The sequence below is a fragment of the Crocuta crocuta genome, unplaced genomic scaffold, assembly GCF_008692635.1.
Source record: "Crocuta crocuta isolate KB4526 unplaced genomic scaffold, BGI_CrCroc_1.0 scaffold8, whole genome shotgun sequence".
Classification (NCBI taxonomy): domain Eukaryota; kingdom Metazoa; phylum Chordata; class Mammalia; order Carnivora; family Hyaenidae; genus Crocuta; species Crocuta crocuta.
Genome location: NW_027532162.1, coordinates 1712830 through 1784101, shown reverse-complemented (window position 1 = coordinate 1784101; position 71272 = coordinate 1712830). Strand labels below are relative to the sequence as shown.

The 71272-nt window shown below is 45.5% G+C and overlaps 1 protein-coding gene across 1 annotated transcript; it reads left to right on the top strand.

Annotated features, from left to right (window-relative positions):
• The first annotated feature begins 18579 nt into the window (after positions 1-18579).
• On the top strand, positions 18580-65215 carry RCOR1 (REST corepressor 1). Its single transcript, XM_077776457.1, has 10 exons — positions 18580-18667; positions 42329-42381; positions 44683-44844; positions 45567-45685; positions 48125-48203; positions 51028-51222; positions 56790-56867; positions 57315-57372; positions 57891-58120; positions 61114-65215. Exons 1-10 carry the CDS (start codon positions 18625-18627, stop codon positions 61153-61155), a joined length of 1059 nt encoding a protein of 352 aa, XP_077632583.1. The 5' UTR covers positions 18580-18624; the 3' UTR covers positions 61156-65215.
• Positions 65216-71272: the final 6057 nt, after the last annotated feature.

Here is a 71272-nt window from a genome sequence, read left to right as displayed (position 1 = left end):
ATTAATGAACTAGCTACTTGCATGTGAACATGTACATTTTGTTGATAGAAAGTTATGAGGTCTACCATCAGCCAAGTAGATGGGTAGCTCTGCATCCCATCAGCGAATATAAATAGCTGGGCACCAGGGGCATTGGGACCCAGAAGTCTTCCATTTTTATATTGGCCCTTCTGGTGTCAGGTAATATTAACAACAACAGAGGAACTCACTTTGTTTTACCAGAAATTCCTGGGAAGTGCCACAGAATACCCGGACAAGAAATTGCGCTTATTTCTTAAACACGAAAGGTCTGGGCTGAATGTAATCAAGTGTGGTTGAGAAGAACACCAGGCTGGAATAGGGTGGGAGCCTGCTGTGAAGATCGCTTTGACACTGGGTCACTTTGGGCAAGACACTTCCTGTCTCTAGAGTGTGGTTTCTTCACAAATGAAGCAAACTCCCATCTGTGAAGTTCTTTGTAGCTTTAATATTCCGAGTCGGTTTTTGAGCTTGCATGAATTTTGGAGAAATTCTTGCAAGGGAAGGTGAAGTCGTGTCATGTGGACACGATCGCTCCGGCTGTTGTTGTTATGGGACAGGCTTGGATTTGAGGCAAGCGAAAGAAGCTGAAAGTTCGGTAAGGATGGTACTACGTTCTGAACAAGCCACTTCGGGTCTGGACCAGTGTTCTGAAGTGTAGAAGACAGCCATAGCCAAGAAGCCTGAAGGAAGTAATATTTAGTCATTTTTAGGTTTGTTGTTTTGTTCTGTTTTTGTCTTACTTACAACACTTGAGTTTGATAATGAGAATAATCCATTATTTGGTAAGTAGAGTTCTTAAGGTGCGCCAGGGCATTTAGCTGAGCACCTTACGTTTATTGTCCCATTTAATTCTTACACTTTGAGGTAGGCGTTCTTTTTAACTGCTTTTTTTCCAGATGAGAAGAAAATACAGCCTTCCTTTTAAGAAACCTTTCCAATGTCTTAAACTTTGTAGATGGTGGAACTAGAATTCTGACTTACAATTGTTCTCTGATGGTAGTTTGAGCTCTGGGCCCATCTAGTTAACCAGTTCCCTTAGTAGGTTCTCTGTAGGTGTGCTTTATATGTTCTGCTCCATGTTCACATTGTGCTGCTTTTTGATAAAATAACTAAGAATTGGATGTACAAGGTGATAATTTGTTGTGAGTTGTAAGTGATTTTCTTAACAAATATGGAAATTTGAACTTTTGCGTAGGTTACTTTTTGGGCAAAAATTAAGTTCTTTTCATATCTTGTATAATAAAATTAACTTTTCAATCTGTTCTAAATTAAGAAGAAAAGAGATGTACTTTTCGGTGACTAGTATTATGAAATTGACAGCATCTGGGTTTTTGCCATTGTTAAAATGTGTTATTACCAGATTGGTATGCTAATGAAGAAATTGTATGGTAATTTTCATCCTCAAGTATAATATTAAGGATAGAAGTTTCCTTAATATGGTTTCACTTGCATAAATTATAATCCTACGAATTGGCTCAGATTTGTTTTTAAAAGAAAGCAACCAATAAAATTGTATATTGTGATGTTGCTGAGTTCTTTTGGGATATAAATAATGTGGTTTATTTTTATATAGGTGTTACTGTTTGAATTAGAATAGTAATAGTTGGAGCTTCAGATTACATATACAGTATAAGATCATCGCTTACAGGAATGAGATGGTATCCTTCCCAAAAAAGGCTTTTATGGAATTGTTTGCCAGTCATTATATGTCAAAAAGAGAGGAATTCCCTACTTCCTGTTTAAAAACATAGCGTAAAGTCTTAGTTTGGTTCTGTGCTTTCTGGAACCTCGCTCATTTCAATACTGCTCTTGGGTCTGATGAGCTTGATGTCATTACACCCGGAAGTTACGCCCACTCTCTGCCTGTGTCAGCGCTAGCGTGCCCTTAGACGGTGTGTGGGACCAGGAACACCCGGCAATTTTTCAGGGGGATAAAGCACTGTGAAGAGATTGCGGAGGCTGGACTCTAATAAAATCCTCACAAATTTGGATTATAGAAAAGTCAGCAATAATTATGTAAATTAAAACAATCTGACCCATAGTGCTGTTTTTTATTCCACCAAAAGATAGGGCATTTGTTCCTTCTTTATTACACGACATCAGTAGTTTTTACTCTCAGCATCCCTGACCTCATAAGACTGAAGAGGGAAGAAATTAGTTTTCTAGTTTAAGAAAAATGTAGTCAACAGTATCATTTATACTTCGTAATTGTTAAGTTTGGGACAAGCGCTGGGAGAGAGCAGCTCCATGGGCCGTAGCTGCTCTTGTTAGAGCTGAGCATGGGGGCTCCCGGGGCGCTTGGGAGCGGCAGCACCTCCACCCGGCTCTCCCAGGACTGCGTGTACGCTGTGTGGTTGTAACTTCAGTTGGACATGAGCTGTTCTGTTGGGTGGTTCTGTAATAGGCAGTACTTCTTCACAGTCCTCTGTTCCACTTCGTTGTCAGCCCACGTTACTCAGTGCACTTGTACAGCTTTAACGGTGCCCGGTGTCCACTCTGCGGCTGCCCTAAACTTTAATGAGTCTCTTGTTGTTGGACATTTGAGCTGCTGCCAATTTATTGCCATTTTTAGCAGCACTTGATGAACAACTTTGTAGATGAATCTTTTGTTTTAAGATAGATTGCTGGAGGCTTGGTAAACATTGCCAAACTGCTCTTCGGAAAGCCTCAACTAATTGACAGTACACATTTGTCAACATTTTTGGTGGCTACTTTTTCTGTACCCGTTTCTTTCTTATGGGTTTCTCTCTCTCTCTCTCTCTCTTTTTTTTTTTTTTTGGTTTGTTTTTGTTTTTTTGAGAGGGAGAGAGGGAGAGACAGGGTGTGACTGGGGGAGGGACAGAGAGGGAGACACAGAGTCCGAAGCAGGCTCCAGGCGCCGAGCTGTCAGCACAGAGCCCAATGTGGGGCTCGAACTCATGGACTGCAAGATCATGACCTGAGTGGAAGTAAGTCGCCCAGCCAGCGGAGCCACCCAGGAGCCCCTTCTGTACCCATTTCTTATAGCCTGCTCTGCTAGACTTTTGGAAAGAATCCTGTGTTCTCTTTTTCCTAACTCAGCTCTTAATAAGGAAGTTCTTGTAACGTGTGTAATTTCAGAGATCTGTCTTTAGCTGGCAGGTCAGTAGTTGAAGTTTCCATGGACCATGGAGATGTGGTGAGGATGCTGGGAATATTATGTTATGGGATAAATCCACCAAGACCCTGTATTTCTTAAGATGGTGGCACATCACTGTTACACTGTGACTTGAAGGGTTTTTCCTTCTTGGAGTAGTACCTGGTGGTGACACAGCAGTGTGGTCTTGCCCATTCTGTTGAGTGTGCTTTTGTGACATTACTGGTGGAATAATGTTAAAAGAGGAACAGGGTTCCCTGAGCATAAAACATTTTCACTGTGAAATTAATTGTCCACTGACTTATTTTGTCCCTCTTTGTTGTAAGGATTCTGTGTGATAATACTATATTGGTGTTTAATGATGAGTTCATTAAATCGATAGCATTGAAGAAAAGCAGTTGTATTTTTCTAGAGAAGACTGGTTCTGAATCCAGGACACCTGTAGTTCAGGGGCTTGAGAAAAAATAAACAATACACAATTCCAGTTGCTAGTGTAGACAGCGTTTACCTCAGTAAATGATCTAAGGTTTACCTCAGGTTACGATCTGACTTCCTTCTTGGGAATTAGGAGCAGGGCATAGAATAGGCATTGGGTGGTCTCAGGTCAGGTCACTGGACGCAATACAGCCCGTTCTGAGGTCAGTGGGCCATCGTGAATCGTGGGATGTTTGAAGTCGCCTGTACCCAGGGGCAGAGCTTGTGCCCTTAGGAGGTAGAGCACCATTAGGGAGAGAGGAGCTGGAGAGGAGCCGGTAGGGCTGTGTTTTAGTGGCCCGAGCTGTGAGGGCTCTTTCCAACCTGCTGGCTGCCCCTCTTGTCAGTGCAGACTGCTGGGTGATAGGGAATAGAGCACGTGCTGCTCCCTTTCTAGAGCTTTCCATGACTTGGCCATCTCACCTGAATTGTTACTTTATGCATTTTAACTTAGCTTTTATGTACCAGATGGTGAGGTCACACAGAGGTCTCAAGGGCCTCAGTCTCACAGGGGACACAGAAGAGGACAGCTGTTCCAGTGGGCACCAGCTGTGTAAGGTGTGTCCTTTCTAGTGCTCATAGAAACCTGGACACAAGGAAGGCATGATTCTCCATTTTTCGGCAGGGATTGATGATAGTGTCACTCAGGGGCAAGGTGGCTCAGATGGGATTCAGACTCTGCATGGGATTTAGTCTCAGGTGTGAGCTTAGGTCCTGGCCAGACTTGTCCTCAAATGCAAGTCACTTAACCCCTCCTTTTTAAAATTTTTAATGTTTATTTATTTATTTTTTTCCCCATTTATTTCTGAGAGAGAGAAGCAGCATGAGCAGGGGAGGGTCAGAGAGAGAGGGAGACACAGAATCCAAAGCAGGCTCCAGGCTCTGAGCTGTCAGCACAGAGCCCGATGCAGGGCTCGAACCCACCAACTGTGAGATCGTGACCTGAGCCAAAGTCGGATGCTTAACTGACTGAGCCACCCAGGTGCCCCATTGTTTATGTATTTTTGAGAGAGAGAGAGAGAGAGAATGCAACTAGGGAAGGGGCAGAGACCGAGGGAGGTGAGGGGCAGGGACGGGGCAGAGGATCTGAAACAGGCTCTGCTCTGTCAGCACAGAGCCCGACGTGGGGCTTGAACTCACGAACCAGAAGATCATGCCCTGAGCCGAAGTTGGATCCTTAATTGACCGAGCCACCCAGGCGCCCCATAATTTAGTCTCTTTTGATGTTGACTTTCATCACCTGGCTGAAGTAGTATTTGTCAGGTGTCTCCACTGTAAAGTTAATCACTCCCTCCACCCCCTTCCAGAACGTCCTCTTTTGTGGAAAACACGGTGCATTCTATACTTATAGAGCCGAGAGTTATGGTCTGTCTCTGTGGAAGGATCTTATTTTATTTCATTCTATTTTTATAGAATGTTGTATTTATTTTTGAGAGAGAGAGAACACGAGCGGGAGCTGGGGAGGGACAGAGAGAGAGCACGGAACAGAAGACCCGAAGTGGGCTCTGCGCTGACAGCAGCAAGCCTGATTGAGGGGCTCAAACCCACGAACTGTGAGATCATGACCTGAGTCGATGTTGGTTGCTCAACCAACTGAGCCCCCCAGGCGCCCCTCTGTGGAAGGATTTTAACCATCAGAATTGGTTCGATGGGAATTGTGATTCAGAAAGATTGCTGTAGCCAGAGTGGAGAGTGGGTTTGAGGATGGGTCTCTGTGTGGGGTCTTAGCCCGGAACTCTTAAGACAAGGTGAGAAAAGATGGAGACCTCAGCTTCCGGCAGTAGCAATGGGGCTGGAGAGAGAGTGATTTGAGAAAATTTGAGGAGGTATAATTGAGGGACCCACTGGGTTGGGTGAGGGGACTGGCAGGAATTGGGGGAGGTGGGGTCCGATACGACTTGCGAAGATCCAGCTGGGGGCTGGTAAAAAGAGCCTGGGGCGCCTGGGGGGCTCAGTCGGTTAAGCGTCCAACTTCAGCTCAGGTCATGATCTCATGGTTCATGAGTTTGAGCCCCACATCGGGCTCTGTGCTGACAGCTCAGAGCCTGGAGCTGCTTTGGATTCTGTGTCTCCCTCTCTCTCTGTCCCTCTCTTGCTCACTCTCTGTCTCTGTCTCAAAAATAAATAAAACATTAAAAAAAAAAAAAAAAGGAAGAGCCTGGAGGAGAGAGCCAGACAAAGAAGTATAAATTTGCTTGTAGGAAGACATAAGTATTTAGATACCAAAATTGTTTCTGACTTCCTGGTTTTATAGAGGACAAACTTTGTCATTTGAGAATTCTTAAATGTTAAGGTAATTAATGGGGTAATCTTGTGAGGTGAAAAAAGTACTTTAGCTTTTGATCTGTCTTTATGCTTCTATGAATTTATGGTGCCTCTAAAATCGAGGCAGTGTATGTAATGGTTAACATAATGAGGTCTGGAAATCTCCTGCACATGGGTGAGATCTTGGCGAGTTACTCAACTCTTAATTTTCTCATGTGTATGATGAGGATGGTGCTGGTACCTGCCTCCTAGGTTGTTAGGAGGATTAAATGAGCAACCACATGTGAAAGTAGCCAGCAAGTGGTACAGAGTAAGTATGCATATATGTTAATTGTAACAGTAGCAGTTATGTTATACTAGCGTTGCTGTACAGGTTGATTTACATTTCTTTCTGAATGCCCAAAATGAGAAACCAAAAATTTGGATCAAAAAATGATTTTTGGCTCCTAATCTAAACTTAACACAGGTTAAATTTATGGATGCATAGTTTCTCAGGATATAGTGAAAGTGTGGATGGTCAGTTGGTACATTTAAGAATAAGAATTTACCAATTTTTATTTTACCTTTTAAATGTTTATTTATTGTATGTGTGTGTATGTGTTTGTGTGTGTGAGAGAGAGAAAGAGGGAGAGAGAGCAGGGAGAGGGGCATAGAGAGGGAGAGAGAGAATCCCAAGCAGTTTCCTTATTGTCCACACAGAGCCCAAAATGGGGCTCGAACTTATGAACCACTGTGAGATTATGTCCTGACTTCAAAAATTTTTTTTTTTAATGTTTTTTATTTTATTTCTAGGAGAGAGAGAGAGACAGCATGAGCAGAGGAGGGTCAGAGAGAGAGGGAGTCACAGACTGAAACAGGCTCCAGGCTCTGAGCTGTCAGCACAGAGCCCGACGCGGGGCTCGAACCCACGAACCGCGAGATCATGACCTAAGCGAAAGTCGGACGCTTAACCGACTAAGCCACCCAGGTGCCCCAGATTATGTCCTGACTTCAAATCAAGAGTTGGATGCTTAAGCAACTGAGCCACCCAGGCGCCCTGAATTTACCAATCTTTTTTTAAAAATTTTTAATGTTTATTTATTAAAAAATTTTTTAATGGGTATGTGTTTTCTTTTTTTAATTTCTGAGAGAGAGAGCAACAGCATGAGCAGGGGAGGGTCAGAGAAAGAGGGAGACACAGAATCTGAAACAACCTCCAAGTTCTGAGCTGGCTGTCAGTACAGAGCTGGACACGAGGCTCGAACCCATGAACTGTGAGATCATGACCTGAGCCGAAGTCAGAGGTTTAACCGACTGAGCCACCCAGGTGCCCCTATTAAATTTTTTAAAAATGTTTATTTATTTTTGAGAGATATACAGAGAGTGAGTAGGGGAGGGGCAGAGAGTAAGGAAGACTAAATCCAAAGCAGGCTGCAGGCTCCGAGCTGTCAGCACAGAGCCCGATGAGGGGCTTGAACCCATGAACCATGAGATCATGACCTGAGCCAAAGTTGGACGCTCAACCAGCTGAGCCACCCAGGCATCCTTTGAATTTACCTGGAGTTCAAACCCCAAAGATCAAGAGTCGCATGCTCCCTGGGCTGAGCCAGCCAGTGCCCCTAGAACATTGCCTTTTTAACAGTTGCTCCTGGTACCAAGAGGATAATGCGTATGTTGTATCCTACGGAAACAGTCCTTTGGCCTTAATTCACAAATTTGGGCAGAATGTTGTTTATAATGTTTCTATCCTTAATTTCTAATGGGTTTAGGATTATATCCACCTTTATGATTGCTAAAATCATCTGTTTCTTCTCAAATTCTGCAGATATTAGTCTATTTTATTAGCTTTTTTTAGAGACCAACCTTGGTTTGGTTAATCCTCTCTTTATATTCTGGTTTTCTGTTTCATTAATTTCTGCTGCCTTCCTTTCCTAGGATTTATTTTATTCTTTTCATGTTCTTAAGTTGGATGCTTAGCAAAGTAGTTTTTAGCCTCTATAATTTATCATAAGCGTTTCAAGCTGTAAACTTTTGGTAAGTTAACCCCTTCACTGGTTTCCATAAGTTTGTAGTGTTCTGTTGTTCAGTTTTAAGTGATTTTAATTTTTTTTTGGTCAATATTTCTTCCTTGACTCAGGATTATGTTAGGAATATTTTATCTTTTCTGACTATATGAAGATTTTTGGCTTATCTTTTAATTATTGGCCTTTAGTTGCATTGTGGTCTACACAGTGTAGTCTGTATTCTACCTATTCTTTGAAATATGCTGAGAGTTGTTTTATGGCCTTGTACATGGTCATTTTTGTAAAATATTTTGTAAATTTGCTTGAGAAGACTGTTTATGCCTTAATTTTTAGGTGCAGCCTTCAAAGCATGTCCAGTAAATAAAAACTGTTTACTTGGTTAGGGCTTCTGTATCTCTTAGTTTTTATTTGGATTGTCAACAGACGTGTCCATCTCCGGTACGATGATGTGTTTGTCACCTTCCCATTTGTCCAGCCATTTTTGCCACGTTTATTTTGATGCTTCATTAAGGGCATATAAAATTACAGTTGTGTCACTAACTTTCCTTTGTCCCACTCAGGTTTCATTTTGTTAAGGAGCCTTTTACTTTTCTCTCCTATACTCATTTAGAAGTTTCTGTATCCCAGCTGTCAGCAAGTATTCGTGACGTCTTTTTTTTTTTTTTTTAATGTTTTATTTATTTCTANAAAGTCGGACGCTTAACCGACTAAGCCACCCAGGCGCCCCTCGTGACGTCTTACTGTACACACTTACGTTAACATCTAAAGTTGGGGCACCTACGTGGCTCAGTCCGTTGAGCGTCCCACTCTTGATTTAGGTTCAGGTCACAGGCCTAACGGGGTGTGTTAGCATGGACCCTGTTTGGGATTCTCCCTCTTCCTCTCCTGCCTGCACACTCTCTTTCTCTCTCAAAATGAATAAAGAAACTAAAGTTAATTTTTCATCTTTAGAATGGTTCGGCTATTATTCACTGCCCCAAAGTTATGTGGTGGTAATCTCCAGAATTTTAGTTCTGCTGTTTTTCAAAACCCCCTAAATTGAACATTATTTTTATTTTTTTTTACAGGCATTGTTTACAAAATCTTGTTTACTTACCATTTCTATTTTGAATGTCAACCTTTCAGGATTTTTTTTTCTTTCCTGAGCAAAAGGTAAAAATGTCCCAAAGTTGTCATGTATGTGAGAACATTTGTAGTTTGCCGTATTTCTGAGAGTTTTGCAAGATACATTCTTAAGATTTCCTCTTAGCACTTGAAAGACATGCTACTCTATCTGGCTTTGGGGGAATTTACTATCAGTCTGTCATTTTATTTGTAGGTGATATTTTTCTCTCAGACTTTTAAAATTCATATCAACCTCTACTAAAGTTCTTTTTTTAAGGTGTAATTGACACACAATGAAATGCATAGATATTAAGTGTTAAGTGAGATTTGACAGCTGTATATTCCTCTGTATCTTACACTTCAGACAGAGTAAACAGTTCCCTCAGCACACACAGTTCTCTTGGACCCTTTCCCAGTGATCACTCCTTTCCTACCATCCAGGCTCATTTCTGTCACCACATAATGGGTTTTACTCTTCATGGATGTCATATTAATATACTAATACAGTATATATTCTTTAGTATCTGGTTTGTTTTTGGTTTTTTTTTTTTCTCTCTTTGTTTTTGAGATTAATCCATGTGGTTGCTTGTATCAGCAATTTGTTCCTTTTTATTTCTGTGAGTAGCATTCCTTTGTTTGATTGTGCCTGTATTCCAAATCTGCTGATGGATGCTTGGATGGTTTCTAGTTTTTGGCTATTATGAATAACATTCTTTTTGTTGATAAATATTTCTCTTGAGTAAAATATAAAGGAATTGAATTCCTTTTTTGTCTCTGGAATACTTCAATATTATCATAATGGGACGTAGGTCTTGGTTTCTTTTTGTTCATCCTGCTCGGTAGACGTGCTTCCTTTGTTTGTGGGTTCGTGTCTTTGATCCTATCTGTAAAATTATTAGGTTTTATCGCTTCAAACATTACCCCCTTAAGTCTTGTCTTGTCTTAGGACTTTGATTAGACCTGAGCCAACAAGTATCAGATACTTAACCACCTGAGCCACCCAGGTGTCCCTTTTGATGCTGTTATGTTGCGTACTCATTCCAACTTCTATTTCTTTAAACATTTCATGTGTATTTATAACTCTGTATTTGTTAATTACAGTATCCACAAACTCTAATAGAATTTTTTTTTTTTTAGTATTTTCATCTTTGAATCTGAAATCTTCTTGATTGATCTTTTTGTGGCAGCCGGAGAGCTGAACCCACGTAGGACAGTGGGCTTTTACCCCCTTTCTGCAACGCCAAGGAGAGTGAAAAGAGGATAGTCTTGGTTTATAGTTACAGGGGTTTGGTTTGGTTTTGTGACAGAGAGAGAGAGAAAGAGAGAGAGGGACATGTGCAAGCAGGGAAGGGGCAGAGAGAGAGAGAGAGACGGAGAATCTCAAGCAGGCTCTTTGCTCAGCGTGGAGCCTGACATGTTGGGCTTGATCTCAGGACTGTGAAATCATGACCTGAGCTGAAACCCTGACTGAGCCACCCAGGCACTCCTAGTTACAGGTTCTTAAAGTTGCTTGTTTATCACCTACTTCATTTAGGCACTAGATCTTTGGTAATGTGTCTCACTGTACACTATAAAATTGTAAGATCAAATTTACTAAAACTGAAAAAATATTTTTTTTAACTGAAACTGAGTGTGGTACTGCTTTCTTTAGTTCATTTCCATTTTATTTTATTTTATGTTTTTTTTTTTTTTTTAAATTTCTANGTGAGATCATGACCTAAGCGAAAGTCGGACACTTAACTGACTAAGCCACCCAGGCGCCCCTAGTTCATTTCCATTTTAATAGATGTCCCTGTTAGAGTTCAGAGCTCTTGAATTATGAAGATACATTTAGTTTTTGTAAGTAATCTGTGTAGGTTTTCCCATTTTTAGGAAAAGAGAAACATAAGAGCTAAACTTTTCATTATGAAATGATTCATCACAGATTTTAAATGAATTTTCTTAATATTTTTCTTTAAAAGAAAATGTGATTGCAGACATAATATTGGAATGCATTTTTATGATGAAAAATCCAAACATTTAGAAAATATATGGAGAAGAACACAAATTCCATTTTTCCTCCCAATCCACTGCCTCACTTCTTTCCTAGAATTATCCACTATTTAATTTACAAGGTGGTTTATCTTACCTACAGTTTGCATTTTTACTTTTTAACTTATTTGCAAAGAAATACATATGCTAAAAGGAAATAAAACAAGTATTCTCAGTTGTTTTTTATAACAGCTTTATTGAGATATATCACAAAAAATGTACAGTTCACTTGTTTAAAGTATACAATTCAGTGATTTTCAGTATGTTCACAGAGTTATACAACATCGTTGCAGTCCATTTTACATGCTCCTCCTCATCCCACAGAGAAAGCCAGTAACCATGAAGCGGTCACTCTCCATTTCTCCCGAGTATTGGACCCCTTCTGGTGGTCATTGGTCCGCAGAGTTGCCTATTTGGGACATTTCCTATGAGTGGAATTATACAGCAGCTCTCACCTAGCACAGTGCTTTCAGGTTTCATCCATACTGAGCATGGATTAGTACTGAATTCTTTTTTATGGCAGCATAATATTCCATCATATGGATATACTATGCAGCTGACCCTTGAACAGTACGGTTTGAACTGCGCACACCTATTTAAATGAGGATTTTTTTATGGTACTGTAAATATCTTTCCCTTAGGATTTTCTTAATAATAATTTTTTTTCTCTAGAATACAGTATTGTCAGATTATGGTACATAATACACACAACATATGAACTATGTATTAATTGACTGTGTATGTTATCAGTCAAAGGTGGTCTACGAGTAGTTAGGTTTGGAGGGAGTCAAAAGTTACACACAAATTTTTGAACGGGAGATTGGCACCCCTCGTAACCCCCTGTGTTTTTCGAGAGTCAACTATGTATCCATTCATTAGTTGATGGACATTTGGATCATTATCACCTTTTGGCTGTTGTGAACAGTGGTGCTGTGAACATTTGTATAGGAGTTTTCATGTGGGTATGTTTTCATTTCCCTGGGCTGTATACCTAGGAATGGTAACTATATTTCTCTCACCTTTTGAAGCACTGCTAGACTGTGTCTCAAAGTGGCTGTACTATACAGTTTTTATATTCTCATCATTCAAGACAAATAATCCATTTTACAAATGGACAAAAGACTTGGATGGATATTTCTCCAAGGATTATACACCCTTGACCAACAAACATATCAAACATACTTCATATCATTAGTCATCAGAGAAATGCAAGCCAAAACTACAATGACACACTACTTCATACTCACTACCTAGAATCAGAAAATCCAGTACTAACAAGTGTTCGAGAAGATGAGGAGGAATTGGAACCCTAGGACTCCTTGGAGGATGTAAAATATGAATGTAAATTGTTCTCTGGTCTCAAGCAGTTAACAAACGCAGTAAGCCTTAGGGAATGAGAACTAATTCAGTTTCAGGGCAGAACAGAAAATATGCCTAGAGTATTTCCCTTAGTGTGGGACAAGATGATTTCCAGTCAGAACATCAGTGCTGGATTAGGTAACATCATATCCCACAGTGAATGCTTTTTATTATTTGTTTCTTTAATTTTTTTTTAATGTTTTATTTGTTTTTGAGAGAGAGATAGAGACAGCATGAGCAGGGGAGGGTCAGAGAGAGAGGGAGACACAGAATCTGAAACAGGCTCCAGGCTCTAAGCTGTCAGCCCAGAGCCTGACGCGGGGCTCGAACCCATGAACCGTGAGATCATGACCTGAGCCAGAAGTCGGACACTTAACATCCATTACTTTGTAATCCTTCTACTTCCAGTCAGGTCTGGGCTTATTGTTATTTTTTCTTTTTTAGAGACAGTGTGCGAGTGGAGGTGGAGGGAGGAAAGGAGAGGGAAAATATATATTAAGTGGGCTCCATGCCCATTGTGGAGCCCAACACAAGACTTGGCCCCACAACCCTGAGACCATGATCTGAGCCAAAATCAAGAGTTGGCGCCTTAACTGATTGAGCCACCCAGGTACCCCAGTCTGGATTTATTTTTTAAGGTTTATAAAACTTGGCCATCAACTGTAAACAAAGAGAGCAGCTTTATTAGCACCCTCAGCAGACATTGGTATCTATCCAGAAATTAATGACTTTGCTTTGTTTTCGTCATGTTTATTTCTTCAGTTTACACACAGCAAAATGGATTCAGTTCTCGTGTCCGTGTTTGTGCGTGTTGAGACGAGCGTAGTTTCACATCACCAGCCCAACGGTTGGGATACAGAATGGTTTCATCTCTTGAGAAAGTTACCTTGGACAGTTCTTAGCCTTTCTGCTACTTCTAACACCTGGAATGATGGTCTTTTTCCATAGTTTTGCCTTTGCCAGAGTGTTACATAAATGGAATCCTATATAATCTTTGAAGACCTTCTTTCACTGGGTATGAGGAATTGGAGGTGTGGCCGTGTGTCAGTAGTTTGTTTATTGTTATTGCTGTGTGGTATTCCATGTGTGGATGATCCACAGTTTATCCATTTAGTTTTTAAAGGACATTTGGGTTCCCTCCCCCACCCCCACCAATTTTTACCAGTTGTGAATAAAGCTGCTGTAAATATCGTATACAAGTTTTATTGTGAACATATGTCAATTCTAGGGTGTATGCATAAGGGTGTGATTGTTGGGTCAGTCATTAAATATTCTTGCATCTTTATAAAAACTGCAAAATTTTTCCTGAGTGGCTTTGTCATTTTATTTTGCATTTATACTAACACTGTATGAGAGGTACAGATACTCCTCATTCTAGTCAGTGCTTGGTATTGTCCATTTCTTTTATTTTAGACATTCTAATAGAGTATGTGTTGATTTCTCGTTGTGGCTTTAATTTGCATCTCCCTAATGGCTGATGATCTCGAGCACTTTTTCATGTACTTACATGCCATCTGTATATTTTCCTCTGGTGAAGTAGTTCAAATCTTTTGCCCATTTTTTAATTTTAATTTTAATTTTTTAAATGGGTAATTTTCTCACTGTATTTTTGAAGTTCTTTATACATTTTGGGTACAAGTCCTTTGTCAGATATGTGATTTGTAAATGTTTTNTTCTGGTGTCAAATCTAAGACCTCTTCTCCTGAACCAGGTTCATGAAGATTTTTTTTTTCCTAAAAAATTTATAGTGTTAGGTTTTATTTTTAATATGAGATCCACTTTGAATAAAATTCTTGTAAGGTTTGAGAAATAGGTTGAGATTCACTTTTTTAAATGTTTATTTATTTTGAGAGAGAGAGTACAGGCAGAGAGAGAGGGCATGAGAGAGTCCCAAGCAGACTCTGATTGTTGTTTTATTGCTTTCTTTCATTCATTCATCCATCTATTTATTCATTAATTCATTCTTGCTTACATTGGTTTCAGATTCGGCCAGGGGGAGGCAGATCCCATCATTCTTTGAACACTTTTTACCTCCTGGCATAACAAGATATTTCATGGTCTTCTTGTACATTTCCTGTCGTAGTCCTGGAATCAACCATTTCTCCAAGGAGACCTAGCTTCTTTTATTGGAGAATGGTGTTTAGAACCAAGATCTGGGAGCTAGATGTGCTCATGTGCTCATTATCACTGGATGTCGTTGGATCAACACCCTCTCAATGGACATTGAAAACTTGAGTTTGTACTGCTACACGTCAAATCCTGTCCAGCACTACAGACTTCTTTCTAGCCCTCCCTTTAACTCTTTCACTCAGCATAATTGAGATTCATCTTGTATGCTTAAATAGCTTTTTTTTTTTTTAAGAAAAATTGCTGAGAAAAATTATTCCATTGAGTAGATGTACCACAATTTTAGTTAGGAAATTGCCAGATCCCGCTCCCTCCCAAGTGATGGCATCATTTTGCATTCTGACCAGCAGTACATGAAAGTTCTAGTTTCTTCACATTATTGTCAAACCTTTGTATCGTTAGTCTTCTTAATTTTATGCTTTTTATAAGTATGTTTTGGTATCTTAAATGGTTTTAATTAGCTTTTCTCCATTGCCAGCAATAGACAAATTATGGAAAAAGCCCAAATGTCCATCCACTGATGAATGGATAAAAGAGGTGGTGGTGGTGGTGGTGGTGGTGGTGGTGTGTGTCTGTGTATTACTCAGCCATCAAAAATAATGAAGTTTTGCCATTTGCAATGATGTGGATGGAGTAGACTGTATTATGCTACTAAGCGAAATAGATCAGTCAGAGAAAGACAAATACCATAAGATTTCATTCATATGGGCTTTAAGAAACAAAACAGATGAACATATGGGAAGGGGAAAAGAAAAGAGAGAGGTAAAGAAGCCGTAAGAGACTCTTAAAGATAGAGAACAAACTGAGGATTAATAGAGAGAGGTGGGTGGGGGATGGGTTAGGTGGGGGATGGGTTAGGTGGGGGATGGGTATTGAGGAGGGCGCTTGTTATGATGAGCACTGGGGGCTGTATGGAAGTGATAAGCCAGTGAATTCTATTCCTGAAACCAATATTGCCCTATATGTTTATTAAATAACAATTTGAAAAGCAAAAAAAATTTGTTTTTCTCTAGTGACTAACGATTTTGAGTAGCTTTACATTCCTTGTGCTGTTTGCTCTACTTATACCTTCTTTGGAGGCATGTTTATTCAAATTTTTGCCCATTTTTTTAAATAATATGATTATTTTCTTTGTGTTGAGTTCTGAGGGTTCTTTATAGATTCTGGATACAAGACTTTATCAGATACCTGATTTGTAATTATTTTCTCAGTCTTTGGCTTGGCTTTTTGTTTCCTTAAAAGGCTCATTTGAAGAATGGAAGTTGTTTGGATAAAGTCCAATTTATGAATTTTTTTCTTTTATGGATTGTGCTTTTGGTGTTGTATCTAAGATCTTTTTCAACCTAAGTTCGAAAAGATTTTTTCATGTTTTCTTCTAGCCGTTTTATAACTTCTGGCTTCACATTTAGTTCTGTCATCAGTTTTGAGTTAATTTTTGTATATTTGTGTATGTAAGGTATGTATCCATTTTGATTCCCCTCCCCCAAATATTTGTTTATTTTGAGAGAGAAAGAACAGGGGAGGGGAAGAGAGAGGAAGGGAGAGAACCCCAAGGAGGCTCCGCGCTGTCAATGCAGAACTCAACACAGAGCCTGGCGCAGATCCCACCAATCATGAGGTCATGACCTGAGCCAAAATCAAGAGTCAGATGCTTAACTGAGCCGCCCAGGTGCCCAAGTTTAAAAAAAAAAAAAAAAATCCATTTGTTCCAGCATCATTTGTTGATCAGATTCTATTTTCTCCATTGAATTCTGCCTTTGCACATTTGTGGAAGGAAAATCCGTTGGTCCTATTTATGTGGTTCTGTTTTTGGGACTCTGTTATGTTAATTTATATCCCTGTGTGCCAGTACCACACACTGTCTTAATTACTGAATCTTTATAATTAGTTTGATTCAGGTAGATTTTCCAGTTCTTCTTTTTTTTAAATGTTTGTTTATATTTTGAGAGGGAGAGAGAGAGCACAAGTGGGAAAGGGGCGGAGAGAGAGGGAGACAAGAATCCAAAGCAGGCTCCAGGCCTCGAGCTGTCAGCACAGAGCTGGACAGTTTTTCTTGAACTCACAAACTGTGAGATCATGACCTGAGTGGAAGTCAGACACTTAGCTGACTGGGCCACCCAGGTGCCCCTCTTTTTTTTTTTTTTTTTTAAAGGTTATTTATTTTGGGGAGAGAGTGAGTGGGAGAGGGGCAGGGAAACCAAGCAGGTTCCACACTCAGCGCAGAGCCCAAGGCAGGGCTTGATCTCAGGAACCATGAGATCTGGACCTGAGCCGAAATCAAGAGTCAGTCGCTTAACTGATTGAGCCACCCAGGCACCCCTGAAAGACGTATTTTTCAATTGTGATGTTTATTAACAATTTTGATTTTTACTTTTTAAAAAAACTATTGATCTCTTTCCTACAACTTTGCTAAAATTCATTTTAGTAACTTTTTGTAGATTCTGTAGATTTTCTACACAGATGATCAGGTCATCTGTGAATAAGACTGGTTAATTCTGCCTTTCCAATGTGGATTCCTTTTATTTATGTTTTGACTTTTGATTTTTATTTGAAATATAGCAAGACTGTATTCCATGTGGGTTCCTCGTCTTTGTTGATTTCATTTTCTTTTCAGATTATGTGTAGCGGTAACACTGAGCTATGTATAAAAAGGTGTACTCAGGGGTAAATGGGAGCATCTTTCTTTTTTCCCCTTCTCTTCCTATCTCCATCCTTTAAACCCTGATCCCACCTTGTCTGATTCATAGCATCCACGCCTTGGTTCTTTCCTTCCCACCATGACTCCATCATTTTTCTTTGAAGTCACTGCCCCATAAGTTTTACCAAAAGTATAGAAATTATTTCTTCATAATTTTAAAATTTTTTTAAATTTTTAAAATTTATTTCTGAGAGAGAGACAGCATGAGCAGGGGAGGGCTAGAGAGAGAAGGAGATACAGAATCTGAAGCAGGCTCCAGGCTCTGAGCAAGCTGTCAGCACAGAGCCCGATGCGGGGCTCGAATCCATGCATCGTGAGATCATGACCTGAGCCTTAGTTGGACGCTTAACCAACTGAGCCAGCCAGGCGCCCCAGAAATTATTTCTTACAAAAGCTGGAACATATTGATAGATAACATTAAGTAAAAGATTAGATATCTGGCAGTCTCATTAAAACAAGAATTCTTAAACCTGGCTTTATGAATTTTCTAAAAGTGTGTTTGTATTGGTGTCTGTATATGTGTGTGTGCTTATATTTCATCGAGATTTTTTTTCTGGAGAGTGGAGTCCATAACTTTCACATCCTTAGAGGAATTTATTTAAGCAAACAAACAGAAAGGTAAGAATGATACCTTTAGAATGAACAAGTTTGGGCCTACCCCATGCAAAGGTTAGTGAGATTAGTGAGCCTCTTGTGTCTTGAGTCCTCTGTACCTTTGAAGATAACGTTTAAAATGTCCCTGTTGTAGTGAGTACATGACTGTTGCCTCTGGTGAATCCAGTTACACATGTCAGCTCAGCACCTGGCACTTCTAAACCTTTGGCCTTCTCTTTTGTATCACAGATTTTTTAGAACTTGAATGCACTTAAGTTTGCTTTCAGATTAAGTATTTTTAATGCTTATTTTTTAATAAAGTAGTTAAAAGAATCTTTGGATTCCTGTTGTCAAGTCACTAAAAGTTACTCTGGCAGAGAAGGATAAGGGCACTCCCAGCTCACGCGAAGAATACGGATGCCCCGTGTTTGACAACAGAGCGTCCTAGGAGGCAGTGCTCTGACCCCTGGGCAGGAGCCATTCAGTCCTGACCCTGCCTCCTTCTACGAAATGACTTGTTGAGTTTCCTCACCCAGCAGATGAGAATAGTAAAGCTGTTTGTTAAATCAGTAAAAGACTCAGAAGTCGATCTGTTTGGGCAGACCTCAGAGCCAGCCTCACCCTGCGACAGTAGCGACGGTAGGGGTGCGGGCTCCCTTGGGGCATCTTTCAGAAAGGGTGGGTGATGCCATGATGCTCTGAGGACTGAAGATCAGAATGGTGCTGCTGTTAATCCTCGCTTGTTGTGTCTTTTAAATTATAATAAGAATTTTCTTTTTTATTTCCACCAAGCCAAACTAGCAAGACGCAGTCAAGAACGAGACAATCTTGGCATGCTGGTCTGGTCACCTAATCAGAATCTATCAGAAGCAAAACGTAAGTTTTAGAACACTTTTATTTTTCACCTCCTTTAATCAAAGGTTGTTTTTGTTTTTTGTTGTTGTTGTTGTTTTTAAATGTTTATTTTTGAGAAAGCACAAGCCGGGAAGATGCAGAGAAAGTGCAACAGAGGATCCGAAGCGGGCTTTGCACCAACCCCAGTGAGTCCGCTGTGGGGCCCAAGCTCATGGAACCATGAGATCATGACCTGAGCTGAAGTCGGATGCTCAGTTGAGACTGAGCCACCCAGGGGTCCCTGGAAGTGTGCATTTCTTTGCTGTGGCCTGTCATCAGGACTTAAAACTTCTTTTTTTTCCCCTTAATGTTTATTTATTTTGAGAGAGAGAGAGAAAGAGAGTGCAAAAAGGGTAGAGGCGATTGAGAGAGAGAGAAATGGTGAGAGAGAATCCCAAGCAGGCTCCACATATCAGCACAGAGCCCGATGTGGGGCTCAATCTCATGAACTGGGAGATCATGACCTGAGTCAAAATCAAGAAATTAGGAGTTGGACGCTTAACAGACTGAGCCACCCAGGCGCCCCAGGGCTTAAAATTCTTAACCAGTGGTTTCATTTTCCCAAAATCTGTACAAGCTAATCCTGGAGTAACTAGGAGGAAAGGCTCAGAATGGAAAGGAAAGTCTAACTTTCCCTCATCTGGGAATCTACAGACCCATACATTTCTGATTGGAGGTTAACAAAGGGCAAAACATAGGTTATCGGAAATGGGCTTTATACTGCAGGATTCCAGCTTACCTGGAAGAACTTGTGAATTGACTCTCTTATTTTATGAGTTTAAAGTTGTATTGGGATGAATACACTGAGCTGCTTTGGATTTTATTGGGGGGGGGTGGAGTCCTACAGCTATTAGTACTATTAGTTGTATATTCAAAGTTTGCTTTTTCAGCTTCTCTGTTACCTCTGCTCAAACGATACCAGCAAAACCAAATTTGTTTCAGATACATTACCATAAGTCTTTGGCAGTTTCAGAGTTTTTCTTTTCTTTAAAAAAAAAAAATATATATATATATATATTTTTTTAATGTTTATTTGTTTTTGAGAGAGCAAGGGAGAGTGTGAGCTGGGGAGAGGCAGAGGGGAGACGGGGACAGAGGATCTGAAGCGGGCTCTGTGCTGACAGCAGAAAGCCTGACGTGGGGCTTAAAGTCATGAACCGAACTGTGACATCATGACCTGAGTCGAAGTTGGACGCTCAACTGACTGAGCTACCCAGGTGCCCCCAAAGTTTTAATTTTCTTCATAAGTTAAGAGTAAAGAAAAATGAATCCCCTTTTGGAAGATTGTTCAATGGGAGTTCATAGGTGGAATTTATGGGGATTTGTAAACTTGGAAATCACATGCAGAATTTTTTGTTAATCTGTTTATTTTTCTGGAGAAAACGGACATTGAATTTTCAAAGGGGTCTTTGACAAGAATCAGTTAAGAATCTGGGCTCTAAAATAGGGTTGGGCTTGGAAAGTCACCGGTGCTAAATGTTATCAGGAAACTGTTAAAATTGTGAGTAAAGACTCAAATTCTTAGGCTTTGATCAGGATTTCCCAGAGTGTGTTTTTTAGTGTTGACAGGTTTCCACTGCTAACTAAGCGTGAGATTTGATACATATTAAATATTCTCTTCTTGTGTATTAAGTATATGTGTCAGCATATTTGGGGTGCAAAGAGCTCATATGGTAAATAAACATGTTTAATTTTGACCAAGAAGGACCCCCCCCCTTTTTTTAACCCTCCATGGAACATGGGAAGTTCAAGTACTCTTAATGGTGAATTTAGTAGTAATAAAATAATCTCAGTCTGATCTGATTTTAAGGGTATCTTAATTTTGCCTCTATCAGGCTGCTGCTTAATGAGTTTATAATGAAGAGCAGAATAGCAGAGTTTATAATGAAGAACAGAATAGCAGAAGGAAGTATATTGACATTTCTGATGTCTTTGCTGTGCTAGGGAAGACATTTTAAGTATTTCCTGTTTGTTTATTTCCCCTTTGAACCCTTGCATTAACTTAAAAAGTTAGTTCCATTTTTGAACATGTTCTTTTTAACAGAAAGCTGAAAATCTGCATCCCTGTAATTTTGTAAAGCTTTGCTTTCTGGAAGCTAAAGAAGTCTGCTTCCAGATGAGTCTTTTAGATGTTCCGGCCATCCCACCTCCTTTATGGTCCTAGTCCAAGTTAAGCCTGCCTCGCTGCTTCAGGCTTTTCCTAGATGGTTGGATTTTTGGGTGTCTCCATCTCTTGCACTCCTGGATGTTCCAGCTGGTCACAGCGTCCATCTGAGATGGTGGTGCCAGAACTCAGTATCCAGAATCACGAACATTTGTTGAGTCTCTGTGCCAAGCACTGCTCTTAATGCATTCATGCCGTACAGTAACTCAAGAGGAACTTTTTATCCCCATTTTACAGTTGGCATTCCACAAGTCAGAGAGGTTTGTAAAACTAACACAGTAAGAGGTCAGGCATTCTCCAGGTCTGCTGGGGTCATGAATGTGGTTCATGCTCTGAGTGCATCTCTCAGGGAGACCTCGTTCAGTCTCGGTGTTCTGTGTTTTGGCCACTGGCCTTTTGTTACCACAGTTCACCATTGATCAGTGCCTTTTACTCTTGTATTACCTGTTGACATCTGTGGAGCCAGGATTTAATTTTTATATTCTCTCATTTTTCCTAGACCTAGAAGAAAAGATCAGATTATGAAGAGTTAGTAGATTTTTATTCTTGTTTTTAAATTTTTTAATGCTTATTTACTTTTGAGAGAGAGACAGACAGAGACAAAATGTGGGTGGGAAAGGGGCAGAGAGAGAGGGAGACACAGAATGCAAAGCAGGCTCCAAGCTCTAAGCTGTCAGCACAGAGCCCGATGCAGGGCTCAAACTCACAAACCATGAGATCTTGACCCGAGCCAAAGTCGGATGCATAACCGACTGAGCCACCCAGGTGCTCCGAAGTTAGTAGATATTTTTAAACAACAGTATTGCCTAAAATTTGCAGTTTTAATGTAAGCCTTGAAAACGTTAGACTTTTAAAACCAGTATACACGTAACATTCACGTATTGTTGAAAGTTCAGAAGACACAGAAACTTATAAAGAAGGAACTGTTCACACATTATTCCATTACCCAGAGATAAGTGTTGTTAAACGCTTTGGGATTTTTTCCGGTCCTCTCTGTTTCCTCTTCTGTCATATAAGGGAGATGATGGTGTTTCTCCACATGTGGGTGTGTATGTGTCTGTATGTGTTGTTTTCCTGAATATTGACCCGAGCATTTCCTGCACTGTTAAATAACCATGTGCTGTTCTGTCAACACATGGATCTGGAAGCGTATCTAACCTTCTACTGAAAGTGTATGCCGTTTGGGATTTGTTGGCTGTTGTAAAAGAAAGCTGTAGTGAAAAATTGAATCCTTGAGCTTTGTCCTCTTTCGTTTTTCGCTGTTGTGTTTCTAGTATTTTCTTAAGATACAGCTCTAGGAATGGAGTGTGGGTTAATGGGAACTTGCCTAACTGCTCAAGGGTGAGGATGTGAACATGACATGGCACCTTGATGTGAGTTAGGTTCCTCTTAGTAGGCTCCCATTTGTGGAGCTTTGGGAATCATCTCGTTCTTGGCTAGTCATCTAATCATAGGCCTTAAAATGTGATTGTGGTGTGATTGCAGACAGGTATTCATGATTTTTTTCCCTTTGCACACCTATCATTTCCCACGGAACTCCCTTCCCCACAGGATATTGGCAAAGTAGAAGTCTTTTCTACTTTCCTTTCTTCTTTATTTTCAAAGGATGTCAGAGCCTTGGTTGTCCAACATTGAATGTGACTCTGTGTAGATAGGAGGTTTGGAATGCATGTAGATATATAGCAGGTGTCCCTCGTGTGTGGATGTTTGTAGATCCCTGGTTTTTCTCGTGTTTTATTTCTTCTCAAGTGGCTGTTGAGATAGAGCTCTGCCTCTTAGGGTTACTGCAAGTTTACAAAATTATTTTGGTTATTAAAATAAATGCTGTTGTAAAAATTTCACACAATACAGAATGTATAATGTAGACACTTCACCCCTCTCATAGTCACTGTGTAACATATATGCTTTTCCTAATATGTTTATGCGTATTAATAGATACATAGATTTTTTTTTTTTATCACATAGTATGAGCTGTTCAGCAGTTTGTTCTTGACAGTGTATCTGGGACTCTGTTCTATCTCAGTATATTTACAATTGCCTTGTGTTTAAATAACAAGTACGGATATCCTACGATTTGGTCTTCTTAAAAAACTGAAGTATAGTCGATACACAGTGTTCTATTAGTTTTCAGGTGGACAACATGGCGATTCGACAACCCCGTATGCTATGCTGTGGTCACCACAAGTGTGGCTGCCACCTGTCCCTGCGCGGCGGCCTTAGAGTACCTCCGTCTTCCTCACACTGTCCCTTTAATTCCTGTGACTTCCTCATTCCATAAGTGGATGTTTGTAGTATTTCAGTTCTTCTTTCTTTTTAAAACTTACTTTTTTAAGTTTTTATTTTAACCACATGGCCCTCATCACCGTAAGTGCACTCCTTAACCCCCATCACCGGTCTCACCCGGGCCCCCACTCCTGCCCTCTGGGGACCATCATTTTGTTCTCTAGGGTAAAGAGTCTGTTTCTTGGTTTTTAAACTTTTTTAAAAAGCGGTAGGGAATGTTCTTATATTAGGATAAATCCCTAGAAGTAGGGTTCCTAGGCCAAGGGGCAAATACATTATTTCTTGTTATTTCTTTCAATTCTTTTCATTTTCAAAGATAGATGTAATGTTTAGAGCAGTTTAGGTTCACAGCCAAATTGATCAGAAAGTACAGAGATTTGGGGCACCTGGGTGGCTTACTTAAGCATCTGACTCTTGATCTTGGGTCAAGTCATGATCTCATGGTTCATGGGTTTGAGCCCCGCATCGGGCCCTGCGCTGACCACCCACAGCTCACTTGGGATTCTCCCTCTCCCTCGGTCTCTGCCCCTCCCCCATGTGTATTCTCATTCTCTCTTTCTCTCTCAAAATAAACAAACTTTAAAAAAAGAAGAAAGTACAGAGATTTCCCATACACTTCTGCCCCTGCAGTGCACACCCCCACACCCCCTACCAGAGCGGTAGGTGCACTTGTAATCAGTGAACCTGCGCTGATACATCGTCCCCCAAAGAGCATAGCTTATGTTAGGATTCACTCTTGTGTTGTGTGTTCGTAGCTTCGGCACATGTATCATGACACATGTTCACTATTGTAATATCATACTGAATCTTTTCCCTGCCCTAAAAATTCTCTGTGCTCTGCCCATGCGCCCTCTCTAGTCCCGTAACTCTTGGCAACTATTGACTTTTTACTGTCTCCATAACTCTGCCTCTCTTTGGAATGTCTGGGACTTGGGATCCTATAATATGTAGCCTTTTCAGATTGGCTGTTTTGACTTAGTAGTAATATACATTTGAGGTTCTTCCCTGTCCTCCTGCTGGCTTGAAGCCCATCTTCGTAGCGCCGCACAGCACTTCCTCATCCGGAGGCCCGCAGTGTGTTTACCCCTTCCCCTGCTGAAGGTCGTCTTGGGGGCGTCCAAGTTTGGGCGGTTCTGAAGGAAGCTGCTGTAAACACGAACGTGCAGGCCTTGGTGTGGACATAAGTTTTCAGCTCCTTCGGGTAGAACCAAGGAGGAGGGTCGTTGAATTGTTTGTAAAAGTATATGTAATTTGGGGGCACCTGGGAGGCTCAGTCAGTTAAGCAGCAGACTTCGGCTCAGGTCATAATCTCCTGGTTCCTGGGTTCAGGCCCTGCATCGGGCTCTGTGCTCAGAATCTTGGGCTGGTTCGAATTCTTTGTCTTCCTGTCTCTCTGCCTGGGTGGCTCAGTCGGTTGAGAGTGACTTGGGCTCAGGTCATGATTTCATGGTCCTTGGTTTTGAGCCCTGTGTCGTGCTTTGTGCTGACAGCTCGGAGCCTGGAGCTACTTCAGATTTTGTGTCTCCTTCTCTCTGCCCCTCCCCTCCTTGTGCTCTGTCTCTCTCCCTCTCTCAAAAATGAATAAACATTAAAAAAAATAAATTAAAAATATTTAAAAATACATTTAATTTTGTAAATTAATTTTGTAAATTTTGTTCACTGCCGGCAGTGAACGACAATTCCTCTGCTCCACGTCCTTGTAAGTATTTGGTGCCGTCTGTGTGGATTTAGCCGCTCTAAATAAGTGTACAGTTTATTTCCTTTTTTAAAAAACTTTTTTTTTTAATGTTTTATTTATTTCTGAGAGAGAGAGAGAGACAGCTTGAGCAGGGGAGGGTCAGAGAGAGAGGGAGACTCAGAAGCTGAAGCAGCTCCAGGCTCTGAGCTGTCAGCACAGAGCCCGACGCGGGGCTTGAACCCACAAACTGTGAGATCATGACCTGAGCTGAAGTCGGATGCTTAACCGACTGTGCCACTCAGGCACCCCCAGTTTATTTTCTTTTAAACTAAACAATAGATATGTACAAGATAAAATATTTTACATTCTGGGTGTCTGTTAGTACTGACACGCTTTGTTTTTTTAACGGTCCTGTAATACAGGTGTTTCATAGTTAAACATTTCTAAGCAGTGCTGTAGTGAACATCTTGGAAGTGGGATTGGTAGGTCAGATGGTATGTACATTTTAAATTTATAGATTTTTCCACGTTATATGAGTGTTCCTATTTTCCAAAACGTCCCAAGTACTGGGTATATTAATTTTTTCTTTCTTTCTTTTTAATGTACTTACTTAGAAAAAGAGTATGCAAGCAGGGGAGGGGCAGAGAGAGAGAATCCTGAGCAGACTTTTTGTTGGAAGAAGTGGGGCTCAAACTCATGAACCTTGGGATCATAACCTGAGCCAAAATCAAGAGCCAGACATTTAACCAACTGAGCCATGCAGGTGTCCCTTAATTTTTTCTTTAAAAATTTTGTTTTAATTATAAATTTTCTTTTAGTGTTTAGTATTTTTGAGAGAGAGAGAGAGACAGACAGATCGTGAGTGGGGGAGAGGAGAGAGGGAGACAGAATCTGAATCTGAGCTGTCAGTCCATAGCCAGATGCGGGGCTAGAACTCACAAACCGCCAGATCATGACCTGGGACGAAGTTAGATGCTTAAGTGACTGAGCCACCCAGGGGCCCCTTAATAATTATTTTTAATTGTAGTAAAATACACATGATGTGAAATTTACCACTTTAGTCATTTCTTTACTTCCAAGTAATTTGATTATGAAATCGTAACAAGCAAATGAAATATGTTGGTTTATATTTACATCTTAACCATTTTTAAGGGTACAGTGGTATTAAGTGCATTCACACTGTTGTGTACCCAGCCTCCAGAGCTCTTTTCATCTTGCAGAACTAAAACTCTGTACTCATTAAAAATGCAGGTCTAGGGGTGCCTGGGTGGCTTAGTCGGTTAAGGGTCCGACTTTCGCTTAGGTCATGATCTCGCGGTTCGTGGGTTCGAGCCCCGCGTCGGGCTCTGTGCTGACTGCCAGCTCGGAGCCTGGAGCCTGTTTCAGTCTGTGATTCCCTCTCTCTCTGACCCTCCCCTGCTCACGCTGTCTCTCTCTCTCTCTCTCTCCTAGAAAAAAAAAAAAAATGTAGGTCTACATTTTCCCCTCCCCCAGCACCTGGCAACCACCGTTCTACTTTCTGACGCAATGAATCCGACTCCTCTGGGCACTTGGTATGCTGGGATTGTACTGTTGTGGTGACCAGCTTATTTTGCTCAGCATGATGTCCTCAGGTGTTCTCCACATTGTGGCATGTGGTACAGTTTCCTTCATTTTTATGACTGAGTGATACTCCATGGTAAGGAACGAGCACGTTTGTCTCCCGGTGACTGTTGATGGACACTTGGGTTGTTTCCACATTTTGGCTATTGTGTAAGTATCGCGCGCTAACCGATTGCGCCACTGGAGCTCCACATTTTGGCTATTGTGACTGTGACTGCTACCGCTGCGAACATGGGTGTGCAAATATCTCTTCAAGACCCTGCCTTCACTTCTTTTGGGTGTATACTTGGAAGTGGGATTGCTGGATTTGGTGATTCTATTTTTTAATTATTTTTTAATATTTTGAGGAACTGCCACCCTGTTTTCCACAGAGGCTGCTATCATTTTACATTCCCAGCAACAGTGCGTGGGGTCCCGTATCTCTACATCCTTGTCAAAGTTGTCATTTTCTGTTAGTTTTTTTAATAGTAGCTATCCTAATGGGTGTGAGGTGAGATCTCGTTGTCTGGGAATATTAATTGTGTTTTAAACTTTGCTGAACTGATAGAAAAGGATTTCATTAATTATTACTAAGGTTGAGCATCATTGTATTTTGACCTTTTTAAAAAAATGTTTGTTTATTTTGAGAGAGAGACAGTGTGCATGTGAGTCAGGGAGGGGCAGAGAGGGAGGGAGAGAGAATCCGAAGTAGGCTCCACACTGTCAGCTCAGAGCCCAACACAGGACTTGATCTTACAAACTGTGGTATCATGACCTGAACCAAGATCAAGAGTCAGACACCTAACTGCCTGAGCCACCCAGACACCTCTGTATTTTGACCTTTTAATTCTTCTGTATAGTGTCAAGCCTTATCTTATTTTTGGTTTTTTTTTTTTTTTAAAGAATTACATGTAGTTAAATTGANCCCCCCCCCCCACATCCCCGCCTTTCTTCTGCTCTCCCTCCTCCCGCCTCCTTCCTCCTTCCTCGTTACATCATTCTTCTATCTGGAATTATTTAAATCTTTCTCAGATCTTTGATTACATTAAACTCATATGGAGATGGAGATCATAGGTATGGGGGGGCGGTCCGGGGGGGCCTTTAACAGGCCTTTAAATAACTCTTGATTTTGTTTCATTGATTTATCTATTGTTTCCTGACTTGTACCATTTTTATTCTTTTTAGTGTTCTGGTTTATATATTTTTCTAGGTGAAGTTTAGGTTCATAGTTTCAAATTCTCTCCAAAAGTATCTTGATTGGGGTTATGTTGAGTTTGAGTTTATTTAGTGAGAATTGGTTTCATTCACATTTTTATTGAGCGCTTTGTGTGCTCAGTAGCATGTAGCAGGAGTTAGGGATTCAGGAAGCTTATGTTCTAGTGGAGAAAGAAGGAAAAATGAACATGGAAACAGGTAATTAAATGTATTTCCTCAAGTCCAGCTCTTCTTTTTTGGGTGCAAAAACTTGAGGTCCAGAGAAGTGAATGCGTAAGGAGCCACAGCTCATTTGTAGCCAAGTTCAGGCTAGATCTCTGGTCTCTAGGTGGCATTTATTACGCATGTGCCTTCCCATGCTGCCTCACTTAGTAAACTGCGGCCGCCCTCTTGAAGTGTTACTGCTACCACACCGGTTGCTTTGGACTGTGTCTTCAGCGAGAGCTATAGCCCTCGGGGTGTGCCTAGAAAATGTGCCTTGTCCACACACATGCTATATAGAGGAAGGATAAGCAATTCCCAGTAGCACAGACGAGAACCGCGAGGATTAAGTAGAATTATAGTAAATGATTCTGGAAAATTACTTGATGAAACAATGGCATGAGATTTAAGGGACAGAGGAGCAAATGAAGGTTGAAAAGTGGTAGAATCTGGAGGTTGGCAGATGGTGAGTGAAACGGAAAAATGTTCACTAATTGGAGATGAGGACAGTGGAGTCTCATTTTAGCATCCAGCAGCTCCTATGGGCTGTTAGCGTTCGGAGGCCCCTCAAGGGACCCAGCAGAAAGCGCTACACTTTTCCTGGCTAGGAACCGGGGAAGCATTGGCAACAGTTGACATTCTGCGTAGAATGTCGAGTGTTAAGAGTTGGCTGTGGGACAAGATGCACAAGTGTACTGCAGACCGGGGAAAGGGCGCATCTGCACCTGCTTCTCCGGGCACGAGGTGCTTTGTTTTGGAGACCTGCCTGGCTGTGGCATGTGTGGTCCTTGGGGAGGTGAGAAGCCTTGAGACTGTACGCCAAGCCTCTGGACAGCCTTGTGGTTTAGCGAAGAGCTAGGGCTGGAGACAGTGCTGATTCCGGGCAAGAGAAGATGATGCCCTCAGTAGGCTGCTGCTGTTAGAGGCTTGATCGAAATGTGGGAAGTCAGGGGCGCCTGGGGGGCTCAGTTGGCTGAGTATCTGGCTTTGGCTCAGGTCATGATCTCACAGTTTGTGGGTTGGAGCCCCACGTTGGGCCCTGCGCTGACAGCTCGGAGCCTGGAGCCTGTTTTGGATTCTGTGTCTCCCTCTCTACCCCTCGCCTGCTCGTGCTCTGTATCCCTCTCCTTCTCTCAAAAAATAAACATTAAATAAAAAAGAAATGTGGGAAGTCTAACTGGCAGTCGTCAGGAGTGTTTGAACTTGCTCAAAGGAGATGGAGATCATGGGAATGTGGGGTTTGGGGGGCGGCCCCCGGGGCCCTTGACAGGACTTTACGTAAGCAACGTGCTGTCGCACCGAGGCCCGCCTGCGCTGCTCCACCAGCGAGTCCACACGTTTGTGAAGACACCTACGAGCCACGTGGTCTCTGTGGTAGGCCATCGTCTGTCTCCCTGTTGGTTCTGCCCCTGGCCCCCACTGTGACATGCACGGATGCCCCTCCTGCTCCCATCTGTGGGCGTCCACCCTCTCCCCCCGCCCCTCGTTTCAGGCTGCCCTCCCCTGGTGTGCGCCCTGCATGCCCACCTTGCTTGCCCCAACCTAAGGGCTTTAGGGCAGGCTTCTCTCGGGGAGGCTGCCACCCTGGGTGCAGTACAGGGTTCTCTTTATATTCCCCTCTGGCCCCCACCCTCACATGTAGACCCAGCTGGGCCTGGACTTGGTGTGGTGGAGCCACCGAAAGTTAGTCAAACCAAGTGGACATGTTAGTAACAAGAAATTTCAAAACTTTTTTTTTTTAATTTTTTAATTTATTTCTGAGAGAGGGAGAGAGAGAGCGTGAGCAGGGGAGGGGCAGAGAGAGAGGGAGACACAGAATCTGAAGTGGCTCCAGGCTCTGAGCTGGCAGCACAGAGCCCGACGTGGGGCTCAAACCCATGAATCGTGAGATCATGACCTGAGCTGAAGTTGGATGCTGAACCAACTGAGCTCCCCAGGCGCCCCAAAACGTTTTTGTTTTTGTTTTTACTGGACAGTCTTGTTTTCTTTGAAACGTATAGTTAGGCCAGATCTTATTCCCAGTCCGGTTCACTTTATTGTTTTAATTTAAAACAACAAGTTTACCGAAGTCAAATGTAATGCAAAGCTGTGGCCTGAGGAAGCACAGCTCGGAAGGCAGTTTCAGGAGAGGGGCTGGTTAGGAGCAGGACAATCGGAGGGCACTTTTTGTTGTTTGACTCTCCGTATGGCAGGGCTTGGCTCTAGAAGGTGAATCTGAGCCAGAGGACAAGCCAGCGTGCACCTGTGCCCACTGTGCCGCCTCCTGAGGAAGCAGATTTCCCAGACTCCGCTGCACTCGCCTTGGGGGTAGAAATTTGCAGGGTAATGCTGGCTGTTGGGAATCAGGAAAACAGATGGTCCCGCTCATTTACGCATCGTGTACTTTATAGGTTATATGTAATCAGTGCTTTTGCAGTTATTTAAGTGTTTGATTGCATTTTGTTTTTATTTTATAAAAATGAGAAACTGGTACTAAGCACAGATCCCCATGTTAAAATTGACATAGATGGGAATCATTAGCTAACTCCAGAGACCGTCAAGCTGGGTGATTATTTTTGAAGCTGGCTGACTATTGACTATAAAGAAAAAAAAATTAACACATACAACATGCTAGACATATAGAATTTAAAGATGTGTCAAAAAGCAAATTCAAATTAGAGATTTTTAAATTTCTTTTTAATGTTTATGTTTGAGAGAGAGACAGACATAGAGACAGAGCAGGAGTGGGGGAAGGGCAGAGAGAGAGAGGGAGACACAGACTGAAGGAGGTTCAGGCTGTCGGCACACAGGCTCCGAGCTGTCAGCACAGAGCCTGATGCGGGGCCCAAACCCATGAACCGTGAGATTGTGACCTGAGTCCAAGTCAGACACTTAACCTACTGAGCCCCCAGGTGCCCAAATGAGAGATCGTAAAACAAGCTCTAGCTTTCTTGGAGTAACCTTCCTTGGACCTGCAGCAACACAAGTGCTTGTCTAGGGCGCTTGACTTCAGTCCCCGTCGTCAAGATTATATTGTGTGTGACAGTTTCATACGTATATAGTACATTTTTAAACTTTCAAGTAAATACCTAACACACATCAAGAATCTGTTCAGAACATTCCAGTGGCTTTCCAGCTCACTGTGGTGTCAGAGGACCAGACAGTGGGCCACAAGGCCCTACACAGTCTGACTCCACTTTCGAGCCTTTTCTGTTCCTTTGTCTGGAATACGCTTTTCCCGAACGTCCTCAGGGCGCTCTTCCTCAGTTCCTCCTCCTCACGGCTTGTGCGTCCACTAGCAGAGAGGCTTTCCTTGACCACACTCTGAAATGAGAGTTCCCCGGCCTTAACCTTGCTCCATTTCCCTCATTGTATTTATATGTCCTCTGACGTAGCATTTCTTCTGTTGTCTGTCCACTGAAAACTGACGAGGAGCGTGGTGTGTTTGCTCCGGTCTCCGGCATCCTCTTGGCACATGGAGGGAGTACGATAAATACTCGCCAGTGAATGAGGAAATGATGGGGCCGTGGACTCTCTTCTGTATGAAGATTTGCAAATACAGGCTTTTCAGCTGTTCTTTTCCTGCATCTTGGTCATCTGGAATCCTCCAGCATCTTCGTTGCCACCACCTAATGACCATTTGTTTACATGTTTGAGAGTTGTGTCTGTGCTACACTGGGCGGCGCCAGAAGGGACAGCCTGGCAAGTCCCTGTGCAAGTGTGGCTCACAGTGTGATGGGGGCGTGCCCTGATGAGTTATACGGTCGTTCACAGGAGGGAAAAGTGTGCCTAACATTCTTACCTGCAGGTTCATTGACTGGAATGTGTGTAGTGGTAGGATCAGCCACTACTGGCCTTCGTTTTCAGCTTTCTAGAAATAAATGGCTTTCAAAGTAATATTGAAGAAGAAAACAAAACGGGAGGCATCACCATCCCAGACTTGAGCCTCTACTACAGAGTTGTCATCATCAAGACAGTATGGCATTGGCACAAAAACAGACACATAGACCAATGGAATAGAATAGAGAACTCAGAACTGGACCCACAAATGTATGGCCAACTAATCTTTGACAAAGCAGGAAAGAGTATCCAATGGAAAAAAGACAGCCTCTTTAACAGATGGTGCTGGGAGAACTGGACAGCAACATGCAGAAGAATGAAATTAGGTCATTTTCTTTTTTTTTTTTAATTTTTTANAATGAGCACTGGGTGTTATATGTAAACCAACTTGACAATAAACTAAGGAAAAAAAATAAATGGCTTTCAGAGAGCTTGATAATTGCCATGTTTTTTAGTGTATGAAAATTATCTTTATCATTTTTATTATTTAAGTATTTAGAGTTAGGTAAAATGATCAGAACTTACTAGAAAAGACAGAGCTGGATTTACAGACGATAGTCGAAGCCTACAGTTAAATTTCAAAGGTTACTCTACCCTTTCATCATATCGGTGTGTCTTACCATCATCCTTTTCCACTTAAAGAATTTCATCTTGCTATAGTTTATCCTTTCTGTTCACAGTGGTCATTTGCTTCTTCTTCTTTATTATTACAACGATTACTGCTGGGAACTTTCTTCGACTTATTAGTTCTTGATATCCATTCAAAATGTAGATATTCATGGGGCGCCTGGGTGGCTTAGTCGGTTAAGCGGCGACTTTCGCTTAGGTCATGATCTCACGGTTCGTGGGTTCGAGCCCCGCGTCGGGCTATGTGCTGACTGCCGGCTCAGAGCCTGGAGCCTGTTTCAGTCTGTGACTCCCTCTCTCTCTGACCCTCCCCTGCTAATGCTGTCTCTCTCTCTCCCCGCTAGAAATAAAAAAAAAAAAAAAACCATTAAAAAAAAAATGTAGATATTCAACCCTGAGATCAGTGCCAAAGTATTTTCCAAAGTGGTCAAACTGGTTCATACTGCTGCCAATAAAATGCAAAATTTATTTGCTTCATGTCCTTGCCAATAATTGCTGCTGTTGGACTTCTGCATCTCAGACCATCCAGTGAGTTGAACACTGTTCTCATACCAAGGAATTTTGCTATTTTTGTTAGGTGTGATAGTGGTATTGTGGTTCTGTTAAACCTTGGGACGCCTGTCTGGCTCAGTTGGAAGAGCATGTGACTTGATCTCTCAGGGTTGTGAGTTCGAGCCCCATGTTGGGTATAGAGATTACTTAAATAAGACTTTAAAAAAATGCATGTTGTATATATGTGGGGATGAGATAACTGAGATTTACTTAAATTCTTGAAGACAATGTAAAGCACGTTTTGGGGTCAACTGGCCAGATTGGAATACAGACACAGATTGTTGCTTAAATGTTGGATGTACTGCTCTGTGGTTATGTAAGAGAATACACCTACTCTTCCAAGATACAGGCCGGGGATTTAAGAGTATGGAGGCATAAGTATGACACTCTCCAGTGGTTCAGAAAAGGCATTACATATGTACACACAAGCTTGTTTTTATTATTAAAAATAGCCTATAATTCCTTTACCTCATCACATGGGTATAACCAATGTTAAAACTTGGCTTTCATGTCCTTTTTTAATGCTTCTGTGTGCTCTGATTTTAAGCCTAAATAGGTCATATTGTAAATAATAGTTTTTCAACTTTCATTTTCCTGTAATTAAACATTAAACTGAGTTTTGATCCCTGAATAATATCCCGTCAAATAGCTCAATGTATTTCACCATGTACCCATTCTTGAATGTTCCTATATTTTCAGTTTTTCCCTACTATAAATAACAAATGAGTAAGCAGGAATTTATAATGTCCTTTTCCAGTAGAAAAGAAAGACTTCCTTGATTCTGCAGATCAAGTTTCCCAGTTAAATGCGTTCAGAGTTCTTTTTCTCTGACACTGATGACAATTGGAGTTAATTATTTGTGTAATGATTTCTCAGGCATCCAGACCGAGCTCCATGAAGGCCGGTTGTTTTCATCCTGACTGTGTGAGCAGCACTGGGCACATAGTCGACCTGAAGATTCATTGAATCAGTGGAGAAGGGTTAAATACAAAATACAGAAATTAAATATAAAAATACTACCTTTCTGCCACCTGCTTTGAAAGCTCCTGTTTCTTTACTGATCGAACCGCCCCCTCCCCCCACCCCAAAGATTCAGGCTGTGGAAGTGGAAGTGGTGGGACATACAGCTCTGGCGGAAAATCCTGCCCACTCCCAACAAGCACGCCATCCTCCCCTAGCCCCGTTCTCCAGCACTGTGCGGTGTGACCTCCGTTTCCAGAGTTCAGGAAGCCAGGGCCCACCAAGTGGAAGTGACCTTGCATCAGGTCGTGTTCCTGCGCACTTCCCAGAACCCAGCCCTCCTCTGTGTTTGCGCTGGCCGGTTCTTTTCTGTGTCCTTGTACACGATGGGCCACACTGAGGGGGGGACCACGTTAGACGTAGGCCCCTGTAACTCAGGGCTTATAGATCCACTGTAAGGAGTCACTAGGATTTGCAGGCTTGGAAACCTTTCTTCTGACCGCCTCTGCCTTTCCTTGCTGGTAACTCCTCTGCAGAAGGTGGGCCTGAACTCGCTCATTCAGCAGAGAACCTTTGTATGGTCACTGAAAGGAAATTTATTTGCATGATTGAAATTCACAACTCCCGTATTCGCTGACCTCCTTTTATACAGTAAAAATATGAAAAAGCACATTTCTTCCTATGTCTATGATCCTGATATTCTCTGATCTTTTTAATACCAAAACCTAAAGATTTTATGCTGGTTGAAGTGCTTTTTATCACATTAAAATGAAGAATGTTAACTAAACTCATGTTCTCTACATGAATATAATGCTCTAGTTCACCAGTTCTCAAAATCATTGGGGCATTGTTAAAGCAAACCAGAACATCTAGAGTGTAGTCAGTTCTTCCCTTGATCAGGTGTGTTCATTTCCTCAGAATTCACCACCGTATATGTGTGCCTTTTCTCTATGCCCATCATGCGTTATAAAAACTACCTATACATCCATGCACGTGTGTATGTACACATGTACACATGTACACACATACATGGAAACACATGTATGTGTATGAAGGCGGGTGGAGCACAGGGTCAGTATTTCAGAGAAGTTTCTTGGCTGTTGCTCATGGATCAGGACCAGGAACCACTGCACTGGAGGACATGGGCCTCTCCTGGGGTTCAGGGACTGGGTTTCCCTCGATAACCTGATTTCTGTGGCTGTAGAGTACAGTCTGCCTCCAATTCAATTCCACACGTGTTGATGAAGGAGTTCATTTTAGTGATACGTCACATTTGAATATTTAGCTCCTCTGCTGCTTTGTAAAAGATTCGGACAGGATTTCTTCTCTTACTCTTGTCCAGTAGATGAGGAAATGGGTTTTAGCCTGTAAGCTCCTAACGGAAATCAAGGACAGAGGGCTCTTTCCACTGTCACCGCTACGAACTTAATGAGTGAACTTGTAATGTCCCTTCTACTGTCTGGGAATGCTGCCTTTACTAAAGACAGATGCAGACCTCGTTTTGAGCATTGTTACTTCTGCTCACACCGTACAAAGGAAAACACCTATGAGAGAAATAATTTTGAGTACACAGGTGCCTGCTTGGGGACATGGTCCTCATGCAGGTTGACTTTATGCAAGAGACACAAAGGGATAGTGGGTCGCTGTGCTGATTTATTCTTCACCTTAGGCTTTGGGCATTTTTAAGGGAAAGGTGGTTATTGTCACAGTTAACAACTAAGCATCATTCTAGTGATGGTCAGTTTTGAAAACACAAGAGATCGTATCTGTGTGGTTCTGGAAGGCACAGGAATATATGAGAGCTGGAATAAAGGTGGAGATATGTACTTGCCTTTTCCTATTGGAAGTTTTTGTTTTTTTTATTTTTAGAGAGAGCGCGTGCGCAAGGCAGGGAGAAAGTCTGAGGGAGAGGGGGAGAATCTTTTTTTTTTTACAAATAGTTTATTGTCAGGTTGGTTTCCATATAACACCCAGTGCTCATCCCCACAAGTGCCCTCCTCCATGCCCGTCACCCCCCTCCCCCCACACACCCTTCAGTCCTCAGTTTGTTCTCAGCATTCAAGAGTCTCTCATGGTTTGCCAGAGAGGGAGAGTCTTAAGTCAGCTCCATGCTCAGCATGAGTTGGACACCTAGCTTGAACCCATGACCCTGAGGCCATGACCTGCGCCGAAACCCAGAGTTGGATGCTCAACCAGCTCAACCCAGAGTTGGATCCAATAAGTGGCCCTTATTGAATAAGTTTTTTTAATGCAGCACACAAAACATTTAAATTTAACATGAAAAAAAAATTTTTTTTTTTTTAATATTTTTTTATTTATTTCTAGGAGAGAGAGAGAGACAGCGTGAGCAGGGGAGGGTCAGAGAGAGAGGGAGTCACAGACTGAAACAGGCTCCAGGCTCTGAGCTGGCAGTCAGCACATAGCCCGACGCGGGGCTCGAACCCACGAACCGCGAGATCATGACCTAAGCGAAAGTCGGACGCTTAACCGACTAAGCCACCCAGGCGCCCCATGAAAAAATTTTTTTAAACTACTCATAAAATGTTATCCCTGGAACCACTTTTAAGGTCATAATAGTCAATCCACCGAACTTCCGATGAGGAAGGCGTAGAACTTCTCTACAGTCATACAAGCTGGTACTGGTTGGAGGGGGATGGAGACGTACAGATCAGGTAGCAATAGATGCCAGATGCTGGATTTAGTAAGTGTGGTTTGGTTTATTTTTGAGAGATGATGGGGGGGGGCAGACAAAGGGACAGAGGATCTGAAGTGGGCTCTGAGCTGACAGCAGAGAGCCCCATGTGGGGTTGGAACCCACCAACCGTGAGATCATGACCTGAATGAAGTTGGATGTTCAACAAGCTGAGCCACCCCAGCGCCCTGGTATTTATATTTCTTTTTTCCACTTGATCAGATTGTCTTGAGACTGAGTTGGACTTTATAGTATTTACTGGAGTGTGTGTGTGGGGGGGTGATTTTTCTGTAAAGTGGGATTTTTAACAAAACTACAAAACAACATCTTCATAAAAAAAAAAGAAAGTACATTTTTGACTAGGAAGGACTGGTTCATTGTTTCACGTTGGCGTGTCTTGTTCCTTGTGCGCCCTCCCCTGCCCAGGGGGAATCGTTGGGATGTTAGCTGTAGTACTGTCTTTGCCCACCAGGTGGCATAATTGCTTTACTTGAATGACTTCAGCTCTTTTTGATTCTCAGTGAGTTACAGTGATAACTCATTTCTTATTTTCTTAATAAAAGGAGATGACACGGTATGAAGAAAATTTTGGCATGCTCAATTTGAGTTATGGGAGAGAAATTGGTGCCACGTTTCCTTTGTGGTGAGAATGCTACTGCAAATGTCAGGATAATAAAAATTTTTTAAAACTGTATTTAAGGTTATAGTTTTGTCCTCAACCCGTCTTATGGTGTCAGGCTCTTGCTCTGAATAGAATATGCAAGATCACAAGGTGTCCTGAGTCTGCAGTGTCTAGATGAGGGAGTGGGGTGGGGAGGGCTCAGGTTACCGTGGCAACTTTCATCCGCATTCTTCCCTTTCCTGCAGCTGAGTTTGAGACTGTCACTAACGGTACTAAGGACATTTCATTCATCGGATTGAAACATGAATATAGAAACAAGTGAGACCTCCCACGAGGCAGCCATTTGCCCGTTACCCTCACTTTCCATCACTTCCTTCATCAACCGCCGCTTCATTTTCTTAACTCCATGCAAGCGGCATGGACTGTGTGGGCTCGCCTGGCTCAGTTCTCTGTGCCCTTTGCTTAGGAGGTGGGATAGCCCGAGAGGGTTAATATTTATTACAGGTGCTGTGGTCACGTACTGTGTGTGTGGATGGAAGTCCTAGCTCTGCTGTTTCCCAGCTGTGTGACCTTGGCCACATTGCTTCTCTGAGCTTTAGTTTCTTTCTTTAGGAATGGGACTGATCATGGAAATACTGGAGAGGATTACAGAGAATCCTCATAAAGAAGTTTAGAACAGTGGCTGACACATAGTAAATTCGCAGATAGTAACTACTGTTACTAATCAGTATAGCTATTGAATTTTTAGGAAGCTTATCTTGATATAACATCATGATCATTATTGTTTACTGAGTATTTTGGATCTCATGCCAGTCTGCATCTATACTGTTGTTCTCTGTATTTCTGTTCTCTCTACTTGTGTTGTTTCAAGCTACTTCAGGAAATCAGTCCATTTTTCTTCCGTGTTTTGGCCTGCTCCCTAGTACAGTGTTCTGCACATAGTAAGGGTAGTTCAAGAAATGTTTGAGAAGGCTTTAGGAATTTTGTAAATTTTTCTGATGAATCTCACACACAGTCTGCCTTTAAGTGATGTTACCCCAAAACAGAACTCCTTTACCTGGGCCTTCTGTGATGCTGAGTTCTTGTCAGAAAAGCCAGTGGTTTGTACAGCCTGTGTTCTTCTTAGAGAATCGAAGTGACACGTGTCTTTATCCATTATAACTTAAGATAGACGGTTCTCCTTGGTTGTTTCCTTAGGAATAGTCAAGTTTTAAAAAATACTGTGTTATACAAAGATAGAGTGGTTTTTGAAGGAGAGCACACCAAGTGACTGATTTTTCTGCTTAGAAGGTCCGGTCACCTGCTTGCACCCAGGCGCCTGCCTGGTCCTGCCCCCGTGCGGGGGGGGGGGGGGCTGGCGCGCCTGACGACCAGACCCTTGCCTGCGTCCTGGCATTTTCTTAAGCCACGTGGACTTGCAGCAGCGGCCTAATCGCAGCGTACTTAGTGCCCCCGCCTGCAGGGCTCCTCACGCCCAGATTGGGGTGGCCTCTGGTTAACCTTTAATTTTTTAGAGATGAAATCAAGATTACTGCTGCCAGAGATGAGAAAGTACTGGAAAGGTCCCCAAGGAGCCCCGGGTTCGCTATTTTAGAGCTTTGGTCTCAGGCAGCTTGTATTGCTCTTGCCTCCCTTCCTGACACGTCCGTTACCCACCAGCTAACGTACGTGGTCACCCGGTCCCCCTTCGTTTTTGTGAAGGCGTTTGGGAGTGGGTCTTACCGGCTTAGGTTGAAAGCTTATTTTTGCTTAAGGAAAGCACGTGGGAGGTTTTGAAAATGCACGCTTCCCACCTTCGTCATGCCCTGCCGGCAGCTCCCGGCACGCTGTGTAAAGGGGCAGGGCAGGTGGTAGAGAAGGCACTGGAGGCCGTAGAAGCCGTGGCCGGTCACCCTTGTCCCCCGGCTGGGAAGGGGGCAGGAGGCAGGAGCTGAGGACTCTGCACGCGCAGCAGCGAGGCGGTGAGGGACACGGCTGGCGGCGGCAGCCTGCGTGCACACAGCCCTGTGCTGGATGAAGTCCGGTCTTCCACGTTCCGGGAGGGCTGCCTGCTCTGCGTAGTCTGCAGTTAGGTGATGGCGCAGCGTTGCTGGCGAGAGCTACTTCCCGGGAAGGTCAGGAAAGTTGCTGAAGGTAACACGGTGGAGCCCTGTGCTCGGCCACCACCGCCTGTGAGCTGCTTTCGTCCAGAGCCGGAGCCAAGATGGGACCTCCCACACCTGACCCGCGCTGCCTTTTCACTTGGTGGAAAAGAACCTTTTTCTTCTGTGACATCGTGCACGTGACAGCGCTCCCAGCATTCATTTAACATATTGTTTATCTGATCTTCGTTGGATGCTGGGGACAATGACAAGAATGAAAATTGTATTTTTGCTGGTGGGCGTCAGATGGTAATTTTTTGGCAAGTTGCAAGGCTCCCCACATATTAACTTGCTTTGTCCTGCCTTCAGGTCACCTGGTAGAGATACAGGTGACTTCCCCTAAGTGGCTCTGATAAAGTGCTTTCTTCCTTTGCTTTAGATTTGAGTCCTCAGGGCAGTCTACAAGAAAATCGAAAAGAGGAGTGATTTTAAAGGTTACTTATTAAGAACACCTTGCTGTTTACAGCTCGGAAAGTGTTCTGCCCAAACTTGGCTATAATGCTCAGAATCCACTTTTAGTCCATTTTACTGTTCCTGTCACCAGCTAATAATTTTCCTGTTAAAAAGCAAAGCAGATGAAAATAGAGTAGCATCCAAAGAATGCTTCGTTTTCCTTGTAATTTAAAAAATTTTTTAATGTTTTATTTATTTCTGAGAAAGAGAGAGAGAGGGAGAAAGGGGCAGCGTGAGCAGAGGAGGGTCAGAGAGAGAGGGAGACACAGAATCGGAAGCAGGCTCCAGGCTCTGAGCTGTCAGCACAGACCCCGACATGGGGCTTGAACCCACAAACCACGAGATCATGACCTGAGCTGAAGTCGGACGCTTAGCCGTCTGAGCCATCCAGGCGCCCCTCCTTGTAATTTTTAAACTAAATCCGGTTGGAGACATGGGGACAGGCTTACTGGCCCTGTTGCTGATGCAGCAGAAAGGACTCCTGAACAGAGAACAGTGGGCAGGGCGGGTTCCTGGGGCAGTGCACTGTGGGGCCTGCCCCCTGCCCGGCTCAGACATGGGTGCGCGGGTTTGCTCGCAGATCACATGACTGAGCGGTGGCTGTGCACACATCAAGCGTTCCTCACTCGGCGAAGGTAAATGGCCGTGTCTGGACATTTGTACGCTTGTGGAGTTGAGATTGTACAGCAGAAGTTTGAGGTTCATTTGCAAGATATCTATGAGAAGAAACCACCCTCCCAGCAGACCCTCCCCAGGGTTGACCCTCAGTTCACTGTAGATTGCTTTCCCCTCTGCCCGTACACAGGTCTCTTTACTTAGTTTTATCATCCAACCTGCAGTTTTTCCGCCGAGGTCCCCGTGTGAGCCACGTGGCCTCACCGTTCATCAACATTGTACGTAAAGCTTAGGGCATTTTTCTCTTACGTGGCATAACCCAGCCTATTGTGAAATAAATCAGCAAGGGACACACTTTGGAATAATTCCTCCCCATTTTTAAGATCACCCGTTCCAACTTTTGTGACAGACCAGGGTCATTTAGTTTGTCGTTTGCTGACTCTTGGGTAAATAGGAATTTTACTACAGTTGAACCTTGAACAACGTGGGGTGCCAACACCCTGTGTAGTAAAAAGTTCACATGCAGGTTTTGACTCCCCAGAAACATAACTACTGATGGCCTGCTGACGACATAAAGAGCCAGTGAACACACATTACACGTTGTGCGTTAATGTGACGCACACTGTTTTCTTCCAGTAATGGAAGCCAGAGAAAAGACAGTGCTGTTGAGAAAATACTTTGACAGCACTGGACTGTAAAAGATCCTTGTGAAAGTGGACCCATGTAGTTCAAACTTGAGGTCAAGGGTCTGGTGTATATATTCTGAGTGAAGCAACTGTCTGTTGTATGTACTTTCAGTATGAAAAAAGGAAATAGAAAACTAGTGCCTTGGTATTGAAACGAATACTGAGTTGCACTGTATGTAGTCACAGTTGGAGTGACCTTGACTTTTTCTTCTTCAGTGGAAAAGCTTTTCCTCTACTGTTAGAATACCTGTTAATAAAAGAGTTTGAATTCTTCTTCAGAGAGTTGATTTCTTTTTTGTAAATTGGTTGTCCGTTGTGCCACCATTAGGTAAGACGGTTGTGGTGGAATTGAATAGCGTCCTGAGCCCGGGAGGCTCTGACTTTTCCTCGGCTGCTTCCTTAACTCCCTGGGTAATAACAGTGGGCAAGGGAGTCACTCAGAGCCTGGTTTTCTCAACTCTTAAATTTGGTCATTGCACCTGGAGAGTGAGCCTCGCGGGTGGGGAGAGGGAGAGGTGGCTGAGCCAGAGGGACTTATGTTTGTTTCAGACGGTTCTGTGCTATTGGGTTTTTTTTTTCCCCCAAGCTTGTGTTATTTTTGTAATTTACAAAATTTATAAAAATGAAAAACTTATATAAGCGTGTAATGAAGTGTTATTGATTAGTAGTCTCTCTCTCTTTCTCTCTCTTTTTTTTTCCTGGAAGAAAAGCTGGAAGATGTAGAGAGGAAGTAACTTTGGGATGGCAGCTTCCCCTCAGTACCAGAGCCAGTCAGTTTTCCTTGGTGCTACCTTAGTGCTTGAAGACCTGGCACTTGTCACCTTGATTTGGAAGTTGAAAGCAAATAGCAGGCATTGATTCGTGTAACTCATGTTGTAGATTTTTTTAACGTGAAGATAAGTTGTTTGTTTTTCAACTTCAGTTGAGACTAAAAACAAACCCCAATTTAATATTTCTTTTTATTTCTTTTGATTATCTTTCAGAGTACCCCTGTGATATTTATCATAGAAAATTTAATAAGTAAAACCACGTTAAAAAAAAGAATCATGATCTCTCCCATCCATAGACAAGTACTGTTAATATTGTAGTATATTTTTAACCATTCCTTTTGGGATTTATATATGTAAGACCCATAGTGGGATCCTGTTATATGATTCTGTCTTCTTACTGTCTGTTCTTTATTTTTTTCTCCTGTGGGCCAGGCCTGAAGTGTGTGTGTGTGTGTGTGTGTGTGTGTATACACATACATATTTATATATACAGTTTATATATATATATATATATAATTGTAGTGCTGATATCCTGTGATTCCCTATCCCTCAGTCTGTTTACTTTCTCTTGTCTTGTTTTTCAGTAGATGAATACATCGCCATTGCTAAAGAGAAGCATGGGTACAACATGGAGCAGGTAACAACATGGTGTCCTTTGTTGTTAAAATGGGTTTGTTTGTTTGTTTTTATTTATTTATTTTTTAATAGCTGACCTGTTAAATTGTGTTCTGTGTGTTAAGTGACCGTGCAGTTTTTTAGTGGTCACTTGCAAATTAAACAAGGCTCTGGTCCCCCTTTTACTGCTTGAGATGAATTAGAGAGCCCTTTTATTTGAAAGCCATCTGTGTGTTTCTGCAGCTTTGTAGTAGTTAGGGTTCAGTACTTCCCTGTTTGAATATGTGGTTTGTCATTTGTGTGTTTGTGTGATGGATTTTTTCCCGACTTCGTGTGACATGTCACACTCAGACCCACAGTGTTCTCTTTTCATATTAACTGTTGTGAATCACTTTCAAGTTATAATATTTGTTGAAAAGTTTTCTTTTAAAAATTGCTTGGAACCTATTAATGAGAAAACTAGGAGATTAATTTTTCCCCAGAAGTAGGATGATAATCTTATTTCAGCCTTATTTCTAATTCCTATTCTATAAATAAGCATATTAATTTGGATTAGTGCTTTCCTTGGCATTGATCTAGATTTTACAGACTGTTACTAGCATTTATCCTCATGACTGGGGGAAATACTAAGTTACATTATATAGAATTGGACTCTTTGTTTTAGCCTTGACCTTACTTTCAATTATTCCAGCTTGGTAGAATTGGTTAGAAAGGCCAATTATAATGAGACAGTTCCAGAATCTTTAAAAGCATGAGATTTATCCTTTTTCTTTTTCCAAATCTTACTCATGAATTTCACCAAGTTGCTCGGAACATCACCAGTTTTTAAAAAGATTTTATTTTATTTATTCATTTTAGAAGTTTATTTATTTTGAGAGAGAGAGAGAGCATGAGCAGGGGAGAGGCAGAGAGAGAGGGAGAGAGAGTCCCAAGCAGCCTCTGCACTGTTGGCGCAGAAACCCAGAATCAGATGCTTAACGGATTGAGCCACTGAGAAGCCTGTACAGATTTTATTTTTAAGTATCTCTACAGTCATCATGGGGCTGTAACTCATGACCTTGAGATCCAAGAGTCACATACTCTACCAACTGAGCCAGCCATCCACCCTGAAGATCACCAGTTGTTTTTTTTTTATCTTTTTTTTTTTAATTTCTTTTTTTTTTTTCTTCTAGGAGAGAGAGAGAGACAGCGTGAGCAGGGGAGGGTCAGAGAGAGAGGGAGTCACAGACTGAAACAGGCTCCAGGCTCTGAGCCGGCAGTCAGCACAGAGCCCGACGCGGGGCTCGAACCCATGAACCGTGAGATCATGACCTAAGCGAAAGTCGGACGCTTAACCGACTAAGCCACCCAGGCGCCCTGTGTACTCAGATGAATTTTTAAGGAGCCTGGCCTTCAAAAGTATGATTGGTCTCACTTTGGAATTACAGGAAGTTGTCTCAGGAAAAAAATTGCTGAATTACCTCTCATTTCCTATTTGTCACCCATTTGAATATTTTCTCCCTTCTGGGTTACAAGAAAAACCAACAACCCCTCTTTATATTTTAGCTTTTTCAGGAAAAGAATAACAAAACAACTAAGTGCTTTTGTGAATTACTTTATCCTTTGTAACAGAGGCATTCAAGCGTGGCCTTTTAGGAGCGTAGGCTCCAAGGGGGCCTGGGGAGCTCAGTCGGTTAAGCGACCAATTCGGTTTCAGCTCAGGTCATGATCTCGTGGTTCATGGGTTCACATCGACTCTGCACCAACAATGTGGAGCTGCTTGGAATTCTCTCTCTCTCCCTCTCTCTTTCTGCCCCTTCCCCACTTGTGCACATGCCCTCTCTCAAAAATAAATAAACTTAAAGAGCACAAATTCTATAGCCTCACTGCTTTTGCCACCTGCGCCAGCCCTGGACCGCCATCAAGGACTTAATTCTCAAGGCTGCCATGTTTTGTTTTGTTTTGTTTTTAATGTTTGTTTATTTTTGAGAAACCGAGACAGGGCATAAGAGGGGGAGGGGCAGAGAGAGAGAGAGAGAGAGAGAATCCGAAGTAGGCTCCAGGCTCTGAGTTGTCAGCACAGAGCCCACAAACTGCGAGATCATGACCTGAGCCGAAGTCAGAAGCTCAACTGACTGAGCCCCCCAGGCGCCCAGGGCCACCGTGTCCTAATCTGAGCAGTGAGCTTTGTGGACCGCAGCTCGCAGGAGCGCGCACGCATCAGCCACAGAGCAGCATTTCCCCGGCTGCAGGGGGCACGGGCTTTCCTTTCACCAACCCCATTTCCATTTTAATGTTTCACTCACGTCTTTGGTCTAAAATTTCACTGATACTATTTTTCTAGGCTCTTGGGATGCTCTTTTGGCATAAGCATAATATTGAAAAGTCATTGGCTGATTTGCCCAACTTTACCCCCTTCCCAGATGAGTGGACTGTGGAAGATAAAGTCTTGTTTGAGCAAGCCTTTAGTTTTCATGGGAAAACTTTTCATAGAATCCAACAAATGGTGAGTAGATGAAACCGCTGATTTTTCTGTTTCTCCCTGACCTCTGTCCCTGCAGCATACCTGAAAGATAGAGGTGTCGGCCATAAGCAGATACTCCCGTTTGGAATACAGCTCCCTTCAGATAGAGTAGATCGTGCTTGCTGTGGAGTGGATGGGAGGCCTCCGATTACAGGGGCGAAGCATCTCCCAGCACTTCCTGGCTTGACAGCAGCTGTAACACAAGCCCCTGCCACCGCCAGCCCTGTCTCTTGTTAGGACTCCCCGCATTAATCCGATAGCGTCTTTGATGGTTGTTTGATGAGGTGTGGAGTGTCATGGAGCCCTAGCTGCGTGGGGAAGGTTTGCTTATCTCTTATATCCTAGAAGGCTATTTGGTGGGCTCCTACCAGGAAAGCTTTTATTGATTACGTGACTGCTAAAATGAATTTTTAAAAAATAACCTAGAAGTTAGGCTAGAACCGTTAGGTGTGTAGAAACTTGGGTTCATCTCAGCCTGCCTGTGGCTATCTTCCCTGGGCTGAGTTTCACTTGCAACCACACTGCAGTAGTTGGGAAATGTATTGATGAGAGTTCTTCTTGAATCTTCTTCTCAGAGAAAAGGGTTGTGCCTTACGACATTTCTGTGTGTGTGAGATGACCCTTATTAACCGTATCTAAGCCTAAGCGCACTTGATTTGTAACGATCAGCTCTAAATCGAAACCAACTCAGTTTTTATGTTCAGCTTCCTGACAAATCTATAGCAAGTCTGGTGAAATTTTACTACTCCTGGAAGAAGACAAGGACTAAAACCAGTGTGATGGACCGCCATGCCCGGAAGCAGAAGCGGGAGCGGGAGGAGAGGTCAGTTCCTGCCTGGAGGTGGTGTCTCCCCGCGTGGAGCGTCTCTCAGGTCACTAGAATTTCTGAGAGGTGGTCAGTGCCCAAAAGAAAGGGAGACTGATGGATTTTCTCCAGATGCCGTCCTGGTGGGGCCAGATGTACACAGCTATCCCGCGGCTCCCGTCCCTGAGCCGTGTGTTCAGGGGCTTGTTTCTTACCACTCTCTTCCTGCATTCAGCAAACTTCCAGTTTGAATGAGCGAACTTTTCCACATATTCTTTCGTGCCCCTGAAGGGTGTCTCCTTTTAATAAGAAGGAAATCTGTGATTTCCTAGGTCGAATTTTTTTGGGTATGCTTACACAAGATTTACCTGCCCCGTATTTAGGTCTGGTGTGTTAGAAGATGACAGTACAGTTTAGGTTTCCCTCATCCCTTTTTAAACCATCTGCGTTGTGTATGGGAGCGAGAGGGAGCGAAACATGTTGTGATCTCTTCTTCATAAGGACACCAGTTGTAGGGATAGCTTGGTGGTAAGATGCGTCCGAGCCAGCACTCCCCGGTCTTCTGGATGACGCAGAGCAGCGGGGTGGCCCTGTGCTCCCACGCAGAAGCAGGGGGAGTCTCACTCCAGAGATTCTGCGGACTCACATGCGGGTTGGTTCAACACGTCCCTTCCCCGAGCCTCCACCTCCTCGACTCTAAAATGAAGAAGCTCCAAGTCTGGAAGGCAGCAAGCAGACATGGCGGTTCTTGTGTTGGGTTGGCGGCACCATAGGTGGCTTTTGGAAATTTGTTTTCCACATTTTCTGCAATGCTATTTTTTAATTTTTTAAATTAAGTAATTCATTTATTTATTGAGAGAGAGAGAGAGAACCAGTGGAGGAGGGGCAGAGAAAGTTGGGGACAGAGGATCTGAAGCAGACTCTGTGCTGTCAGCCCTGACATGGGGCTCAAACTCACAAACTGCGGCACCATGACCTGAGCCAAAGTCAGACACTCCAACGACCGAACCACCCAGGCGCTCCTGTAATGTTGTTTTTTAAAATTAATCGTACAAATAAAGTGAAGGGAGACAGACTATCTGATCTCCATGGCCCCATCTCAGGAGAGTGTTTTATGATTTTAAATAGAATAACGTTGGAACAAATTGGTAGTATCACTTCTGGAGAGTTCACGTCCGTGGGCCCAGCTGTAAAGTGGGGGCGACGGTGGGGACGTCTGCCAAGCTCGCTCCAGCTGTGAGGGTCTGTAGAGCTGTTGGCCTTGGTGCGTCTGCGCGCTGTGTGCTCTGCAGCTCACATACCGGCGGGCCTGGTTTTGGTGTAGTGCTCTTCGTAATCAGAGTGGCAAACACTGCTGAGCTTGTTTTTAATGTTCCAATAACTTTTGATTAAGAAAGTTTACTTCCATTATACGTTAGGACTCCTTTACTCTTCATAAATGAAGCCTCCTACTGGAGACAGCTGTACTCTACCAACCTAAAATTAGAGTGAAATAAAAGAATAGGTTGGGGTTTGTTTTGTCCCTGAGTATGAGACAGTAAGAGCATTGACTGCTCTCATCTCCCCACTCCCCTCCCCCTGCTTCCCTGCGCACGAACCCCAAGGGCACTTGTCAGACCTGTCCCTCAGCCCCGGCTCCCTCTCCTTCCCTCTCCTTTTGGACTCTCTCTCCTTGGCCAGCGAGCGGGTGGGAAGGTCCCGCGTGTGGGAAGGTCCCAGGGACAGTAAGCTGGCTGTGACTGGTGGAACTGGGGCAAGCTGTGCTCGGCGTCCGTGAACCTCAGTTTTCTTTTCAAAAAGTAAAGGCTCTACTACGCAGCTCTTTAAAAAAAAAAAATAATACACGGAAAGCTATAAACGAAAGCATTTAAAGTACCATATTAACGTGAATTTTTTTTTTTAAATTAACCTGATTGAAAATCTTGGTTTATCCAGGCCGCCGAAAGGCTCTCCCATCCTTGCACTTGGGTTGAGTCATGAGCGTGTACTTGGGACTTGAAGTGGAATATCACTCATTGGGGATTTGTTCCCAGTGCGAGGGGACTTTATTCTTGAGTAATTTCTCAGTTACGTGTAATGATCTTGTCCTAGCCCACCACAAGATAATTATGGGGTGATTACATAAACCCCTTAAATTTGATCTTTTTTTTTTCTGTTGAGAGTTGAGAAGAAGCATTTTACAGATATAAAGCAGCAGTGTTCTAGATCTTATTCGGAAGTTAGAAACCTATTTCAGTAGGTTGTTTTTGTTTTTTTGTTTGTTTTTTAATTATTTAGACTAAGAGAACTAAGGAGTTGGTTTTAATTTATTTGAATTGTAAAAATGTGTATCTCAACATTCTGAAAACATACTGATTTTATATTAAATCTGTCATTAAATCAATTTATTGCTTATATTTGTATATTAAATAGAATTAGTACCAAATAATCTTTCAGTAACTTGTTCTTGCCTTCCAGTGAGGATGAACTGGAAGAAACAAATGGAAATAACCCCATTGACATTGAGATTGATCAAAACAAGGAAAGCAAAAAGGAGGTATTTTTTTCCCTAGTATTGTTTAGGCAAATAAATTTTATTCGTTCCATACGTAAAACATTCCTCTTACTTATTCTATTTAATATATTCAGTGCTATGTACAAGGCATCATGATATGACTTTTAAAACAATACTAACCTTGCTTTATAGACCTTAGAATTTTGTTTGCTGTGAAACAGGATAAAGAAAGCCCGAAAGGAAGCGGTAGTATTACTGAGTAACGATTTTGTCCTCACTGGGCAGCCGTCCTCACTGCCTTCTCTCCCAAGCCATTAGCTCAGTAGTTAGCGAGCCCTGGAGCAGTACTGGTGAGGTCCAGGCGAGGGCTTGGCTCCTCTCAGCCTTGAGGGTCTCCTCGCGAGGGCCGGCGCAGGGGCCCGCACAGTGGGTCACGAGCGCACTGCAGAGGGCGGCGGGGACTCGGGGCAGGCTTTCCCGCTACTCACAACCAGCAGCGTTAGTCATACAGCAGTGAGCCTCCTCGCACGGGGGTCTTTTTATCTTTCACATCTGAAAACTCTTATGTCAGAGGATTCAAGAGGCCCATGAGTTCCTACAGTTGTGTGACTTTCTGTGTGTATATTTATAACATCCCTTTATTGCGAACTCCTCACTGAGAACGATGGGGTGCCTGGATGATCTTACTGGCCTTTTGAAATGGGTTGCCGTCTTAGGTTATTTTACCCATTCATAAAGCTTGAATAAGGCATATATGGGGTCCCTGAGGGCCCTCCAGGGAAACCCAGGGCTCCTTGGCACAGCGTGGAACGCCCCCACAACACAGCACCCCTGCGGCAGGGCCCTGCAGGAAGGACAGCACTATAGGCCCTGGAGCAAAGGGCCCCAGAGTCCATCGGTGCCCATCAGCGCCCCATTCAGGCTGGAGTGTTGCGTCCCAGTGTGGTTATGACTGTATACGTAAGTTCATACAAGTGCTTTTCTGAAGAGAGTCCGTATCCACAGCGCCAGTAACACCTCAGAGTTCTCTGTCTCAGGAGGTTCTAAGGGAGGAGAACAGCTGTTCTTAGGCATGGAAAACAGAAGAGTCTAGACATTCCTAAACGTGAAAATCACGTCAAGAATACAGTCTTTTTGTAGGCAAAGTAGGAGATCCAGCTAAACAAAAAGAAGAAAAGGGAAATGAGTTACAATATTATCTCCCTTAATCACTGCTAACATTTCCGTGACCCTTTCCACATAACTGCCCCTGTGAAATGTCCATATACACAGCTGTGACTCTGTGCTTTTTAAAAAACATAAAATGGGACCTCAGTATATAATTTTTAGAACCTTTTAAATTTACTCCTTCTTGAACATGTTTTTATGTCATACATTTGTGTACATAGCTGTTATTAGTGTGTTATTTTATCCTCCACCTTTCATAATTCAGTTAAGTAATCCTAGGGGTTTTATCAGTTTCCCCCTGTGCTTTTTTGTTATTTTAAGCAATGCTGAAATGCTGATCTCATGATTAAATATTGGTTCACTTAATTTTTTCCACTGGAACAAATTTGTGGAAGTTGAACTGTTGGGTCAAAGTCTTCTAGTTACATTTTTAAGGCCTCACTTGGTAGGCTGTGTATCACCAAACTGAAAAGTGATCATTTGTCCTGGATAGCATTCCAGCTGGATTTATATGAATGCCCAGATAATAAGCTCATTTGAAGCGTTAGCTAAATTAGATTGTTTGTGAAATGAAATTGTACCTGCGGTCAGGAGGCTTTGTCTTGATACTTTGTTATTTATTAGCTTCTTCAGCAAGACATTTTAAATGAAAGGGGAAAGGCTTGGTTTAAGTTTCGTAAATCTTACTTATGTAGCACAATTTCTGATTAAAAGAGAAAAATGATTTCTATCTTAAGTTTCTTTGTGTTCTGAAATGTTGAGAAAACGGGCACGTGGTCAGTAGGTGACCACCTCTGCTAGACAGCACAGTGCTATCACAGATGGTGCAGTTTAGTGCCTACTAACGTTTTCGTGCATCATCATCACTTGTTCAGGAACTTGCTGGCACCATCGTAGTGTGCACGGCCTATTTATTTCGGGCTTTTAAGATAGGAAGCAGAAAACCTCCACATAATCCCCGCTTCATCAGCAAATGTTAATACACTAACAAGATGAGATTGTGAACTGTTGGAAAAACTTCTTAAAATTGTTATCAGGACAGTATCCTTTCCTGGCCAAGATTTTACTGCATTTCATAAAGAGCACTTAAAAAAAATTAGCAGCAGTCATGCATTATCAAATGACAGCATGTATTTTTGAAGCAAATTATACAGTTGCCCTAAAAGTTAAGTGTCATCCAAAAAGAGGGTATATAAAAAAGTCATAGTTGCATATGGACGTTTATGTTTATAAACGTCTATAAAGAGTTCAAGGATTTTAATGGATTTTACATATGTGCCGAATCAATTTCTCCTTTTATCTTTCTGTGGCCCTGAGTCCATCTGTTTTGCTGAGAACTGTTGGGATAAAGTAGCTCAGCATTCACATGTATACTATAACAGAACACAGCAGAAGAGAACACAGCTCTCGTTTGCTTCCGTGTTACTACAGAAGCTCGGACCGCTTAATGCCAGAGGCTCAGAGTGATAGAAGCAAGGTGGTGGTTATGTAGGAGGGCAGGGGGTTCTGCTTCAAAGTGTTTAGCCAGAATCCAACAGCCAGTATTTTGTTCACTGCCTGTTAGCATGGAGATGGCAGTCAGGAGATGGCATGGTGTTTGTCAGACTGTTAGAGCCATGTTGGGAAAATAGGCTTACTACTGCTCATCTGGCATTTTCATATTTTGGAGTCTCATTTTTCAAATCTGTGTACCACGCAGGTGCCCCCTACGGACACAGTTCCTCAGATCAAAAAGGAGAAACATAGTACACAAGCTAAAAATCGAGCAAAGAGGAAACCTCCAAAAGGAATGTTTCTTTCTCAAGAAGACGTGGAGGCTGTTTCTGCCAACGCCACTGCGGCCACCACGGTGCTGAGGCAGCTAGACATGGAGTTGGTCTCCATCAAGCGGCAGGTACCATGGGTCGGGGCTCACTGGCGCTCAGGGCCCCCCGTGTTCCTCATACCTGGATGTCCTCTTTCCACAAGCCTCTGAGGGGCATTTTGTTTGTGAGGAACTGAACCGAAGATCTTAGGTGCTGATCCATTGATGTTTCTTTTTAAAAAAAGTTTTTTTAAATGTTTGTTTAGTTCTGAGAGAGAGAGAGAGAGAGAGAGAGAGAGAGCGTAGCAGGGGAGGGTAGAGAGAGAGGGAGACACAGAATCTGAAACAGGCTCCAGGCTCTGAGCTCTCAGCACAGAGCCTGACGCAGGGCTCGAACTCACAATCTGTGAGATCATGACCTGAGCCGAAGTCGGGCGCTTAACCTATTGAGCCCCGAGACGGCTCTCATCTCCCCTTTCAGTTGCTGCCCCGAGGGGACTCCGCCTCACTGTCGCCCTCTCACTCATTACCCACCTCCTTCCAGTTGGTGGCCACCGGTCTGACGTTTTAAACCACACATTATTTTTATTCATTTTGGATTTTACATACAGCCATAGGATACGGTTTCTTGTATGCGCAGCGTCATTCAGCATATGAGATCTGACCAGGGTGAGCTTTCTCACTCTTGTGTAAATATCCCACCACTTCGCCGTCGCACCAGTCCTGGACATGTGGGTTCTTTCCCATTTGGGACCCTTAACAGTTAACACTGATGTCAGTGTTTCTCTGACTGTTGGTGCATTATGTGTGCCTCTCTGTTGCATATACACCTAAGAGTGGAGTTGCCGGCTTCTAGAGTATGCCTGTGTCCAGCATTTTCTAGAGCAGGGCCAGGCGGTTTCCCACAGCGGTGCTGTCAGTTTATGTGAGGTTGGGTTGGGCTACTTTAGGGCTGACTCACTAACTGTTGCACTGACATTAGGGCCTGGAGAGTTCCTTGTTGTGAGTTGTCCTGTACCTTGTAAGATGGTAAACAGCATCCTTGGCCTTTACCCTCTAGAGTCTGGCAGTTGTGACCTTGCCCCCATCAGGTGTGACAACAGAAAAGTCCTCAGGCCTTGCAAAAGTACTCCCTCTTCCCCCATAGGGGGAGGGTCAGAATGACTTCTCCTTGCCCATTCTGAGGCTCACCTTGTCACTCACTCAATGGGATCTTTTGATGAACGGAAATTCTTAATTTTAAGGTAGTCTAGTTTATCATTCTTTTCTTTTATAGTTAGTGCTCTTTTAAGTTTTATTAAGAATCTTTCCTAAGATTATGAAGATACTCTCTTCGGTATCTGAAAAGTGTTGTTTTGCCTTTACATTTTGATCTTCTGTCTCTCTGGAAGTTTTTAGGGTATGTTGTTACATACAGGGTGGATATTTGTTTTATTTCTCATGTGGATATCTGGTTAACAGTGCCGTTTACCGAAACAACGATCCTTTCCCTCTGCAGTGCATGGAGACCTTTGTTTCAAATCCAGCGTCCGTGTGCGTGTGGTCTGCTTTGGGGTTCTCTGTTGTCACTTTGGTCTGTTTGTCCATCTTTACTGGCACCGCCCTGCCTCAGTTACAGGGACCTCACAGACCTGAGCATCTGGGCCTGGTGATAAGTCCTCCAAGATAGTCTCTCCTGGCCCTTAGTGTTGCCATAGAAAATGTAGATTCACCTTCTCAGTTTCCAGAAAAATAGTGCTGCTGGAATTTTTATTGGATTGTATTGAATGACTAGATCAAAATAGAGAATTAACATTAAACTAGAGAACCGCCCCCGTGATTCATGAACATGATCCGCCCCTCACCAACGCAGATCTGTCATTTCTTCAGTATTACGGAGTTCTGTGCTCGGGGCTCTGTCAGAGTTTTCCCTGGGTATTTGGTACTTTACCATAACCCTTTCCTCATTATTTGTCCTGGTATGGGCCACGGCTCATCACTCAAGCCTAATTTAACACGGTACGTTGGAACTGCAAATTGAACCGAGTACCCTGCTGACTGTTGTCCCTTCCTTCGTGCCCACCCTTCCCCATGCTTCTCTCTCTGGAATTCAAGAATGGTGGGCTGATGGTTCCGTTTTTGCTGTTTTTGCCTTGTTGATTTGTTGGTTCCTTGGAAGGGTAAACAGGAGGGCCGGCAGTCCTTTCACAGATGAGAGGAGGGGTCCGTGGCCTGGTCTGTCAGCTCTGGCGGGTGGCAGCGTGGAGCAGGACCTGGCGTCCCTGTGCAGTCAGAGGACTGGCTTCCGGGCCTGGCTGCTGGCGCAGCTGCACCTTAATCTGAGGAGAATCACTTAATCTTTCTGGGCCTCTTTTCAAATGAGGAGATTAATCCTTGCCTGCCTGATCTTACAGGCTGTCTGAGGGCTGCGAGAGAGAAAGAGAGAGAGAGGGAGCGCGTTGTGAGCTCTGTTTGTGCTGGAAGGGCTCTCCGAGTGGGGCCATGAGCCCCCACACACTTCTGTCATCCTCTGTGAGGGGACTGTCTCCCCTCTGTTGAGCAGGCCCCCGACGCTCACTGTGCCCTGTTAATCTCTTGAGCAAAGAAGGCGAGACCCTTCCTCCATGTAGCTGTTGCTGACTCTGCAGTACGACAGATAAAACTGCCTCTGGCTTCACGGCCACGGTCAGGAGCAGCACTCTTCTGTTTGAAGGTCGCTACTCAGAGTTCATGTTGAATCTGGGGGCTTCCATCTCATCGCTGCCAGGGGAGACAGCCTTTCGGGGCCGCTGGCAAATGCACTCGCCGATGCACAAGTGGCCATTTTATCTAGATGCTTCCGTGGGTGGGTGTCCCAGGGAAAGGTTCCCAGGAAAAGAGCAGAAAACCCGACTGATGGCAGCAGAGACGACTGAGGATTTATTTGTACCAGATAGCAAGAAACCCAGCATTGGTGGCTCCGGGCACTAGTCCATGTTTTCAGAGGTGGTGTCACGGACCCGCACTCTTGTGCATTTTCTCTTCTGCCATTCTTCATCTAGGCCTTTTCGTCTCACTTGTCACCTCCCTTTGGAAGCTTCCGAAGCCATTTTGTAGCCTCCAACTCTGCAGGGGTGGGGGGGTGCTGGGAGGGAGAGGGGCCGGAGGTGGGGCTGACCCTCCGGGAACCCCTGTACCTGCTGTGGCCACAGCTCCGCAGAGGAGACAGGAAGGGAGCCGGGGACACACGGCCGCCAGTGCCTGTGGCTTCGGTCTTTCTGAGTAAAGAATGAAACAGTCACACACTAAAGTAGGAAAAAGAAAGTCCTATTCAGCTGGGAGGCCTAGGGAAGGCACCAGGCCAGGTCGACTGCTTTTGTGTGTGTTTTTTCTTTAAATCCTGGTTACTCTGATACCCTGTTTTTTTAAAAAATTTTTAATGGTTATTTATTTTTGAGAGAGAGAGGCAGAGTATGAGTGGGGGAGGGGCAGAGAGAGGGAGACACAGAATCCAAAGCAGGCTCCAAGCTCTAAGCTGTCAGCACAGAGCCCGATGTGGGGCTCAAACTCCCGAACTGTGAGACCATGACCTGGGCCGAAGTCGGAGGTTCAACCAACTGAGCCACCCAGGCGCCCCTTTATATCCTATTTCTTATCCAGCTTGTTGCTGCTTTGGCTTCCTTTCCAGCTGGCATGTTGCTAACGAAACCCTGTTCTTACTCTGAGTATTTCTAATAAAGAAAATGCATTAGGAAGAGAGGTGAAGGTTAAAGAGAATTTAGAGCTAACTTTTCGTTCAGAATTTGCAGATGTTGTTCGGAGTAGTCACTTACGTAATCTCTGCTTCTTTATTGATTTCAGAGAGAAAATGCAGGTGGTGAATGAGTTGGTCTCCTTGGGAAATGTGTGTTACTTAGTCACAGTGCAGTATCTACCTGGTTTCTTGCCCGTGTAAACAACCGGGCAGGATGAATAGGACGACGCACTAACCGGGATGCTGTGAGGCGGGTCATATTCTGGACAGCTGACTTCTGAGGACCTGTCACTTCCCTGTTGCAAGTTTATGTCCCTGAACATAACCTTGAGTTATGAACATAGCCTTGGGCATAACCTTGCAGCGTTTTACGGGTGGTTGGTACCCGAGAGCTCTGAGCGGGAGTCTAAGATCGTGCGCTTGGATTGGGTAGCCAGTAGACACGTGTGGTTATTTACATTTAAGTTTGGATTAAAGGAAAAGAAGTGAGAAGTCCAGTCCCTTAGCTGCATAAGCTGCATTTCAGGTGCTTAGTGACCTGTGGCCGGTGGCTGCCGCGTCAGACGGCACAGCTTTAGAGCAGCGTCGCATCAGAGCGTGTTCTGTGAGACCGTGCTGGTCTGAGAGCTTGGTGTTCTTTCCCAAGAACTTACTGTGAGTAAATTTCTGGTATCAGTCTATTTTCTTCTGACTTGGGCCTTTTAAAAAATAAAGCAATTTTCAGAAGACCAAGGTCTTCTGTTTTGGTTTTGTTATAGAGTAGGTTTTAGGCACATTTCCTCTATTTTTCTTTTCAGCTGTGTCTGTGTTCTGACTTGGTATGGGCTCTGTGTCTGGCAGGCTTTCTGGCCCTTGCTCGTGGCAGACAGGTCCCTCCCTGGTCCCTGCTGCTGGTCCTGCTCACAGGGCCGCCGGGCTCCTGTACATCTCCACTCCCTGTGACCCTCTCAGAAGAAGTAAAACACAGGAAAGAAAATGTGACACTGGGATTCTGTGAAAATGAAATTTGAGTCTAAGTAGGAAAAGATTGTTCAAGGAGGAGAGAATTATTAAAGGGTCCACGAGGCTGCCCTTCACTGCCAACCCCATCTCTCGAAGTCCTGCTCTCTGTGTTTACCTTAATGAGGCTACTGCTTTTGAGGGCACCTTCTGCTCTGGGGTGTCTTTGATGTTTTATTTGGGAAAATGAATCAGATTCTCCCCTTGCTTGTTTTTTTGCCCATGGGATTCTTCAGAAATGAAAATCCTTAGGGTTGCAGTCCCCCGGGTCCCCGCTCCTCTGGGAGTCTGCGGGGGTCCAGAGCGGCCATGGATCAATTCAGCGATTGGTGTTGTTCGTGTCTTTCTTTCAATTAGATAGGGGCAGTGAAAGATTCGGTATGTCTGATCAATGTGATAATGTCGAAGAGATCTAATTTGTGAGAAAATGAAGAATTACAGTTGATCAGAATTCGGGACATAGTGCTCTCCTCTCTTCTCGTTAAAGAAGGCCGCGCTGCAGGTGCCTGGGCAGGCGGTGCCCGGGCCCCAGGGAGCGCCCCTGCCGTCCTGCAGAGCAGACACCTCTCCTCCGAGGCTTCTGCTTGGCCCGCCCACCTCGGTCCGTGTGGCAGGGAGCCAGGCACTGCCTCTGTCATGTGTGTCAGGCTTCAGATGTGTGCTCTGCTCAGAGGTGACGTGTTCTCAGGTTGTGAGTTAGGACTATGCGTGCAGGAGCCCTGTGGCCACCACGCCGGCCTTCCTGCCATCCCTTGTCGGCTGCTCTCAGCACGTGAGTTAAAGAATCTCGTTAGATGCTCTGAAGGGATCCTATAGGGACCTCAGGTTTTGGCTACCATACAGATCAGTAACTTTGCTCTTGGTTTTTTCTTAGTTCTGTTTTCTTTTCATACCTTTATGAAAGTTTTTCATTTTTAAAATTAAAATATTTTATTCTTTCTTTCAGATTCAGAATATTAAACAGACAAACAGTGCTCTCAAAGAAAAACTTGACGGTGGAATAGAACCATATCGGCTTCCAGAGGTAGGACTATATTAACCATCATCTTAGAAGTCAGACCCAAGTTTCATATGTTTAAGAATTTAATATTGGGGAGCCTGGGTGGCTCCTTTGGTTGAACATCAGACTTTGACTCAGGTCACGATCTCCGGGTTCATGGGTCTAAGTCCCGCATCCAGCTTTCCTCTGACAGCTCAGACTGCTTTGGATTCTCTGTCTCCTTCCCTTCCTCCTGCCCTCTCTCTCTCTCTCTCTTTCTCTCTGTCTCAAAAATAAATAAGCATTAAAAAAATATTTAGTAACTGGATAATATATTTCTAGTATACATCCCATAGATCGAAAGGTCTAGACACAATCTTTATAAACCTAATTGATGTTGAAATTCTGATATTCTGAGAAATTCTAAGAAAAAGTAAGATTCACACTCACCTGTAAACGCATGATGCTCATACAACTCATTTGGACATGCAGGTCGTTCAGAAATGTAATGCACGCTGGACCACGGAAGAGCAGCTCCTCGCGGTACAAGGTACGGGGAGTCCTTGTAAAGGGCTTGGGGCTGTGGGTGCCTTTGGGGAGCGTCGCACCCCGCCCCACTCCCATCACACTGCTCAAAGTGTTGAAACACACTCTTAGGAGTATGTTGGGTTCCGAATGGTCAGAAAGTATAAAATCCTGAAAGCAGCAGATAGAATGCTGAGAGTTTTATGGTTAGAGCTCTTCTAGGCCCAGGGACCTGGAAAAGAAGAATGCGCAAAGTCCACCGGGTGCCGCTGGGTGATGCCATCGTCTTGGGATGCACGAGCAGAGGTGCAGGTTTCTGGATGACAGGGTCACACGGGCCTCCCCGGCCCAGTCATCTGCGAAACAGATTTCGATTGCTTTTTTCTCCACCATGTAACACATCAAGATAGTGCCTGTGGTTAAAAGCCCCACATCTTTTCTTACCTGGATCTAAAGGAAAGTGTGGGATAAATGTCAGTTGTGTGGGGTTTTAAAAACTGTTTTTATCCTGTATTGAAAAACAATGCTCTCTTACATCCTTAGCCATCAGGAAATATGGCCGAGATTTTCAGGCAATCTCCGATGTGATTGGGAACAAATCCGTGGTACAAGTGAAAAACTTTTTTGTAAATTATCGACGCCGCTTCAACATAGATGAAGTTTTACAAGAATGGGAGGCAGAACATGGGAAAGAAGAGACCAATGGACCCAGTAGCCAGAAACCTATCAAGTCCCCGGATAATTCTATCAAGATGCCTGAAGAGGAAGACGAGGTAAATCTGAGATAGATCCGTGCTCCATATTTAGTTTCTTCTTCGATGGCCTTTCTCAGCTGTAAAAATACCTGTAGCTCTCAGCTCTTTCCGTGACTTGACTTTTGCCTATAAATACCTTAATATGTGTGTTGCCAGTTAGTTTTGGTGACTGAGTATTTTGTTCACATTTTAATTCCCGTACGGACTCTTAGTTCTCTCCTGGTTTTCTCCAGCCACAAAATGTCCCACGTTACCAAAACTTCCTTAGCTCTCGTAAGAACTCAGCCATAAGACAGTAAGTTGGAAGTGCCTTGAGCAGCGTCAGTAAAGCTCAGTCATATACAGCGTATCGCCCCTCCATGGGGGGTTAATGGACTTCCTGGTGAATCGCATGGCCAGCCAGCCAGGAGCTCCCAGGTCTGTCTGCTATCCCGAATCATGCAGCCGCCGGTGTTGTGTGGGGCTAGCAGGTTTGAATATCGACGGAGACAGCACTTGGGCCCTTGGTTGGCTGGAGCTTCCAGGACGGGGCTGACACTCTGGCGTCCCCAGGTCAGCGGCACAAATTTGTCGCCGCCTTAGCAGAGACTAGGCATAAGGTTGCTGAGGCTGCATGGCCCCATCTGCTCCCTCCCTGCTTCCTGTGACAGGGTCGCCTGCCGTTTCCGTCTCGGCCGGCCCGTCCTGCCCCAAATTTACCCCCACTCCCATGGAGGAAGAGAGGGGGCTGGGCAGAGGTAAGAGTTATGTGCCAAGCACTTTGCATGTGAGTTTGTTCACCAACACAGAATTCTAAGGAGTAGTTGGGCTTTCCAGGAAAAGTCACCGTCTCATCTGAGGCTCCCCCAAACCCGGCAGGAATGATGTGACATCACCATTGTGTGCTGTCTCTGCTCCCCTTTTGCTCCAAGAGCCTGGCTGTAGAAGCAGCCAAGAGGCCCCCTCCTCACCTGAGCACAGAGTGCCTCACAAGGGAGACACCCCCCCCCCCCAACACAACATGGCTGGAGATGCCATGCCTCTGTGCCAACTTGAGGAAGGGCCGTGACGCACAGAATCTGTCAGAAGGGTGTGGAAACATACTCATTTTGATGGACTGTTTAGAGGTTTATGCCAGGAAATGTTTGGGAAAAGGGTACAAAATTTATATCATTAACTATGTGAGTGGTTTCCCCGAGCCACACCCAGGCATGGCCCAGCCCGAGATCCCGGAACATTACGGCTTATGAGCAGAAAGAAGTGTTTATCTCTTGGCAGTGATTTTTGTCCCGGTTCCAGTGTGTGTTGCCCCTTTAGCAACAAATGAACTTCCCTAAAGTCCTGGACTCCAATTAGGAAGCATTGAGAAGATGAGACTTATGAGGGAAGGAACATTGGAATTTGCAAGAATGAAAGCTTTATTCCATGTGTTTTCCAGCGTTAGCCCCAGGAAGCAGAAATCCTAGGAAACTCTGCAGATCTAATCATAGCAGGTGTTGGCAAGGTTAAGCCTAAAAAATATGGTCGTTAAGTTTGGGACCAAGGGTCCTCACCAGCGGGGCTTGAGAGGGACTAGTTCTTGCGCATATACTTTCCTTCCTTTTCTCATGTCTGCTTCAGTCACTGACAGTTATTTTTTTTCCTGACTAGTCCGGTAGTCCATTCTTCCTGGTCCACTTGCTGTGCTGATCGCACATCAGATTAGCAATGTAATTCTCTGCCCGGTCTGTGGTAGCATTGGCCCAGTCACGACTGGTCTCCCACCACACGCACATCTTCATCTTGTTTTGATGGCCCATCTTCAGTGGGTCTGTTTCCTCCGCCTTCTCCACAAAACTGGTGGCATCGCCTAACTTCTTAATGTACGACCTTTATCTTGTCTGTAAACATTCTCACCCTCTTCAGCCATTTCTGCTCCCCCCCCGCCCCCCACTTCATTTCCTTTTCTTTGGTCCCTTTCTTTTTATGCCCCTTATGGCGCCAGCTTTTCTGCTCCACCATCCTGCTTCTCTGTTCTCCATATAGTAGTTTGCAGAAGGAAATGAGCCTGGAGGGACTGGTCGCTGCTCTGTGTCCGCCGGGGCCCCGGGGCCGTAGGAGCCTGGTTACCGTCCAGCCAGAGCCCAGGGATTGACGTCCCTGTAATTTCTCATTCCTGTGTATCCTGTGGAATCCAGCAGCTAAGAAAGATGTCTGCTGGCGTCCTGCCCACCCCTTCTGCCCTCAGATTTTATGTGTTAATGCTGCACAAAGAGGGAGGAGGTCTTCAGAATTGCCAGAAGTTCTAGTAGCATAACGGTCTGTTAGCGGTAGGCTTTTTCCCTTCAGGGCTGAGAAAGGGAAGGTGGCCCAAGGACTTTGAGCTTTTGAGATCCTGAGATNATTCTCACTTTAAGTTACCAAATGCGTGTGGTACTAGTGAAGAGAAAGCTCCTGATCCGACTGACTCTTCTCATAAATTATGATGCCACCCTAAGGAAGAGCTGTTAAACAATTAAAATATTCTTAAATTTTAAAAAAGGACATCATGAGGGTAGCAGTGAGCACTAAGTACAATACTTGGGAGTGGAGAGTTAGAAATGCCTTTGAGGCTTTTATAGGGGACGCCGCCATCTTCGCTCTCCCGTGGGTCCCTGCGTCCCAGCAGGGCCCGGGGCTGTTGGCTGGAGGGGGCGCTGCCCCGGCACCCCCTCCAGCCAGGGCGGGCACCCCCGGTGCCACTGCCGGCTCAGTGCTGTGCTGAGAGGCCCTCCCCCGGGGTGCTGTGTAACCGTGAGGGGTAGGGGGTCGTCACTGTGCGCGTTCTGCAGACGAGGAAGCTGAAACTGGAAAAGAAACGCCGCTGCCAAGGATGCTCATACAGAAAACGGCAGAGGCAGGATTTGGGCCTGAGACTCCAGGCTGTAGAGGCCTCCCTCGTGCTCGCCCTGCTGCTGCCTCACGCCCCGCCCTCTCGGTCGGCCGGAGGGAGCGCCTTGGCTTGCGCCCCTGCGCTCTGATGCTCTTTTTCTTTCTCCGTCTCCTCTCCCCAGGCCACTTCTGTTCTAGACGTCAGATACGCATCTGCTTCCTGAGGAAGTCTGGTGGCTTCGAGCACTCGGTATGGACGACGGTGTAATCCAAGATATCAGGTATTACAGGACATCACCTAGCCATCCGCATCACATCTCTGTGGACAAGCAGCTATTACCAAAAAAGGCATACACTTCAGTCCCGGCTACATCTGCCTTAATTCCGTGCTCGCTCCTCCATGTCGGCGCCACTGCCCAGAGCGCCCACTGCGTCTCTCCCGCTCCGCCCCAGTGCCGGCGGGGTCTCGTGGCCCGCACGCCTCCGGCGACCCTGGGGACCCCCCACCCGGGTCGGAGTTCCTGAGCCCCACGAATGGCAGCTCTGCCCAGTCAGCAGCTTCAAACAGGTAGTCGACTGGGAAGGCACGACTCTGTTCCTGCATGGCCTGCAACTGCTACTTTGTGCATCATGTAATTTTCAGAGTGACTGTGACCTGTTGGCCTTTTAGGAAGTTTCTGTTGTTCTTTCCTGAGGCGTCCACCGAAGTGGTATCATGCTTCTTTGGAAATCGCAGGATGTTGGCAGACTGCGCCGTAACCTTCGTCGTGCCAAACGGCCCGAGACCGCTCCCACCCCCGGACATCGGGTGTAATTGTGGTTTGTAAACTGAGCTGGCTCGCGTCGCGCCCTCCCCCCTTCCCGACTGGTAGAGAGCTCATTCCCAGCAACTGTCCTTGGACATCGGCGTAAAGGGAATGTGGACTCGACACTTTCTGCCTTCAGCTTTCAGCACTGGGATCCCAGGACAGGTGCCGCCCTGTCATTCCCGGGCACCCCCCCCGCTACCATCCGGCTCCAAGAGACGCGGTCCTCACCACTGCACCTGGTGCTCGTGCATTTGGATTTGGTGCCTTCTCCTTTTTGGCAAACCACGTTATCCACCCTCTTTCTGTTTTAGTGTCTTATTTCTTCTTTAAAGTTTCTTGCTTGCCAAAGATAACATCACTGAGATTAGGAGACAGGGGAGAAATTGCTGCAGATTCTGACAGAGTGCAGATTTCAGATGTCAGGTTAGCTCCATCGAGGGGACTGGGGTCGCTGGTGATGGTCTCAGAGAGCTACGCTGTGTGTCCCCGTCCTGCTGGTGCGCCGTGTCACTCCGTACAGCCTCCTCTGTCCTTCGTGTGCTGACGCGACCGTCTCCACTCCATCCTGTGTCTCCCTCCGTCATAGTACAGGACAGAGAAGTGACCCGCTTGTTGGCTCTCGTAAGACCAAGATGAGAAGAAGCAGGGGACAGAGTGGTCACTAATGCCTTTTGGTTGGACTGGGAACAAGTAAATACTTCTCATAAATGTTCTGGGATTTCCAGAATCACCTAGTCTCGTACCAGACTGTGGACCTGCCACAGGGCCGAGGGGCAGAGCTCAGACGCCCTCTCACGTCCCCTGCGGCCGCCCGCGGTCCATGCAGCTGCACTAAATATGTTGAAGGAGCTTTTCTTTCGCTGTAGGTTTGCATCATTGAAATACTTCTGCTTTCAATACCAAAAAGAAAAAAAATGCAGATGCTTTAAGGCACAAACAGAATTCTTAAGAATTTAAAATATGCAATTAAAATTTGATGTGTTTTGACTTCCAAGCACCTTGCCTTTTCCCACCCTCCCCACCTTTTTTAAAGTCAGCTGACTGTCTCTTTAGGAAGAGGGTCAGCTAGGAACCTAGACTGTTTGGAATTGTACATTTTTAGAAATCTAGAGAAAGGTCATTCTCAAGGGGAGTGAAGTGGGACTTCCTGACTTGCATCGTCTAGTCCCTTCACGCGGCATCTGGGGGTCAGGGAAGAGCGTGTGAAGAACAGCAGGAGAGGAGGCCGGGGCGCCCGACACTGGTGACCCGACACGCGGGTGTGCGCCTGCTCTGGAATCGGGAGGTGGCGGGGGAGACACGGAGGGCAGGCGGCCTGCGTTTTGCACACCGCTTCAAGGGGACACTGGGCGAGAAGCGAGGCTGGGGGCTCCCTGTGCTGCTTCTCAAGGCCTCCTCCCTCCTGATGGGGCAGCGGCAGGCAGTTTGCACCAGCGGGGCTCGTTCTGCCGGTAGGTCGTAGGTCTGTCCCCCTCTGCACGCCCGGGCCCTTTTCCTGGACAAGTGGTCCCTGTGGCCGTGCTTGCAGGCTCAATGCCGTTTTCTCGCAAGCGTGGCGGGCGCAGCAGCAGGGCCAGGCCCCCGTGTGTCCTGCCTCGTCCCCCTTACGTGCCGCCGGGCACCCAGTGGTCCCCAGTCCTGAAGGGCCGCTGCCCCGGCTTACTTGGCGGACCGCAGCAGCCTGGTTCTGGCCTTCTCTCCACGGGTCAGGGCCGCGTCGTCCTCATTCGCCTGAGGGTAGAAAGGTTAGAGACGTGGCTGTCTCTGCCTGACGCCGCTGTAGTTCCATGGCTGAGGTAGCCTGTGTTTCAGACTGTTCCGTTACACTGTCTCTGCGAGGATGTTGTAAATGCAAGAAGTCACTTCGCTTTAAAAGCCGAGTGATGGATCTTATTTATGTGAAGCCCTTTTTTTTAAAAACATATCAAGACTTGGGTGCGTCAGCAGGTCGTGTTTGGATGCGTAAGTCCACAGTCACAGCTGCTTCGGATGCAACGTTCACTTAAGCTTTGTCTTCTTAAAAACGATCAATGTGAATGTCATAATTATATATATATTTTTGTGGGAAATTTCTCCTAAGTATAAGTTATTGTGCAAAAATATAGTACCATTGAAGCAAATGATAGTTTAACTTTTAGTTTAGAAACCCTGAAAGATATAAATTGTATTGCATTAAAAGTTTGTTTTATTTAATTTTATGTAGGTATGTAAGGCGTTAGGTAAAAATTGTTTTCACTTACCCATTTAAACACCTTGTTACTTGAATATTGTGTTAACTGGTCTGAAACAGTGATCAATCCTGTAAGGTAGCTCTGTCACCCAGCGAATACAGGCCTCCATCGTGCTGGTCACGTACCCACCGTGTGGCCTCGGCACCTCTATTCCCAACAGGACACCAGTTCCTCAAAATGGTGTTTTGATAGTTTTTAACCTGTAAGACCCTTTGATGGTCACAAACCTCTCTGATGAAAACATGAAACTGAAAACGTTGCGTTTTACGGGCTTTCCGCGGTGGGCTATACAGAGTCGTTTTCCGTGTGTAAACGTTCCCTCAGACATCATACGCCACTCTGAGTGTGCTCATCGTCACTTTAACTTTCAACTACGCCCTATTTTTGTCTCTCTAAATATCAGATGTACCATTGGTATACGTGCGTACCAAAACTAAGCCACACCGTGCATTACACTAACTGGGTCCCTGCTTCCCGGAGCAAAGGAAAGACGGAGCCCACTCCCGACGAGGGCCTCGCTTCCTCTCCCGTCCAGCCTGTGTCCAAACCTAGTGACCCAGGAGTCCAGCTTTCAGTATCAAGTGAACCTTTGCTTCGAGTGGACTCAAGGTAGTTAGCCAATCTGAACCTAGTGATCTCGTGCAATGCTCAGAAACAAATCCTCTCTCTGCCGCTCCCGGATCCTGCAGCTTCCCCTCACGATAGTAAAGCACAATTGCAGCAATGTTACAATTCAGAAGAAGGAAGGTCAGTATAGTCTATGCATGTCGTGTGATAATGAGTGTTTACAGTCACCTTCTCCGAAAACTAAGATTTATGCTGGAGTGGATAGTATTCCATTATGTAGACCTATCAACTTTGCTAAGTGCTTTTTAGATTGCTTAAAAAGGTTTTCAAGATTTTAAAAGATGTATAAGGTTAAGTTTGCAAATATAATGGAAATGCTGTATATCTTTTGAAGTGATAAAATCCACGTTGGAATTTTAAAGAAAATATGTTGTAATAATGCTGTTGTAAGTAATATTTTAATGTCTCTTTTTGCCTGTTTTCTATATCAGCACATTCATTGTGGTGAATGTTCATAGCATTATAATTGCTTAGCCATTGAATGATAACATTTGTTAGTGGAGATTGAAAAATTTATTTGTGAAATTCTGCAGAATTCATTTTTCTATTTCTAATATTTGCTGAAGTTAAATAAAACTTTTCAAGCCATTGATGTAATAAAACATGAAACAAAACCATTTTCTGCACCCTCCACTTTCCACCCAAGCAGTGCCCCGGCCTCAGGCGTGGTGGGGTTTTGCACTGGGATTTGGGGCCTCTGGGTGCCCAAATCCCGCCCCCCCCACAAACTGCACCCTCTGGGAACAGCTGGGGATGCGTCTTGTGTTTAGCCTGTAGCTCTCCCCAAACTGTATTTCTTTTTTAACAGTTCATAAAGTCGGTGGCGGTCGGGGGCACCTGGGTGGCTCATTCGGTTAAGCGTCTGACTTAGGCTCAGGTCAGGACCTCGTGGTTCATGGGTTCGAGCTCTGCATCGGGCTCTGTGCTGCCAGCTCAGAGCCTGGAGCTGCTTCAGATTCTGTGTCTCCCCCTCTCTCTCTGACCCTCCCCATTCCTACTCTGCCTCTTTCAAAATTAAGTAAACATTCAAAAAAATTAAAAATAAATAAAGTTGGCGGCAGTTGAGGGCTTAAATTTAAAGATTCGGTGAAAGGACGCTTCTTTCCCCATCAGTGGTTTTTCTTTTTTCAGTGTGACCAGGCTTGACACCCGGTTGCTGGCCCCGCTCAGCCCGGCCTGTGGAAGAGTGAGGAGGGGAGACCGGCGCGCTGGTGCCTCTGGCCCGCCAGGAGAGGACAGCTCTGACTCAGCTCCTCTGAGTGGTATGAAGCACCCTCAGCGCCCAGTGGCCGCCTCTGCGCTCTTCTCTTTTTTAGCCAGAATGTGGGATTTGGTGAGAGAACCACTGTATGAACCTGACTTGCCCAGACAGCATTTAGGGTACGCGGATGGGGACCTCCATGTGTGTGACCCTGCACAGGGTGGAAGGGGCTCCCGGGACACTCATGAGAGGTCTTCACCTGGTAAGAAAGCAGCAGATGTGCCTGGTCCCCACGCTTCTGCGCCACAGGAGGGGGCGGCACCCAGGAGGGGCAGACAGAGGCTCAGAGGCCTCTACGTGTGATTTGTGGAGGTGACTCCACACCCTGGGCTTTCCTGCCAGGAGGTGGAGGAAGGGAAACCAGGAGAGTACAGGCGCAGGGGAGCGGAGGGGAGGGCCCAGGCCGAGGAAGGGAGGAGGCCCGCTGCCCGTGCTGCTGGGTGTCTGCCAGGATGGGTGCCCATCCGGCTGCTTGGGCTCGGCCTCCATCGCCCCAGAAGGGTGGCGAGCACCGAGGGCAGGAGGCGGGGGGAGTTAGTGTGGTGCCGAGGGGAGGGCTTTCCAGAGGCCAGCCTGGACCACCATGCGTGTGCAGGCCGCTGGAAGCTGGGGGACAGCTCGTGGGTCCCCACAGAAGGGTGCTCAAGGACGCAGACCCAGCTTGTCTCTCCGTGGCCCCGCTAAGCAGGTGTACCTGACTAGTGGGAGGCGGTAGGCACCTGGCCTGGAAGCAGGCGGAAGTTGGGGCACCGGCAGGCAGTTCTTGGAGGGGGTGTACCCGTGTCCTCCGCTGCAGCGCCTTCCCTCCCGCCTGGCACCGCCCCCAGCACACCACGCACACCTCTCTGGACTGTAAAGAAATGACTTACAGTTTTTACTAACGGCTCTGAAATCGGTAAAAGGTCAGGCGGTACAGAAGGCGCGCCGTCCCATTCCCTCCATTCCCTCCCCGGCGGCCGCAGTTACCCGCTCCCCGCACGTCCTTCCCGGAGAATTCCTTTGCATGCACGTGTGCAAATCTCCCTAGCGAGCAGTGCACTCCGCACCTGTTGCGTTCCTTGCTGTTTAGACTCGACGCTGGTGCCTTGACACGGCACGTCCGTGTCAAGTTGGTTTGCTCCTCTTGGCTTCGTGGTCCCCTAGTTAACAGTCCCCTGGTTATGACATGATTTGTTTCTACTGTCCTCAGTCACTGGTCACCCACCCGCGTGACCCAGATCATTTTGCCTACATGCCAATGTAGTTGTGGCATGAATATCTAGGATTGGAATTTCTGGGTCAAAAGACCTGTTTATTCTTACACTTAACGCAGACCCCAGTTGTCTCCCGGAGACACAGCACCTTCCTGCACGTCTGTCGCCCTTCCTAACACTGGTAACCAAGCGCTCGGTCTGAGGTGTTTGCTAAGCTCTTCAGGGCACTCTGGTGGCTGGAGGTCCCGGCCCGGGCCTGGGCGGGTGCTGGCCTCGGCCGAGGGGACGCTTGGCTGGGGGGCCGCCGACTCCCCCACAGACTCGGTTTTGTTATTTTGTGTTTGGTGGCTCATGGCACTTGATTGAAAATACACTTAGCAACAACGAAGTCTTCTATTGTGGATAATCATGTGCAGCGAGTTGTGGTTTTGGTAACGTATCAAAGGCTCGCCTTGCCCCCCAGAGACGAAGTTTGCGTTATTTGATTAATGCTCGTAGCTGCCTTCCGGGGGGGACTGTGCCCCCCGTGCGACCGGAGAGCCCAGGACCCGGGGGGAGGAGGGCTTGTCCACGCTGGACGGCCGGGAACGGCGGGGTCGGGACCGGAAGACTCTGTGTCCGGACTCCAGGACGCTGGCGCCAGCCCTTGCTCCGTGACGACGTGCGCTGTGACGCTGGTCGCTCCCTCAGCCCCGCAGGCCCTTCCCGCCTGTGGAGCAGATGAGAGGAACCGGGGCCGAGCGCAGAAACGCTTCAGTCCTGCCCAGTTGCCTCGGTGGAAGAGACGCCTGATAAATGGCTGGTCCTTCCCCTTCCGCCGAGACCGGTCTTAGTGGCTGGGCCATCGCTGCCCCCTCCTTTGTGGCAGGGAAAGGGCAGAGCTGCTCAGTGCGCAGTGGCCCGCGGACGGAGCTCCCACCCTCCGACCTTACCCCCAGACCAGGGGTCGGCCAGGGGCACGCTCTGACCACGCACCTGCTGGTGTTCACGCACAGTGTATATGCACGTGGTTTTGGCAGTTAGCATATTTCAAATTCGTAAAACTGACAACCAGTTTTCTTCCTGCACCGACTATTCTAGACAACTACTGCCGACGGTCCCCTGCCGGGTGGTTCGGGGGTTTAGGATGACTGCTCTACACAGGCAGGCCCCCCATCCTGAGAGGAGGGGACCGAGGCCAGAGAGTTCACTTCTCTGGGTCATTCGGCCCTTGAGACAGAATCCCTCCCGGGGCCTCCACAGCTGCTGGGCTGTGTGGCCTCTTCAGTTTGGTCACAGCTTCGCCCGCGCTCCTGAGCCTCCGTGTGGCCCCCAAGGCCGTGCTGCACCACAGCCCCAAGGGTCACTGCTGGGAAGTCCTTAGCCTCCTGCTGCCCCGGCTGGGGACCGGCACTTCCTGCAGAGGAACCAGCGTGCCCAGGGCCTGCCCCTCCCTCCTGCTCAAGCCCCTGCTTTCCTCCCATTGTGACCAACATGGTAGGGACGTTCAGCTGTCCTGCTTGGAGCAGAGCACCCACCCCCAGCCCTGCACGGTTCCCCGGGGTGACGACCTGCCGTCCATTCCCCCTCCGTCTCCCTCGCCTGCCCGCCTGCGGCCCCGGGCTGCCCAACGGGACTCGCTGCTGTTTCTCCGCCTTGATCTCTTCTAGACCCTTGTTGAAATACTGCCCATGCTGAGGTTCACCCCCACCCAAGGTCCCTTCCTGCCCAGAGTAACCCCTGGCTGGACGCTGAGCCCGGGACCTAGCAGGTGCGCCGGGATGCTGTCCGCTAGCCCAGCGTGCCATCCCCTTCCCGGCAGCGCTGCTGCGTGATTCTCCCCCATCTGGCCCTGACCTCGGGGGAGGCCCAAATGACCTCTCCCCTCTGACACCTGCTGAGGACACGCTGCTGGAGGAACGGCCCTTAGCGACCCACGGCTCCGAGTATCCTCCTGACATCCGCCTGGCCCCGGGCCTGCTCCGGCTCGCTCTGTTCAGGGGAACCTCAGCAAGCCTGATGCCAGCTTCGGGGCCGGTCTCGAGCTGCTGATGACAGGTCCACCCAGTGAAGAAGCCGGGGACGACCATCTGGAACGAGGGACCTGACTGACAGCACAAACCGCCCGCCCGACCTGTGAGTGAGGCCTGTGACCCCTGGGGAGCCACCAGGAGACCTCGTGAGTGACCCAGGGAGGCCGGAAAAGGTGTCCAGACGAGCCCAGTCCAAACTGCCATCCCACAGGATCGTGAGCAAGTGGAATGGCTGCTGTCCTGAGCCGCCAAACTTGGGGGTGGTTTGTTACCAGCAGCTGCTGACACACGGGGAGCGCGGAGGGGCCAGGGCGTCTGGGGGGGTTCAGGCTGCGGGCCGGGGCTCCTGGCGCCTGGGTCCGTGGCGGCGGCTCTTGGAGCAGGTCACAGGCCTCTCCTGGGAGGAAGCTGCAGACGGCCGGGTCCTGCCTCCAGGTGCTCCCATCTCTGGCTCTGCGGCTGGCAGTGGGGGGGGAGGGGGGGGGGCCCTGGTGCTGTGCTTCCAAGACCCCCGAGCCAGGCAGCATGACTCCAGCCCAGAATGGGCCCCGCCTGTTAGCTGGGGGGAGGCGGCTGCTGGGGCTCTCTTGGCGGACGCCCTCAACGCCGTCTAGATTACCGTCGGGGCCCTTTTCTCATTATGGAGGTTCAGACTTGGAATGCTCTCCCTGCCCCCTTCTCCCCTCATCCCTTCTGCTCTCCTCCTCCTCACCCTCCTGCTCCAGCCTGTGTTTGGGTGAAGAAGCCAAATCATGCCAGGCTAGAAATGGAGGCTTGGATCCTGTCCCCGAATCACTGTGGCCTTAGGCAAGCTTGAGTCTCTGGCATTCTCTTCCTTCCTGTGAGGACCAGGAGCATCAATACCTATTCCTTTGGGTGACCTGGGGGGAGGTGGCCACCCAGCTGCCCCCACACACACACTACAGGACAGTACTTACCCACTAACTCGGGATGGGGTGCAGGGCGGGATGGGGCTGGGGAGTGCTCCCAGTCTTTCTGGGAGTAACCAGTAGGACTGAGGTCCCCAAAGGCCTGTTCAAGCAAAGTGCCAAGGGCCGGCCTGCTCCGCACAGCCCTGAGGCAGCTCGGGCCCCAGAGGCAGCCCGCCCGGAGCCCGAGCCGCAGCCCCTGCTCTGCTGCCTGAGTTCAGGGGAGCCGGTCAGTCGCTCGGAACCATGGGAACAGTGCCTTGGGTGGGTTTGCTTGTCGCCTAGTACTTCCGGGCACCCGCCGCGCAGCCCTGGGAGAGAGACTGAGCAAGACCAGCAAGGTCCCTGCCCCCAAGGAGCATCCTGTCGGGAAACACGGAAGTGGGGTCGTCCACACAGGCAAGACAGCCACGGGCTTCCCGTGGTGAGACGAGGTGGCTGGGCTGGGGCCCCGGGGCCTGTTCCAGCCCAGCCGAGCCTGCTTCCCCACGCGGCGTCCGGGAAGGCCTCTCAGCAGCTTTGGTTTGGCTTGAGGAGACAGAGCCTGTCCTGCTGGGAGCGTGAGCCACCCGTGAGCCAGGTTTTAGTTGCTGAGTGGGTCCAGGGCCTTCAGCAGTGGGGAGACAGCCCTGGACGCGAGGCGCGAAGGCAAAGGCAGGCGGGTCCCCAGCCAATGCAGGTGACCTAGGCTGGGATGTAGACCTGCCCTTTCTTTCTTTCTTTAAACTTTTTGTTAATGTTCATTCATTTTTGAGGAACAGAGAGAAACGGCACGTGAGCAGGAGAGGGACAGAGAGAGGGGGAGGCGCAGAATCTGAAGCAGCTGCAGGCTCTGAGCTGTCAGCACAGAGCCCGACGCAGGGCTTGAACTCATGAACTGTGAGACCATGACCTGAGCGGAAGTCTGACACCTGACCGACTGAGCCCCCCAGGCGCCCCTGCCTGCCCTTTCTTACTTATGTCCCCACCTCAGAGCCCAGCTTGTGGTCTGTGAATGCCATTTCCCAGCGAAAGGAACCAGGGATCTTTGGAGAAGTGACTGGTGTCAGATATGGGAAGAAGAGTACAAGTTTTGGCCACGGCCCAAAGCAGCGCCCGGAAAATACTGGGGGTGTATCTGAAGTACCTGGAAGCCAACATGAAAGGCCTCTCGCTGGCCCAACATGGACCAGTTTGCCATCAACAGCATGACTGATTAAAACGCAGCCAGTAGAGGAATCCAGAAGTTCCTAACGATAACACAACACCCCGTGATCACATCTGGACACCAGAGGACATC

Coding starts and splice junctions, on each gene's coding strand:
- RCOR1 (XM_077776457.1), top strand. CDS start 18,625: ATGCTGGTCTGGTCACCTAATCAGAATCTATCAGAAGCAAAAC. Junction 45,686..48,124: donor AAGCGGGAGCGGGAGGAGAG/GTCAGTTCCTGC, acceptor CTTGCCTTCCAG/TGAGGATGAACTGGAAGAAA. Junction 57,373..57,890: donor GCAGCTCCTCGCGGTACAAG/GTACGGGGAGTC, acceptor TTACATCCTTAG/CCATCAGGAAATATGGCCGA.